We start from the raw sequence: 72,089 nt of genomic DNA, 5'->3' as shown, positions 1-72,089 counted from the left end.
TAGCAAGGTCCTGAAATTTAGCAAAGTCTTTTCAACAGAATAAGAGTTTATTGTCCCACATTCCTTAACCCAATAGGCAGTCTTGCTTTTGAGGAGAAGAAACTCTGGGGAGGAGAGCTGAAGACCCATCAGTTGGGCAAAGCATGGGACATCTTAATTAATTATTAAGGATCATAAGATAGTTACCTCCTTATGTTTGGACAAGAAAGAGGGGTTCAGAGATTCGAAAATAAATTGGGGGACTTTGCATATAATTGAGTCACCTCTGCTATACGAAGTTGTATACTATAACAACCCCCTCCCCACAAAAAACAAAAAAAGGGTGGAGGTCTTCTATTTAGCCTCCTATGATTAAGCCAGTGAATTTACATTCTGCATTTCACAACTCTGAGGTCTAGTAATATACAGAATTTATAGTCACTACCCCTATGGAATCATATCAAACTGATTAATACTGATTGGAATAGAATAGAAGTCCAAATGATTCATTTCTCACAAAAGTCTCTAGTAAGTTAAGTGCATCCCTTGTGGTAACATTATAGGAGTCATGTTTAAGAGTTGTTTAAGCTAAAGAGGCATATGTGGATTGTGCACTATATTGTTAGAGTGAGTTCCCACATGGATGAAACCTATTGGAGAATTGAGTATTAAGTGCCTTTTCTAGTTTCAAATTCTGAAACTATAGTCTTTAAAGTGTCTGTAGTTTCTAGTACAATTCCAGGCAGCTGATGTGTACTTATTCAGCAAATACTAATTAATGATAATGATGGCTAATTCTTCCCATACCTCCATTTTCCTTCTTTGTGAAATAGGAGTCATAAGATAAGATAACATCATGAATTTGCCAGGGTGACTAACTATAAGCTAATAATTAGGAAGCATACTCTCCATCCTCTGTCTGAATGAACTGTTCTTTATGGAGTGAATCAACTCTCTCCCAGTGCCACTTACACAGTCACCTTTGCTATTGGAAAACAGGGATATGGTGCCAGGATAGGGTTAATTCTTCTCCCAAAGCAAACAGCATGTTGCTGTAGAGTGTTTACTTCTATCACAAGAACAGTCTCATTAATCATCATTCTGGATCAAGGTTATGCAAAGCCAAGCCGTTTCAACTTGTAAACTGATGAAGTCTGGCCAATTTGGACTAATTTTCCAGGCCTGCCTCTGAGTTAGGTGTACTTAGTGCACCCTCACCCGACCTCATGCTTTGCCAGCTTCACACACCCAGTCTCATAAGGCTTACTGCCAGCAGTGGAATTCCTTTGAACTTAAAAGAGGTGTGTCCTAGTGAAACTCTCTTCATCTTATTTAGGGAAAACAGATGGGGTATTTTCCTAGTGAATTAAGAAATAGGTAAAGTTTTTCTATTCCATTCTACTTTCCCTTGATAATTCTCAGTAAATGAGAACAGTAACATTTATCAAGTGCCTTCTATGTAGTAGACACTGCACTGAATGCTAGAGACACAAAAATAGACAAAAAACATTCTTTGACCTTGAGGAACTTGCAATATAGTGGGCAAATAACTATACACAAACAAAGTATACACAGGACAAACAGGAAATAACTCACACTAGGATTTAAGAGAGATTGGAAAAAGCTAACTGTAGAAAATGGGATTTTAACTGGGAATTGAAGAAAGTCATGGACGTCAGGAGGTAGAGACAAGGAAAGATTAGCTTTCAGATCCCCAGTGGTTCCCATGATGCTTGCTCCCTGGCTGCCAAAGTTTCCTTCAAAGGCTGAGACTGTGACTCCTGCTTCTAATCTTCCCTAAACAAAACTTACTTCCTATCTTGAATATTCTTCATCAGAATTTCTATCACAGGTTCACAGTATCTTAGGATTTAAGACTAGAAGGAACCTTAGAGATCACAGGATTTAGAGAATGTTACAGAATTACAGAATCTCAAAGATAAAAAGAATCTTAAAAGTGATCTAGTTTAACCTATAAGTGAACAGTAGTTACCTTTAACATCATAGATGATTATGATTAAATGATTAGTTAAGTTCCTTCTAACATGTTGGCTCAGATGCATTATTCTTCTCAGATGACAAATTGTCTTTACTCAGGCAAAATATACACAATCACAAGAAGTGTTAGTCTGTGGGAGGTAATTTAATATACCTTAGAAAGTATATAAAGCAGTTTTTTGTCTTTTTTTATTTTGCTCAAGGGTGGGAGAGGTGCCCTTTACATGAACTCTAAATTGCCCTCCAAATCTTGACATTATTAGAACATCTTTGCACATTTAAAGTTAAATCTATAGCCCAACGCCCTAAGATCTGCATTTGCATGAATGAAATCCAAACTTTGGGTCATTTTCCCCCCCGCCCCCCACCATAATTCTAGGTACATTTTGTTCTTATCTAGAGTTCTGAAGATCTTAGAATATAGCTAAGATCTAGGCTTCCCACAGCAAAAATGCATAGTAGACATAGTCTAGACAAGGATGTGATTTAACAAATGTACTCCAAAAAAAAGTATGCTTAATATACTTTAAAATCTAATCTGAATTATTAATATTTTCTTGCTCTATTAAGTCTTGATTAACAAAACAGTAAGTGAAATCTTAGTATGTTGCATTTTCTGATTTCTATGTTGTAAATGCAGAAACTTAAGGCAAACAAGATTCAGTGACTTGCTCGGGGTTACACAACTATTAAGTGTCTAAATCTGGATTTGAATTCAGGTCTTCCTGACTCCAGGCCCAGCTAGCTCATACAGTGGATAGAGTGCTGGGAGTAGAGTCAGGAAGTATAATCTTCCTGAGTTCAAATCTGGCCTTAGACACATACTAGCTACATGACCCTGGGAAAATTTCCACATTTACAAAATAATCTAGAGAAGGAAAATGGCAAATGGCTATACTATCTTTGCCAAAAAAATCCCAAATGGGTATGAAGAGTCAAACACAACTGAACAACAAATATCTTGATATAATACAATGAAAACCACAGTATATAGCTATTGTTCTTTTAATAGGCTGCTCATAAATATGATATAGTACAGAGAAATAGCATTTAACTTTATATTATGGCAGCTAGCTGGTTCATTGTCTAGAGTAGTAGGCCTGGAGGCAGAAAGACCTGAGTTTAAATGTGGCCTCCGAACCTTAGTAACTATGTGAGCCTGGATCAGTCATTTAACCTTGTTTACCTCACTTTCCTCATCTGTAAAATTAGCCAGAAAAGAAAATGGCAAACTATTCCAGTGTTTTTGACAAGAAAATACCAAATGGGATCACAAAGAGTCAAAGATGACTAAAATGAAAGAACAACAAAATAGTCTTACTGTTTATGCTGAAAATTTAACAATGAGTTCCCATGAGCCAGTTCGAACTGACTCTTGCATACTTTTAAATATACAGTCTTTATTTCATCCCACAGAAAATACAGAAAGCACATAAAGAATTCATAGAAACCAATAAACAATGATTACAATTCATACCCATTCATTTCCAGTTAGTCTCACTTTAGGGATATATAGTGACATATGGGATATGTATAGAATGTCTCCAGCCTTAAGGATTTACCCTAAATACTTGATTTCCTGAGAGAGGGATTGCTATGAAGGCAATCTCTGACATTTTGGTGAGTCATTTTTATGACTTTAAGAACCCATACAATCATATAGCCTTTCAGAATTTCTTTAAGGTCTTGGATTGCCTTTCAAAGGAAAGCTAACTTGGGGTTTGACTGTTAGACCTCCCACAAAAGTAAATGATGACATGAAGGTTCTAAATAGACATAGACAGGGCTTGACCAAGATAGTTCACTGCATTTTGTTCATTGTCAGACAGACCATTGTCTCCTAATTTTTTGAGTCAGTCAGCTGTATCCATGCAGCAGATTTCCAAGAATTTGTGGTAGAAAGACAGGAGGCAATATTGATCGAACCTTTAAAACTGGATCCTTGTGTGAGAATCACTGACCCAGATACACAAAACAATAATCCTTTAACTGTGCAGTTTCCTTAAAGTAAAACCACTTCACCAGAATGATTCCATATATTTTCATAAATGAATTCTCTTTCCTTAATGCTCAAGTGCTATTTTTACCCAATGTAAAAAGCCAAGTGCTATTTTCAGCCACTTGAATCCCACCTGCCTTCTTACATCAATTTTTGTTTGGGGTGATGATGTTAGCGATGATGCATAGGATGCAGCAGAGAGAGAAGGAAGGGAAGCACACACATTTCATAGGCTTGAGTTGCTTCATCTGTATCTCATTATTCTGTATTGTGAATTCAGTTCTTTTGAAAGAGATAAACATAAATGGGATAGAGTGGTACAGAGGAAAATGTCTTAACCCTGGAAATAGACAAGTTGAATTCTATTCCTAATTTGGTCACTCACTAGTCATTTCTCTAGATTTCATTTTCCTCATTTGGACTCAATCCCTTCCTTTCTGATGTTCTATGCTACTGACTATAACACAAATCAGGTTTAAGGTGACCCAGGGGTAAAGAGAAACAGTAAGATGGCACAATGAATAGAGTGCTGGGCCTAAAATCAGGAATACTAATCTTCCTGACTTTAAATTTGACCTCAGATATTTGATAGTGGGGTGACTCTGAACAAGTCACTTTATCCTTTGTGTGTCAGTCTCTATCTGTAAAATTATTTGGAGAAGGAAATGGGAAACAACTCTAGAATCTTTGCCAAGAAAATCCCAAATGGAATCACAAAGAGTCAGACATGACTGAAACAACTGAACAATGGGGCAAAAGATATATGTGTATCCATAAGGAGCCTTTCTAAACCTTGTGCTCAGCAGCTTCTCTGGAGCAGCTGGGTGGGTCCCTGTGACTCTGATTTTCTCTATAACCTTGTTTGGAATATGTGTTGACTTTACTGTCTCTCAGCATTTCCCTACTAGGTATGGGAATGATTTCAATGGGTTAGAATCCAGAGGCTTAGCAAAATTTTGCACAACTATTTCGTACTGAGCATGAAAGCACATTCCCCAGGCCTTCTCCAGGTAATAAGACTGGAGCTTGCACAAAATGTGTTTGATCCATGAGCCAAGAAGAGATTGCTGAGACAGAAACTGACTATAAAAGAAGTCCAAGTGATGGTATTTGTAAGCCCAGACAGATTTTATGAGTTAAATTATTTATGCTTATCTTGAATCAAGATGGCAATTGATGATCACTTCTTGAGGAATGTTTTATAGACCTATTTCTCTATGGGTCTTGGGGCAGTGATTGGATAGCAATTTACATGAAAATGTGTAGAATCATAGGAAAGAGTTATGTTTTCATAATTTAGGAAGACAGCCCTGTTGGTTAGAGCAAAGAATATAAGCTCCCAGAGGATGGGGACCATTTTTATACATCTTTATATTCCTGACCTTGCTTTGTACATCATAGTGATGAATAAAAATGCATTTCAGTGTTTACTATGTGGCACTATGCTAGTCCAGGGAATATAATAAATTCATAAGAAACAGTTCTGGCTCTTAAGGTGCTTATATTTCAATAGGAGAAGATAGCACATGAAGGAGAAGGGTATTAGGGAAGTGATAGAGGAATGTAGAGAGTCTCAGGTCTATCACAATAGGTCCTGGTATAAGTGTGGAAGAGCAGGTCAGCAGTGACAGGTACATGATAAGATGGCTCGAGTAGGCAGCTGGATAACTGCTTATGATATAAAGCTGGAAGAAGCATGAAGTTTAGCGACATCCCAGAATTCATAGTCATTAATTAGCTACAGAGGGCTGAAGGGTAGAAGCTCGAAAGATAAGCAGATTAACTTTTTCAGATTCTGAGGAATATAAAATGATGGGATTGGATTAAATCACCTGTAAGGTCTCTTCTAGCTCTTAATCTATTATTCTTTGATTCTATGGGTGTGGTGGTAGAGAGTTGTTCTGAAAGCCAGGGAAATCAGAAGTCCTATGCATTCTTGGGTATACAGTGTTGAATACTTCTGTCACAACACTCCTTTGACATAGGTTGCTTAGGAAATAGAAAGGTCCTTCCAATTGGTCCTCAATGAATATATTAAATCATAATATTATAGATCAAAAAGAATTCATCTACATCTTTGAGAAACAGAGTCCCAGAGTGATTAAATGCCTGGCCAAAATATTGAGTCAAAAATATTAGCTGATGTTTATATAACTATTAAAATACTTTTCTCATAATTATGTCATATGGTAGTTGGTGTAACTATTATAACCATTTTGTAAAAGAGATAACTGAAAATTAGAGAGATTATGTATCTTGCCTCAAGATTATATAATTTGAATAATCAGCTGAAATTAGAACCCAAGACTTTTGACTTTCTACCTCATTTGCTGCATCTAATGAATAAAGGAGCACATTGATAATAAGGTCAAAATGCTGGCATAATTAAGAGGAGGGGCAGATAATTAAGCTTTGTCAGTTACTTAACTGTATATATGTTGTATCTTTATTAAAAGTACCTACTTCATCACTTTTCAATTCAAATAAATAATTATTTTAGAAAGCTTAGCCAGCTATATTTTGTATCTTCTGAGTACAGGTTTATAAGGGAGCAGGGATGGAAAGTCAAGAATACTAGTCATCACAAAGAAATTAAAACCATTTCTAGTCATATGAAAAAATGCTATAAATCACTATTGATTAGGGAAATGCAAATTAAGACAACTTTGAGCTACTATTTCACATGTCTCAGATTGGCTAAGATAACAGAAAAAGATAATGATAATTGTTGGAGGAGATGTGGGAAAACTAGAACACTAATGCATTGTTGATGGAATTGTGAAATAATCTACCACTCTGGAGAACAATTTTGGAACTAAGCCTAAAAGGCTATAAACCTATACATACTCTTTGATCCCGCAGTGTCTCTATTGGGTCTGTATCCCAAAGATATCATAAAAGAGGGAAAAGCACCCATATGTGCAAAAAATGTAGCAGCCTTTTTTTTTTTTTTTTTTTTTTTAGTGGCGAGGAGTTGGTAATTAAGTGAATACCTATCAGTTAGGCAATGACAGAATATAAGTTATGGTATATAAATGTAATAAAATGTTATTGTTCTATAAGAAATGATGATCAAATCGATTTCAGAAAAGCCTGAAAAGACTTACATTAACTGATACTGAGTAAAGTGAGCAGAACCTAGAGAACATTATACACCATAAAAATAAAATTATCTGATGATCAACTGTGATGGATTTGGCTCTTTTCAACAATGAAGTGATTGAAGGCACTTAACAATAGTCTTGGGATGGAAAGTGCTATCTGCATCCAGAGAAAGAACTATGGAGACTGAATGTGGATCAAAGCATAGTATTTTCACCTTTGTTTTTTTGTTTGTTATTGTTTGCTTGTTCTGTTTTTCTTGTAGATTTTTCTCTTTTGATCTGATTTTCATTGTGCAGCATGGTGAACACTGAAATATGTTTAGAAGAATTGAACATATTTAAGCTATATCAGATTGCTTTCTGTCTTGGGAAGTGAGGAGAAAATGAGGGAGAAAAATTTGAAATACAAGATTTTGCAAAGTGAATATTGAAAATTATCTTTGCATGTATTTGGAAAAATTAAGAAAAAAATATTGTAAATAAAAAGAAAAAGAAGTCAGGAGACTCAGGTTGTAGTCCCAGCTTTATACCTCAACTTCTGGGCAATGTTAACTTCTCCATTTCCAAATGGCATTCCAATAAATCCCTTAAGGCAAAATTACTTGGTAGGAGAAGTAGACTACTTCTTTTCTTTCTTATTCCTTCAAAAGAACTGAATTCACAATACTGAATAATGAGATACAGAAGAAGTTAGACTAGTTCTTCTTCTTCTGCTTTCCTTGGGATGAATGAGGAAATTTTAAGCTTCAGAAGGCCTAGAGAATGTAGCACTTTCCACTTTCTCATCAATTGCCTACTAATATCTTTGAATGAGACAGCAATAGAATATATATATTGGGAATAAAGGACAGACTGAAACACAATTCATGGCATAGGAAGTAACTCGGTAAAACAAAACAAAACAAAATAAAATTACACTATGTCTGAGGAGGACTTCTTGAAAATTCCACACAAATGAGAGAAAAGGATTTACAGCAAGTAGGAAGTATTACCCTTTTGCCACATGTCCTCTCTATGTAGGGGAATTTACTTTCCCCTGGACTTTATATTTACCTGTGGGACTTTGGGGAGTATATATTGTAAAAACTGTACTTATTGTACCAACTTAGTAAACATGCCTTTCTTAAAGTTTTTTTTTTTAATATTGGTCATTAATCATTTCATAAAGAGACATTACTTTTCAATATCTTGAAGTCTTGAGATTATGGGGTATTCAAGAATAACAAGAGGACTAGGAGAGAGGATTCCTCACTATAAAGTCTTCGAGTAAGGGGAAGGAAGCTAAAGCAATGAGAAAGAAGTTCTGAGAAGTGCCATTGCTACTCCTAACTGGATTCATCTTCCTATTTAGAATACAAAAACATTTAAGGGATGGGGCATGGAGCTAACAACTCTTAATCTTAGAGATGGGCAAAATAAGTTATTTTAGATAGAACCCAACCTATCACTCGATGTTCTCTATTCTAGAGGATATTGTTTGTCCTTGCCAGTTATTCAAGTATTAAGTTGTCACAAGGATAAATAGATCTATTTAACACAATAGGTAGGAGAGATGGTCCTCTGAAGATAAGTGGAGGGTCACAGGGGATGATGAGATCTAGAATTCAGAAATGGAAAGTATTTCCTCATTTTACAGTTGGGAAACAGAATCATGGATTTAGAATTGTAAGAGATCTTTAAAATTGGAAGAATTTAGAATTGCAAGAGATTTTTGTTTTTGTTTTAGATGAAAATACCGAAGCTTAGAGAGATAACATGATTTATCCATTTTATTCTGGGAGTAAGTGGCAAAGTCAAATTTCAAAGCTCTGATTCCAAATTTGACATAGTTTTCACTCTATGATTGTCTCCAGTTAAGCCTAGGCCCCCTTTATACTATGATGCATTCTGATTTTCTTGTGCCCACCTTTTGCTCCCTCTTTGTACAGAGTTTATATTTTTCTCTATACATACATTAAAAGTTGAGATTTCCTTCAAGATCTTGTATAAGGAGTGTGTATGTGTCAGGGAAGAGAAAGGGAGGGACGTTGGGAATTGGGGTGAGATCACAGGTTTGTTAGTTCTGGGGGGAAGCTTAGCTGAGGAAAGAGGAAACTCACCTGCCTACTGTTAAAATCTGCTTTTGTTTTATAGTTATTGGAGAAACTGTTCATGTTTGGCCCATTTAATGTGACTGCTACAATGCCTCAGAGGTCACTGAAGTTTGTGGTGAGTTGTTAATTTATGCTGTTTGCACAATTTTAAAGTACCTAGGAGAATTATCTTCCATCCACTACTCACTTTCCAAACCATTATGTACTTTAAAGTAAGTATTAGCATAAGGATAGCTATTTCTTGGTGAATACATTTATCATTAAGTGTAGGGGAAATAGAATAACTCTCTGTTTGTATATACCAAGGGACTTGGAGAAATTTGTGATAGAAAAAAACCAGGAATTTTCAAAGTGTTCTAGTTTGCTTGTCCAGGTAGTTTGGCAAGAAATGTGAAATTTGAAGATATCCAGCTGTGAGATTTATGTTTTTGAATTTAGGTTTGTCTACAGCAGCTACAAATCTGAACATAAGTAGTTAATGTGTGTTCCAGAGGTTCATTTGCAAATCAGTAGTTTGAAACTGAGATAGTGCTCTCTATAGAAATAATGTAATATCGGTATTTAGCGTATCTAGACAATGCTGCCTCTTCAAACCCATTGTCATTTCAATGTCACTGAACTATAATCCTGATAATATTAGCTTTGATGGTAGAAGCATGGGAAACTGAAGTAAATTTACATTTTGCATCCTCTTACCTCTCTTAGGTCTCCCTGCCTTGTTTCTGTGATCCTCTCCCAAGTCACCTTTATTTTGCCTTAAGCCTGTTCCTCATTACAGTACCTCAAAATCTGTCCTATCTTCACACAAGATCTTCCATGCTATAAAAGTATCTTTTGATGTGTGTAGAGCAGAGCTAAGGTGATGGAGTAGAAGAAGCACTCAGCCAAATTCCAAATAACTTTAAAATAACTCCTAAAATTGAATTCTAGAATGGCAGAGAAAACAAAAAGTCAGGGTGAGACATTCTTTTAGTCAGAGACAATTTAAGAGATTCAAAGGGGAGATTTCTGACACAGGGGTAGAGACTGGCCCAGAGGCCACATGGATACATCAGTCATTTATGGTGTTGACAGCAGCAACAATTTTAGAGACCCTAAAGCCAGAAACTGTAGGGAGACTTGAAAACTGATCAGAAAGAGATTGCAAAAGACTCAGGATCAGATGCTATTTGGGGACTCCCATTGGCTATACCTATTTCCAGGTCACAGTTCAAGGGCAGAGAAAGCCATTTTCAATTATGAGGGAAAAGGAATGAGGAATAGTATTGTTTGCTATTCCAAGATAGAAGTATCTATTGCCTTCCCCAAAGATCCCTAAGAACTAAGGCATAAACCAGGATAGCACTATTTGTTTTCTTTGATCACATCACCTTGAAAGTACCAAAAATTTCTAACCCTCTAGAACTAGCTCTTAAAGATACAGTGCAAAAAAACCTAGAAATCATATTTCAAGAAATTATAAAGGAAGACTGCGCCAATATCCTAGAACCAGCAGGCAAAATAGAAGTTGAAAGAATTCACTCATCATAACCCAAAAGAGATCCCCAAGTGAAAATTGCCAGGAATATTACAGTCAAATCCCAGAGTTCTAAGGTCAAGGAGAAAATACTTCTTATATCCAGAAAGAAACCATTCACATATCATGGAGGACAGTTAGGATCACATAAGATTTAGTAGCTATCATGTTAAAGATGTAGACGGTTTGGGATATGGCATTCCAGAAGGCAAAGGAGTTAGAATAATAGCCAAGAATAGCCAACCCAGCAAACCTGAGTATAATATTTCAGGGGAAAAAGAATATTTAATGAAATAGAAGACTTTCAAGTATATCTGATGAGATGACCATAACCAGAAAATTTGATACAAGGCTCAAGAGAAGCATAAAAAGGTAAACTTGAAAAAGAAACCATAAGGGATTAAATAAGGTTAAACTATTTCCATTTCTATATGGGAACGTGCTGCATGAAATTTAAGAACATTGTCATTATTGGGGACACTTCACTTTCATCTAAACTGCATCAAAATAGAATATAGGTATCGATATATACATACAGAGACACACAGTTTGGTATAGAAATGTATTTTACCTAATAGTGAGATAATAAGAGAAAGAAATGAAAGAACTCAGGTGTGGGGAGTAGGAAGGGGTGATTAAAGAGAAGGTAGATTAAAGGAAAGAAGCTGTAGACAAAACAAACTAGAAGAATACAAGATAAAAAAAAGAGAGAAGATAAATAAAATAGGTTGGAAGGAAATGCATAGTTAGTAATCATAAATGGAAATGGGAATGATATGAATTTATCCATAAAATGGAAGCACTTAGCAGAGTAGATTAAAAACCAGAATCCAATAATGTGTTGTGTACAAGAAATGTATTTGAAACAGAGACACACAGAGAATTAAAATAAAAAGCAAAAGTAGAATCTATTATACATTAGTTGAAGTGAAAAAGACAAAGGTAGCAATTATGATCTCAGACAAAGCAAAAAAAAATATACTTAGTTAAAAGAGATAATCAGAGAAATTACTTCTTGTTAAAAAAAAACTACATAGACAATGAAATCATAATATTAAACATATATACACCAAATGGTAAAGCGTTCAAATTCTTTTTTAAAATAGTATTTTATTTTTCCAAATACATGCAAAGATAGTTTTCAACATTCACCATTGCAAAATCTGGTGTTCAAAATTTTCTCCCTCTCCTTCTCCTTCTTTTTCCCCAAAACAATAAACGTGCAATTCTTCTAAACATATTTCCATATTCATCATGCTGAGCAAAAAAAAAAAAAATCAGATCAAAGGGAAAAAATATGAGAAAGAAAATAAAACAAGCAAACAACAACAACAAAAAGTGAAAATATTGTCTTTTGATTCACATTCACTCTCCATAGTTCTTTTTCAGGACGTGGATGGCACTTTTCATCTTTAAGTCTATTGAAATTAACATCCAAATTCTTACAGGAAACAATAAGTGAATTATAGGAGGAAATAGTATAACTATACTAATCAGGGACCTCAATTTTCCTCTCTCAGAAATAGATACTTTTAACAGTTAAATAAATAAAAAAGAAATAAAGGAAATGAATAAAATCTTAGAAAAATTATAGATAGCTAGAGAAATTGAATGCTGATAGAAAAAAATCTCAGCTTTACATGACATCTTCATAAAAACTGACCATGGATTGGGGCATAAAAATTTCACAAACATCTTTTTATTTTGTTCTCCAACACATAACACAGTCCCCTAGAATATAGGAAGTGCTTAATAAATATTTCTCATGTTCTCATTCCACGTTTTGGTGTCAAATTTTAAAATGTTGACTGAAGTTTGATTCTTTAGAATGATATATAAGAATTTTACAAATCAAAAATAATGGAAATACAAAGTTTGACCCTAAGTATATTATTTCTGATTCCAGTTCTTTGCCATTGTATCCCAGAGCCTAATATTACAAGATATTTTCCTCCTGACATTAATGTTACTTATTTTGTATTCTTCCCCCCCAAAAAAATTAGCCCAAAGATCATTAATGAGTGAGAGTCCACTTTGAAACAAAAGGCTACTCCTCTGGGCTAGTCTGCTGACATCTTTTCTCCTTTTAGGTAGTGAACATACTTAACAATATCCTGATCTGATTGTGACTCTACTGAGTGTGGAGAGATTTCAGAGCAAGAGTAATATTTGCAGGACTAATAGAATCTATTTTATCTCTCACACCATATCATACAGTAACTAACTGTTCTACATGCAGGGCAAGCTCTGAACCTGAGATTCTATTTTGATGCAGAAGAAGGTCATTTCTTTTCAAAGGGAATGAAATTTGTTTGTTGATATTATTCCCATTACTTTATCAGAGTGAGAATATTTATCATGAATACAGACTGGAATTCTTTATAACTTACAGTCTTTATAATTTATAGCTTTATGTACTCTTTATAACTCTTTATAACACTCTTTATAACACAGTTTTAGTGAGTTACTTATAGCTTAGAAAGATATTGACTCTTTTGTGGTCCATCACATAGCTAGAAAATGTCATATAGATGATTAGAACTCAGGTCTTTGAGGCTAAATTTGGTATATCTTCCACAGAGCCATAGACATAATAAGTGTCAGCTGATGATTTGCATATGATGTAAAGTTTTTCCATTGTTGGCTCTGAAGTTCCCTCTACTTTTTGGCTCTGTTTTCCTTAGACCAAAAGGGAATATTAGAAAGTCAGTGACCCATGCATAAACTGAAAAGATGTAATGTAACTGGGCGTATGTAAATTGCCTATTTAATAAACTTCTTGAATGAGATAAGTCATCTGGCCACTGTTACTTAGTCTTGAAGATAGATGTAAAACTTACTGAATTAGATTTCTAATGAAAAGAAGAGATATCTGGGTGTGTCTCTTGTTCATAAATATCTCTGCTGCTTTTTTTTTCATTAAAGATGCCACCCACAGAGATTTTTGCTTAATAAAAGGTCAATGCCTAATTTTCTTGTAAAAATAAAAAAATATCAAGATTAAAAAAGCCCTGCTGACACCAAAGAAAGCCTTCTTGAAATGAAAGAAAATATTCCAAAATATAATAATAATTAAAGCAAATAATAGGTTATGCATAAATCCCTATTTCCCTGTCCTAGATAAATATATTCTTGCATTTCCCCAAACCTCTAAACTCTTACTAACAAACATATTATTAAAAGTTATTACTCACCACTCATTTGAATATATTATTCAAATATTTCTATACTTCCTTGTCTTTGGGAACATTCATCTTTCCCTAAATTTATTCTCCTAAATTACATTTAGTTAGAATTCATTTAAACTATAATGAAATGATAATTTCCTGTTAATTCAGATATCTTTTATAGACAAAAACTATTATTTTAAAAAATCATCATTCTGTGTCATAGAGAGATTATATTTATTCTGTTTAGCTACACAAAGCAGAACTTGGAACAATGGGTTAAATTTGCAAGAAAACAAATGTAAAAAACAATTTCTTTAAAAAAAATAATTTAACAATGAGAACTTTCCCAAAATTGAATGAGATGTCTGCAGAGAAAGTAAAATCTCCAGTATTAGAGATATTTAGGAAAAATTGGATTAGCTAAATTTTTTCACAAATATGGGTTGGGCTAGATGGTTACTGAAATTATTTTGCTTTGTATTTCTGTTATTCTATGACACTGTTGCTAATCCTAGTTCCAGTAACCATCTCCTTATAATCTTCAACTTTCTGGTTTTGTAAATATTTTATGTCTCTCTGCTAAACCGGAGTTGATTATTAACATATTTATTTCTCCAACAATAATATGTCAAGATTTATCATATATTTTTTCTTGGAGATAGAAGAGAATGAATCTACTATTTCTTTTTTAGATGAGACTTTCCTTTGAAGTAATATTGGACCAGGAGTCAGGACATTACCAGTTTTATCTTGGTGCTGCTACTAATTAGTCAGCTGACCTTAGAGATTTACTTAACTCTCAATGCCTAAATTTCTTCATCTGTAAAATGAGAAAGTTACCTGAATTAAGTGGTTCTCAACCTGTGGTCTATAAAGATATATTGAATACATTACTATTTTTACATATATGTAGATATTATAATTAATAAACTAGAAACTCATTTAAACACATTACTGATTTCCTAATAAAGTGGTTTTTACATTATATATTTTCTCATTCAAAGAATAATAATACCATTATTATGAGATAGAAATTTATGAAATTATCTGTTGTTAAAAACAGGTACTCATACTTGAAAAGATTAGGGACCCATGACCCAAATGATCTCTAAGGTGAATTTTAAATTAAATTATATCATTTTATTTCTAATAGCACTTTCTAAAGCATTCTACATATACTATAATTAGGAAATGCTGACTTGCTGAATAAGATGCCTTATATTTTATTTTACCATATATGTGTATGTATATACATATATATATATATACACACATCTATATATCTATATGTATATGTATATCTATATGTGTGTGTGTATATATATATATATGTAAATATATATATATATATATAATAACCAAAGCAGAAAAGAACAATTGGAAAATGGGTTAATTATGCTGCTCTCTATACTTAATTAAATACTATCACTTATATATTCAAGTGAATATAGCAATTATATGTTTCTATTTCCACAAGTATTTTTTTATTTATAAATATTTTACATTTCATACCAAGGAATCAAAGTTCAGCCAACATTTAAAAATTTGAGGCCAAAACTCTGAAAGAAAATAAATGAAATATTTATTGAACTTACTATATTATAAGTTTTTTGCTATGTGTTAGGGATAAAAAGTAAAATGTGAAACTATTCCTTGAGAAGCTGATGTTCTAATAGTAAGAAACAATATAAATTTGTAAAGTGTGGTTAGAGAAAAGTGTTCTGGTCTTGGAAGTCACACGTATGGTAAGTAAAATAATAGCATAGCGAATTAACATGCTTTCCCCATAAGCAAGAATAATGTTGTTTTGATAGCAAGTCCTAGACTAAGAAGAGGATTGCTTGAAAATTAGCATGCATGATATACATGTGATGGTATGGCAGAAGATGGTGAAAATGAAGAAGAATGGTCTATAAGTATGAATTGAGGTGAAAGGGCTCATTAATATAGTCTGTGGAGTTCCAGTTTGTATTGTAGAGAAGTCAGGTAAGGCAGAAGATGGCAAACTAAAAATATCCTTTGGGAATAGAAATACAAACAATAACAGAAGCCTGTCAAGAGTTTATGAGGATGGATCAAAATCCTTTGAGTTTTCCGAATCTTTCAAGGTTTATATTGGATCTTGTCTTCCTCAAAGACCCACATTAATCTCTCCCTTCTTTGAGTTCTATTTTATATATAGAACTTGTATGATACTTGCCCATCACTCAAAAGGTCTATTGATATTGGTAATTAATTAATGGATTTATTTATTGTGCATATTGTTTCTGAATTAGCAAGATAAAGTCTTCAAAGATATACTAGATGCTTAAAAATCTGTATATATGTGTGTATGAATGTTATTAGGAAAATATATATAGTCACTTGTGTGTGTGTATGTATATATTTTAGACAGTAACTTTTTATGCTTGATTTATGAAAACCAAGTCTTGAATTTCCTTTTTTGTTGTTATTGTTGGTCCTAGATAGATTTAGAGTGTAAAGTAAGTTTGTTTCCACTCCCACCTTTTATTCAGCCAGGTAATGATTAATATGAGTTTAAATAATGCAAAATTTAATTTGATGAGAATGATGATGCCAAATCCCTTTAGTGCATACAAAAATTCAATTTAAAGCCACTAATGTTGAGTAGTTTGGCTTTTTATATTTCATGATAATTGTCATCTGACCTTACCTCATTCTGTATGGATATGTTGTTGCATACAATATCACAAACAGTGATATTATTTTTTTAAATTCTTAATAAAATGAAAAAGGAAGAATATTTCAAATGTAAACAAAGCCGGCACACACACAAGAGTCTTGTTATTATATTAGAACAAATATTTGATATATTTGAACATGAAATGAACATGATCATAATGTTTGGAAAAAAAGGATGAGATGAATACCTAAATCTATTGCAAATAATATTATAAAACATGCAGGTGAAATAAAAGAAGGCAAATTTGCATGAGCTTTTGGTGATTTGCAAATAACTCCAAAGAAAAGAAGTATTATAATGATAGAAACAGTATCATTTAGCTATTGTGAATTGATAATTGCAACAACAACAAAAATGCAATACTCTCAGTAAAACAGTCACTAAGATAAAACCTGGGTAGGGTCAAGATAACAAAGTACAAGGCCAGGATCCAGCTGAATCCTCCCAACTTTCCTAATAATTTTAAAATAATGTCTCAAATCAATTTTTGGAATAGCACAATCAACAAAAGATCTGAGGGAGACATTTTTCAAGCCCTAGAAAATGTAGGAGATTCACAGAAGTCTGTAAGAGAAAGATGGACACAAGCCTATATCTCAGCAGAAATAAAAGTGGAGGGTCTTGGTTTCCACTGCAACAGCAACAGCAGCTTCAAGAGCTATCCTGATATCTTAGATCCAGAGGGTCAAATAGCAGTAGAAAGAATCCACTGATCACTTCCTGAAAAAAATTCCCAAAATGAAAATTTTCAGGAATATTATAGCTAAATTCCAGAACTCCCAGTTCAAGAAGAAAACACTGAAAGCATCCAGAAAGAAACAATTCAGATATCAAGACGTCACAGTCAGAATCACACAAGATTTAGCAACTTTACATTAATATAGTAGAAGGGAGGGAATATGATATTCCAGGGGGATAAAGGAAATAGCATTACAATCAAGATAACCTGGTCAGCAAAAATGAGTATAATGCTTGGGGGATGGGTGGAAGGGAAAGAAATGAATATTTAACGAAATAGATGACTTTCAAGCATTCCTGATAAAAAGGTCAAAACTGAATAAACAATTTGACATCAAAAAGAAAACTGAAGAGAAGTATGAAACGGTAAACATGAAAAAATAATCATAAAGGACTTAATGGAGTTAAACCATTTGTGGAAATGATATATGGAACATGATACATTTAATTTCTAAGGACTTTATCATTATTTAGTAAGTTAGAAGGAGGCTATGAGCATGAGTCAATTATGTTGGGATGATTCCACCTTCCAAAAGAAAAGAAAAGAATAGAAAAGGATGTAAGATGAAAAACAGGGATATATTGGGAGAAAGGGTAAGGGAAAGGTAGAATGAGATTTTCTCACATAAAGGAGGCATGAATATGAAGAATTTTATTAGAAGAGGGGAAGATGAGAGTGTGGAAGGCAATGCTTGAACCTTACTCTTATCAGAATTGGGTCAAAGCAGGAAGACTATATCACTCAGTTGGGTATAGAAATCTATCTTGCTCAAACGGGAAAATGGAAGGGAAGGGAATAAGAGAGATGGGGAGGTATTAGTAAGGTTGGGTTAATTGAGACAAGAAGACAGACTCTGGAGAAGGGACAGGATAAAAAGAGGGAAGGATAAACAGAAAAATGTTATGGAGGTAAATACATAGTTTGTAAATGTGAATAGGATGAACATTAACCCATAAAATAGAAGTAGATAGCAGAATGAATTTAAAAACAGAATTCAACAATATGTTGTGAACAAGACACACACTTGGGACAAAAATACATAAAGAGTTGAGATGAAGAACTGAAACAAAGTTTATGCTTCAGCTAAAGTAAAGAATGTAGGGATGACAATCATAATCTCAGACAAAGCAAAAGCAAAATTAAACTTAATGGAAAGAAATAATTAGAAAACTGTATTTTGCTAAAAGTTACCAGATCAATGGTTCTCAAACTCATTTTCTCAGCATCTTTATGGTATTAACAACTATTGAGAATATGTCCAAAGAGTTCTTGTTTATATGGGTTACATAATAGATATTTATCATAAATAGAAAAAAAAAGACTAATTTTGAATTTGTAGATCCTCTGAAAGGATTTCAGAAATCCTCCAGGATTCACTGCATCACACTTTGAGAACCACTGCAAATATAAAAAATTACAGCAAATTTATCTGATAATTATTTCTCTCATTTCAAAAATATAGAGTAAACTTGCTCGAAATTACAAAAATAAAAATCAATCCTCAATAAATGTTCAAAGAATATGAGTTGCCAGTTTTCAAAAGAAGAAATCAAAGCTATCTAGACACATAAAAGTTATCTAAATAACTATTAGATAAAGACAATTTAAATTGATTCTCAGATACCCTTTTACACTTATCAGAAATAACAGATTGTGGGGGGGGGGATGAGGGAAAATAGATACATTAATGTAAATTGTTGATGGAGTACAGATCCATTCTGTAGAACAATCTGGAACTCTGCCCAAGGGGCTATAAAACTGATTCAATAAAATCATTATTATGTCAGTATCTCAAAGAAAGCAAAAGAAAAGGAAAAAGACCAATTCATAAAATAAATATTTATACCAATTCTTTTTGTAGTGAAAAAGAATTGGAAACTGAGATGATGCTTATCAATTGGGGAATGACTGAACAAGTTATTGTATATGATTATGATGGAATATTATTATGCTATGGAAATGACAGGGTAAATTGTTTCAGAAAAGCCATGGTAAGACCTCCACGAACTGATACAAAGTGAAGAAAGAGCAACCCAGAAATCATTGTACATAGTAACAACAATGTTATGATAATGATCAACCATGAAAAACTTGGCTACTCTGATCAGTGATTTAATACAATTCCAAAGAACTCAATGAAAAAAAAAATACTATCCATCTTCAGAGAGAGAACTGTTGACTTCTGAGTATAAATTGAAGTATGATTTTCTTACTATATTGCTATCTTAATGTTTGTCCTCAGTGTATGGGCAGCCCGGAAAGCAAGTGGTAGGAGAGAGGGAGAGAAACTGGACATCAAAATTTTTAAAAATAAAGAATATGAAAAAATAAATAGTAAATATTTAAATAAAAAAGGACAAAATTTTCAGTCTTATTTAAAGCTGTGGAAAATAATTGAAATGAAGTGGATGGTAAAGATTTACTATAAGCATTAGTTAGTTCAGTTGTTTTAAAAACTGAATTAAAATGCATAATACTAAAATTATTGGAGAGGCAATTATTACAGATGAGGATGTGGCAGCTAAACAATAACTGAAGAAGGATGATATACTGATCAGTACATTTTTCAATATAGTTGGAACATGCGCTTATTCTAGAAAGCAATCCCCTCCAGAACTTTCATTTTTAAGAACTAGGTTTTAAGTGTCAAAGGATTGCCTAACATTTTTTACTTGGGGGTTATAGAGAAGGTGATTTTAAATTAAAATGAATTCTTGTTTATTGATCTAAAATCCTCATGCTCTGGGGAGCTACAACCATCTATTGTTTCCAGGTCTCTTTGGCAGTTTAATAAGAAAGCATGGATGACTAAATCTGTTTCAAAGATTGATTTTTTTCATGTTATTTTATGCCAGCTATTGAAAAATATTACAAAGATTGGTCATTCAAGAACATTTAGTTGATTGTGTGAGAATGTAAGTATGCAAAAGGACCTAGGTGTATATGAAGCTTTCTGCATTTATCAAAAACAGTTTACTCTGTAGTACTAAAATATTATATTAAAATATTTTAGATAGGGGCAATTAGGTGGTGTGTGGATAGAGTAATAGCCCTGAAGTCAGGGGGACTTGAGTTCAAATCTAGACTCAGACACTGAACACTTCCCAGCTGTGTGACCCTGGGCAAGTCACTTAATCCCAATTGTCTCAGCAAAATAAAATAAAAATAAATAAAAAATAAAATATTTTATATAACAATAACATTTTTGGCCTAATATCAATACTTTCATTGGGCAATATGTCACAAAATATTTTTATTCTTTAATTTTAAAAAGTTGCCTATTTTTATTAAAAGTTTTAAATTCAATTTTATGACTATTACTTTGAAATAAATTTCTTATCTTTTACTGTTATATTAATAAGCAGGTAAATTTATTTTAAAAAAATCATTAAATGTTTTTATTAGGTAGAACCAATGACTGAATTTTACATATTATTATAAATTTCAATAACTTGTATTTGAATAATGAAATCACTTAAGGAGAACTATTATTCACATCAATCCAGCCCTATATATAATCATAGTATGTAATCACTATTGATGAAGTTTTAAATATATAAATAACATGAGTTTATATCTTTTACCAATCAACCAAGTAATCAATAAACATTTATTATTTAAAGCAAAAGATAGTCCCTGCCTTAATGGAGCAGTCAGCAAGTAAACAAATATACATAAATATACTTTAATAAAGGATAAATAGGAAATAAGTAACAGAGAGAACACATTAATAGTAAAAGAGGTTGGGAAAGTTTTCTGATAAAACTTGGTATTTTTTCTGGAATAGAAAGGATGTCAGGGGAGCTAATAAGCAAAGTTGAGGAGAAAGAATATTATAGATATCAGAATTAGCCAAAGAAAATGTCCAGACAGCCCTTTTCATAGTGGCAAGAAACTGGAAACTGAATTGGATGCCCATCAATTGGAGAATGGCTGAATTATTTTATGGTTTATGAATGTTATGGAATATTATTGTTATATAAGAAACAACCAGCAGGATGTTTTCAGAGAGACCTGGAGAGGTGTACCTGAACTGATGCTAAGTGAAATGAGCAGAACCAGGAGATCATTATACACTATAGCAAGATTATACAAAGATTAATTCTGATGGATGTGGCTCTTTGCAACAATGAGATAACTGAGGCAAGTTCCAATGATCTTGTGATGAAGAGAGCCATCTACACCCAGAGAGAGGACTGTGGGAACCAAGTGTGGATCACAACATAGCATTCTCAATTTTTTTGTTGTTGTTCGCTTGCATTTTGTTTTCTTACTCATTTTCTTTCCTTTTTGATTTGATTTTTCTTGTGCAGCAAGAGAATTGTATAAATTTGCATACGCATATTGTATTTAACATATATTTAAACATGTATAACATATATTGGACTAATTGCCATCTAGGGGAGGGGATGAAGGGAAGGAAGGGAAAATCTGAAACATGAGGCTGTGCAAGGGTCAATGTTGAAAAATTATCCATCCATATGTTTTGAAAATAAAAAGCTTAAAAAAAAAGAAGAAAATGTCCAGAGTGAGAGATGGAATACCTTATTTATGGAATAGCTAGAAGGCCAATGTAGTTTGTCAGGGAGTAAGATGTAATAAGACTAGAAAGATAGCAGGAAGCTAGGTTATTAAGGGCTTGGAATGCTAAACAGAGCATTTTATGTTTTATCCTTGAGACAACAAGGAGCTACTGGAGTTTGAGTAGGTAGGTTATATAGTTGGACCTGTGCTTTAGTAAAATCTCTAAAGGGAGAATAAATTGGAGTAGGGAATGACTTGAGAGAGGCAGATTCACTAATAGAACATATCAATAGTCCAGGCCTGGGGTGATAAGGGGTTGTACTAGAAGAGTAGCATTGTCAAAGCAGGAAAAGGGGTGTATTTTAGAGATATTTTGCTAAAAGGCACCATAGACAATGAAGTAATGTAAAAAATTACAGCAAATTTATTTGATAATGATTTCTCTCATTTCAAAAATAAAGAGTAAATGGAGTCAAATTTATAAAAATAAGAAGCCATTCCCCAATTGATAAATGGCCAAAGGATATGAAGAGGCAGTTTTTAGAAGAAAAAATCAAAACTACCTATAGTCATGTGGAAAAATGATCTAAATCACTATTAATTAGAGAAATGTAAATTAAAACAACTTTTAGGTACCACCTCACACCTATCAGAAATAACAAATAGTGAAGGGGGTTAAAGGAATATGGAGACATTAATATAAATTGTTGGTGGGATAGTGAACTGTTTCAAAATTTGGAACTATTCCCAAAAGACTTAAAAACTGATTTCACAAAATCATTACTAGGTGTATATCCCAAAGAGAGCAAAGAAAAAGGAAAACGCTAAATAGGAGTAATAGCTGGACCTTTTGTACCCCAATCTCCTAGTACAAATAAAATAGAGGAAAAAGAAGATACTACACTTGCATGAGATATTAAAAATATATTTCAGGTAAAGATTTCTTATTCTTTCTTTCTTGTAATTAAATCTTACAATTCTACTTTATCTGTGGACCATGGGCAATTTGATTGATTCCCTTGGTTGTGAATTAGAAAAAGATTATGAAAGTATGGGTATAAGTTAACTCTTCTAAAAGTCAAGAAGATAATATTGATGGCTACTCTTAATTCAGAAAAGGAAGAAAATTGAAACATTCTCTACTATTAGTGATGATGAAACGGATGTAAACAAACAAACAAAAAACTTCAGGAAAGGACCGTTGGAGAACAAACGATCATTCTATGACCATCAATCTCCTGAGTCAACATGAAGAAGATATTCATTGTGTATATTAAGGCCAATAAACACTGGCTCCCAGACTAGAAACTGCATTACAAAAATGTGACCTAAGTCAGCAAATAAGTCTGACTTGATGAAGAAAAGAATGTCTATGTGTTTGTTTAGCCTTTTTCAGTTATGTCTGGCTTTTAGTAATCCCTTTTGTGCTTTTCTTGGGAAAGATATTGGAGACATTTGCCATTTCCTTCTCTAGATCATTTTACAGATTAGAAAACTAAGTCAAATAAGGTTAAGTGACTTGCTCAGGGTCTTACAACTGTTCAGTGTCTAAGGCTGAACTCAAAAAGATGAATCTTCCTGACTTTATTCAGTACCACAGGTCTGTGTAGAGTCTTGTCCAACCCAGCAATGGTTTGGATATTGTCAACAAAACTAGAATCACACAAGTTATGACAAATTAATCTGATGCCACATAATAGTTTTCTGTTATAATAAAATAAATAGCTACCTTAAGGTAATTGCCATGTGGAGTATTACTTTTTGCACATACCTTGTTTTCTTCTTGACCAGCCTTTTTTACCTACCAGAAAATTTGTTTCTGTTTCTTATTGTAGTAGAATGTCTTTTTATATATTGCCACCATGGTAACAATAATTAAAGTTCATGATGCTTAGTAATTAACTCTGAGGTCAAGAATACATTAGTATATGGATGGATTACAACATTTTGATTTAAGATAGCCATAAAAATGAATACAATTAAGTACTACTAACATTGAAATATATCCTGCTTCTTCAAAGAAGGGAAGCCTAAATGGTTTATTTGAACCACAAACTTAAAATAAGATTGCTTTTACTAGATTTCTTTATAAATCTTATTGTCACAAGCAAGTATTTTATTAATGTTTGTGGATACTGTGAGGAGGGATCACTGAGAACATGTGATAGAGTATGCAATATAAGAAACTATCAGAATTTAACTCTGTTAACTCAGGACCACCTTCTTATATAAAAGAATGGATAATCAATAAAAGTCTTCAAGCAGTTCTTGAATCCTTCACTGGATCCAAGATCTAACACATATTTTCTCTAGCAATTTAGGTTGCAATACATCTATTTCTTGAGTACTTCTTGTCCACATCTTTCCATAAATTATATAGAATAGATTTTTTTCTAATATATTGGGGCCCTCTTCTAGATCTCTTGACTGTAATTGGGTACTAAGGCACTGAGTTGACTGTATCTCTTTCCTTTCCTTTTTGCTATGTAATCACATCCTTTTTTTTTGGTTTTTGTTTTATACTTTTCTTTTATGTCACTTCTAGCAATAAAATGAAGATTATGTGACTATACTCTTTAGGTGATGAACAGTTTTGATTATTTGGAGTTGTTGGTTTTCATAATTTACAACTATTATCAAAATTAATTTTGATATGAATTATCAAGTTGATATTGATATATGATAATAAGAATTGTCAAAAAAATTCATGTTATAAAGTTTTTTTTTTTTTTTTTTTTTTTTTCAGGGAGAATGCTAGGGACAGCTCTGGGTAATTTCAATTTTGAGTCCAGTTCATCATTCCTTTGTAATTTAATGTCTACTGAAAATATACATGCCAATAAGTAATTTTTAGGGTTCCTTTATCCAAATGCATATAGACATTTAAGACTGTAATACTTTTTTATCCACTTAATTTTTCCAGTTGGTATAGTTAAAACCCATTTAGGAGACTCAGCAGCATTCCAGAGCTTAATATACAATTTTCTTTTGAGCAGCAATGTTTTGAAGATCTTTCCAGCTTTAGAGAGCTCTTTCCCTCCCCCCTTCTTCCTTCCTCTCTCTCTCTCTCTCTTTCTCTTCCTTCCTTCCTTCCTTCCTTCCTTCCTTCCTTCCTTCCTTCCTTCCTTCCTTCCTTCCTTCCTTCCTTCCTTCCTTCCTTCTTCCTTCCTTCCTTCCTTCCTTCCTTCCTTCCTTCCTTCCTTCCTTCCTTCCTTCCTTCCTTCCTTCCTTCCTTCCTTCCTTCCTTCCTTCCTTCCTTCCTTCCTTCCTTCCTTCCTTCCTTCCTTCCTTCCTTCCTTCCTTCCTTCCTTTCTCCGGCTCCGCCCCCTCTCCACCACTGCCCTCCCTTTCATTCTCAAGGCAATTAGGGTTAAGTCACTTGCCCAGGATCACACAGCTAGTTAGAATTAAATATCTAAAATCAGATTTTAACTCAGGCCCTCCTGATTCTAAGGCCAGTAGTCTATCCATTACACCATCTAGCTACTCCCTTTATTTATTTAAAAGTATAAAGTAAGGGGGGAAAAAAAAAAGAAAAAGAAAGACTGAAAAAAGAAAAAAATTTTTTTCAAAAAAAAAAAATTGTCATGTGCCTAGCAGAACATCAGGGAGGACTCCTGTAACAATACATTTACATTTCAAGAGAACATATATACTAATAGAAGACATTATATTCATGATAGTCTATCTTTGCTTTCTTGTAGTTTATTCTTTTGTTCTCTGCTGTGCACTTTTTACTTTTTTTCCCTCTTTTCACCCCACCCCCTCATCTTCCCCAAGCAGACTATAGTTAAGCACTGATTAGATATAGATAGAATATAGGTATATATATGTGTGTGTGTGTGTGTGTGTGTGTGTGTGTGTGTGTGTGTATACATATAGATTCACACATGCATACAAATATTGATATACATTGTTACACCTACATGCATGCATACACACATATATATACATATATATATATATATATATATTCATTGCATTTATACATACATAGACATGCATCTAAAACAATTTTAATATGGCTGATATAATGTAGATTTTTCTCTTGATTAAATCTTTAAATTTGATTGTCTGAAATCAATGATAATTAACTATTTTTTCTAATAAATTCTATTTCTTATCCTTACTATTATATTTGTGTATATCTATTATTTCCTATTTCTGCTTACTTTTTTATTTTAGTTCTACTCCTTGATTTGACTTGCTATTTATTAATCTCCCCCCTCCCATGGCTTCTTCCCTTATCTTCTCCCATCACTTTTTCCCTCCCCATTTATCCCATTCCCATTAATCTACATAACTTTTTCCCACTCCCATTAATTTAAACACCTTTCTGTAATGTACCTTATCCTATCTGGTCCCACTTCTGTTAATCTACATACCCTTCTATATGATACCTTATCGTATTTCCTTACTCCTTATTTGGGAGAGTTCTATACACTTCATGATTTCCCTATTTAACCCATTGCTAATGTGAGTAGATTTTCAGAATTACTAGCCCTCCTTCCCATCTAATGCCTCTATCATTTTTTTCCCTCAGCATCTCATTTGTATACTATCATTGCTATTTTTATTTTTTCCTAAATAGTTTTGTTTTTTTAGAGTCAGGTCATATTCAGCTGTGCCCCAGTCTTTCTTTTGAATTACTCAATTACAGATGTCAATCTTAGACTTATCATTTACTTTTCCACATATAAAATATAAGCAGTTTATTTTTAAAGTCCCTTGAAATTAGTCTTAAATATTGGCTCTTATATGTTAAATTTTCTACTAAATTTTGGGTTGGTTTGTAATGCCAGAGAAACTGAGGCAAGATAGAGATTAGAGAACAATTTAATAATTTATTTGAAAAGGAGAGATTTACTGGGACCAAATGGATCCATGGTTTGGTCCCAGGGCTGAATGAGACTATTGTCTCCAAGAATCCAGCAATGAATGCCAGATACAAGATTCTTTTATAGGGTTACAAGAATGATGACATAATGGGGGAGGTACCTAAGATGAGGATGACATAATGGAGGGAAGTACAGGAGAGGCTCCTGAAATTCTAATGATGTCTAAAATGGATAAAGACCTTTATCCCATCAAACATTAAAAGGGAATGATTATAGCCTGAGATCTAAGATATAAGACCTTTATCCTATCAAACATTAAGAGGGAATGGTTATAGCCTGAGGCAAAGTAACTGACTAGGACAATTAGGAAAACTGGTTCAGGACATTAAAAGAGAACTGTGGCACAACAGGTTGAGACAAAATCATTTAAGTCTGTGAGTTTAGTTAGTCTAGATTTTTTGACCTCAGATATATTTCTTTTGATTGATAGTATATATTATTTCAGGACAGGTAGTCTTTTATTGTAGCTGCTGAAAAATTGTGTACAATTCTAATTGTAGCTCTAGAATATTTGAATTGGTTTGGTTGTGTGTGTGTGTGTGTGTGTGTGTGTGTGTGTGTGTGTGTGTGTATGTTTGTGTTTTGTTTGTTTTTTGTAAAATTTTCCCTTTGATCTAGAAGTTTCAAAATTTAGCAGTAATGTTCCTATGTGTTTTTCTTGCAGGATCAATTTGAGGTGATGATTAGTGGATTTTTTTTTTTTAATTTTTACATTCCCCTCATATCTTATCACTTCAAGATATTTTTAAAAGCTATTTTGTGTTATTATTGTGTCAATTTTTTTGTTTGTTTTTTTTGTTGATTTGTTTTTTTGGTCACAGCTTCTGGGTAGTACAATTATTGTTTTTCTCTTCTTGATCTTTTTTCCAAATCTGTTGTTTTTCTTGTAATATGTTTAACATTCTCTTTTATTTTTTCATTCTTTATATTTTGTTTTGTTATTTCTTGGTCTCCTATAACTTCACTAGCTTCCTCTTGCCTAATTCTAATTTTCAAAAAAATTTTTCTTCTTTTAGACTCTGGAATTTCTTTTTCTAGTCTTTTCATAATCTTTTTGTTTTTCTTGAATGGTTCTTATTTTATTTAAAAATTTTTTTTTACTTTTTCTTCTGACTCATTTAATTTTTAAAATTTTATTTTTGAGTTCTTCTAAAAATTACTTTTAGCTGGTAGTTATTTAATGTTCCCTATTTTTAAGTAAGTTCTTATGATTGGGTTCTTTCTCCTTTGCCTGTTCTCTTTTTTAAAAATGAGAACTTATTAGTGTAACCACCTCTAATTCTGGAATGAGGAGGATGGTTCCTCTGGCTTCACATCAGCTCTCCTACTGACCTGGAACCCCAAATCAAAAGCTCAACCCTCCTACAAGTGCCTGCAGCCAGCATTATCCCTGCCCTACTGCTTCTGCATTCACCCATGTGCTGGTTCCTTTTCACCCAGGGGTCACATCTCTACAGCACAGCTGGACCTAGTGTTCTTAATTAGCAGAGATTCCTTCAGTCTTTCTGGACTCAAATCTCTGACTCCTCATGCTGAAAAAGAGGTGAAAGTTTTTGTGATTTGGGTTAAGGTTCCAGCCAAATCCTAGAGCTAGCTCCTCAATAGTTGCTAACTTGGAAGTTTTTATATTTACAAAAATTAAGATTCAGTTCTGGAATCTTTCTTTCTCAGTTTGTCCCAGGAGAACCCTTATTCTGCCAGTCTACATTTGACTTGAGGAACAATTGTATTTTATTGTGAGGAAATCTTGAGATCTTGGAATTTTCTGACCACCATCTTCCCAGAATCCTCCTGGGAACTCCTTTTTAATTTGAATTCCAGAACAGATGTCCATGGTCCTGAGGAACATCTTTGATGAGAGCATATGGGTTGTTTTACATATGCATCCCTTGATATTAATAGAGGATATTAATAGGTTTGTTGTAGGATGTATTAAAGAATCATTCAAGGTTTAAAAATTTACTTTGAAGACAATTTTCCAGAGGACAATTTCTAAGGCTACATATCTTAATTGACTTGAGTAGTTTTAGTTCTAATTAAAAAAAAAAAAAGTGTAAATTTGTTTTCCTATACTTTTCAACAGTGATGCATCTGTAAAAAGATGATCTGCTATAGAGCATCATTTATAAATACCTCCTTTTCTCAAATTTAGTATAGGTGTAAGTTATTCTCATATTTTGGAGAAATGGGAAAGTAAGCATGTGGGTTGATAGAAATAATTTCCCTTTTAAAAATCTTTTGTATTTTCACCTCTTTCAGACATAATGAGAAATGATCCTTCAAAACCCTCAAGCAAATTAAAGGATCATTGCTATTAAGGTCAATGACAAGTTTTCATCTTCAATGAGCAAGAAGAAATGGAATTAGATCACAAGAGATTTTAAGTTAGCTAGAAAGAGAACTTCCCTAGATTGAATTTATAACAGGTTGGAACTAGTTACTAGGTGAAACTCAGGAATTTCGTTTTCTAATTATCATTCCAAGCACAGTAACTATTTACTTACTATTTTAAGTGAAACTCTGCCTAAGGCAAGGGAGTTGGATCAATAGACTTTTGAAGTTGGGATTCTACAAATCAGAAGTAGATATAATCTCACTTAGTAAACAGCAAATTAATCTTCTTGTTTTAATATTATATATTCAGTTCTCTAGAAGAATCCATGGATATCTTGTTCATGGTTACCCACTCATGAGATTACGGGGATATAAATGTTTATGTCACTTGCAAGCCCATTCCCTTCATGGACGTTACTCATTTAGATGCAGATCAACTCTGATCTCATCATTTCATTTTGGAAGCTGTGCCATTTCTTAATGGCTGACTACTCTGTTAACAGCAAAGATCCAATGAATTCTGAAATGCTCCTGATACCAGGAAGACATAATAATTTAAAATCATTTTATGTCATGAAATGAATTTTTGGAGCACATTCCAACCTTGATTTATTTTTTAAAATGACAAGAATATAATTTTTAGTGTTTTACTTGGTTTTATCTGCCAGTCCCCAGTCACTCATTCATGTAAGTTCAGTCAACATGGTAAATAGGCATGGCATTGATAAAAGCAGTTATAAGATATGAGATTTTGATCAAGGGTAAAAAGAAATAAAGACGGAGGTTGGGTGAAGGAATGTGTAAAAATTTGTAGTAAAAGATCTAAAGAGCACTTGGAAAGAGGATTTTTTATTGAAATTTTTTCTTGTTCTTGTTTAATTATCTAATAAACTCTGCCACAAGGGGTAATAAAATAAAGGAAAGAGCATTAAAATCTCACTGCAGTACTAATTATGGAACCAGAGTTCACTAGATTCATTAACCTAGGGAAACTTAAGCTATCATTTTTAAAAAACAATTCAACATATAGTAACATCCCTTTGCTCCCTATAACCTTCCTTGGTGATTGGGAATTGGTGAAGGAATTGTGAGATATGATTTATTATATAATATAAATATGTATTATATATATGTATATATATATATATATAATGTGTATATTATATTCACTTACATATCTACCTACACATATACATGCATAAATTCTTCTTGTGAATCCTAGCAAATAGAAGACATGAGAATGAACGTATAACAGAATGAAGAAGAGACATTCCATTTGAGAACTAATTTTGGAAGACACTTTGGGAAATATTTGGAGCAAGCAGCTAGGTCAGGTAAATGTTGTTTATTGACTTGTCTCCAGTCCTGCCAATGAGTTGGCAAGAGAGTTCTGAGATTCAAGTTAAAAAAAGAAGAAAAATTATTTTCAGATGAACTATGGTAGGAAGAGTTTGGAGACATGATGTTTAAGAAGAAGGACACGTAGGGCCTTCTAGTCCCAAGCTCTAAGGCCTCTCTATAGAAGTGGGTGTACAAGTTCTAACTGTTTTTTTTTTTTTTTTTTTGAGGTGGGGGGCAGAAAAACAGAGACAGACAGAGAAACACACACACTCAGAGTGACAGAGAGACAGAGGAAGAGACAGTGAGACAGAAGAGAGGGAGGGGGGGAGAAAGAGAGAGAGAGAGAGAAAGACAGACAGAGACAGAGAGACAGACAGAGACAGAGACAGAGACAGAGGCAGAGACAGAGACAGAGAGACAGAGGCAGAGAGACAGAGGCAGAGATAAAGAGACAGAGAGACAGAGGCAGAGAGAGACAGAGAGAGAAAGGGAGAGAGAGTGACAGAAACAGAGATAGAAAGAGAGAGAGGAGGAGGAGGAGAGAGAGACAGAAACACAGACAGAAAGACAGAGAGAGAGGAGGAGAGAGAGAGAGAAAAGGAAAAAGGGAGGGAAAGAGAGAGGGAGAGAGAGACAGAGACAGAAAGAGGCAGAGATAGACAGAGGCAGAGAGAGGCAGAGAGGGAGAGACAAAGAGAGAGAGAGAGAGACAGAGAGAGAGAGAGAGAGAGAGAGAGAGAGAGAGAGAGAGAGAGAGGGAGGGAGGGAGGGAGAGAGAAAAGGAAAGAGGGAGGGAGAGAGGGAGAGGAGATGGAGACAGAAGACACAATCACACACAGATAAATGGAGGGAGAAGGAAAGAGAGACAAAAGATGATAAATACAAGAATGTGAATGAGTTCTCTTTGGATGGTGGTCCTCAGGAGGGTTAAGGAAGTGACTATAAGGCTGTTTCAAACTTCCAAGGCTGAGAGAAACAAATCTTTGGGGGCTGCATAGAAAGGGTTTTCTTATCTAAAGAGCCAGGGGACAAGTTCACAACATTGATAGTTCAGGATCAGTAGGCCTAAACTGAAGAAAATTCTAAATTCCATTTGATCACCTAAGGGAATTTGTTGAGAATACATATGACAGGGAGTGAGGGGGGGGGGAGGGAGGAATGGGAAGGAGCCAAAGAGAGAAGGAAGATTGCCAACATCCTCAAGAACAAGAATCCATAATTATTGTTGTAGAAAACTGATTATAGAAGAGCTAAGGTTTCTACAAGCCTTTTTAAACAGAATCTTTATCAGCAAGAAAGCTGCAATGGACACAACATTAAGATCTGACTAGATTATTTGATCTCATGGACAAGATTGGGAAGAAGAGATCCAGTCAGACAAAAGAAGGGGACAAGTAAAAAAAATAAGTTCTTATTACAATTAAGCAGTCACTGTTATTTATTATTTGGTCACAGGGCTAGGAATATTGCTTCACTGTTTCCTTGAAGGATGGAATTAAGCTGGGAAGTAAAATACATCATTAAAAACTCTCTCTGGAATTCTGGAGTATGTATTCATGTAATCAAAATTATGTCATCATCAGATTTAGTAGAAACCTTAGAGGCCATCTGCCCAATTACTTAATTTTACAGATAAGTATACTGAGGCCACATGAAGATTTGCTCGTCATACAGATAGAAATTTTATTGGCACTGGCAGAAAAAGGAAACCTTCTGTATGGATCTCTGCCCTCAAGGAACTTCCAAATCAGTTATGGAAAAGTACACATCAAGATTTCAATATATTGTGGATCAGCATATGAAATTAAATGGGAATTTTCTTTGGAGTTTTGAAGAAGCTGTAGATAAGTTTAAGGACAGAAATGAGTGAAAAAATATGTGTGTGTGTGTGTGTGTGTGTGTGTGTGTGTGTGTGTGTGTGTATAGAGAGAGTTCATTGTATAATATTAACATATTTCATATTTTAAAACCAGGCTTTTTCTCTGGCACAAAGGGAGATCCAAAATTTTTTTCAAAGTTTCTGGTTGTAGGGGGTGGTGCAACACTCCTAACTCCTGCAATGTAGAAAACTGTAGCTAATATAAATAGAATAATGAGAGACAAACTAAATGCAAAAATAAGTGATAAAACATTGCTAATTTTCCCTTTACAACTCTACATGCTTCTACGGAATGTGAGTTCAATAGCAGTTGAGAAAGGAGAATCAGCAAGAGATAGAAACTCTCTGAAGATAAGTTTTTGTTTTGTTTTGTTTTTCATAGAGGAAGTAAGACTTCAGCTAGGCCTTGAAAGATAATTAGGGTTAGATAAGAGCAAAGGAAGAAAAAAGTAATTCCAGATGGGGAAATGTTTTGTGATTTGGATTCAGGTCCTGCCTCAGAAATATGCCCCTGTTCCCTAGAAAATAGCTTAATCCCTCAGTGCTTCAGGCAACTTTCTAAAATTAGAGATAATTTGCTATTGAAAGAATTTTTCACTCTGGGAGTTCTCTATATTCCTGAAATTAAAGGTCCAGATTCCTAGAAAAGAAAATGAGAGTGTGTGTGTATGTGTGTGTGTGTGTGTGTGTGTGTGTGTGTGCACATATGATGATGTTTTGGTGGGAGGGAAATAGGGAAAAATAAAAAATAGACATAGGAAAGAACTATCATAAGAGAAAATAACCAAATATATAATTAATACATAACCACAGCCTCAAGAAAAATTTAAAACTCATGTAAAACCTCAATATTAAAAGGGATGGAAATTTGACTTGCAGCTTTGAAAGTTCTGTTGTCTGATTTTTTGTAACCTCATTTAGGGTTTTCTTGGCAAAGATGGTAGTATAGTATACCATTTCCTTCTCCAGCTCATTTTATAAATGAGGAAACTGAGGCAAACAGGATTAAGTGACTTGTCCAAGGTCACAAAGCTAGTAAGTGGCTGAGAACAGTTTTTAATTCAGAAAGAGAAATCTTTCAGCCTCCAGGATGGGCACTTTATCCACCCTGCCTAAGTATAGGGTACTCCTAGGTGAAGGCTCTTTCAGTACCAAGGAAAGTTACAACAACTTGGTTTAGAGCATTGAGTAATTTGTTAACTTGCCCAGGATGACACAATTGTCATGTTAGAGCCAGGACTTGAATCAAGGTCTTCCTGTCAATGAGATAGGCTAATCATTCTAATCCCATGAACTCTTCAATTCTGAGTAGGGTTTGAGCGCCTTCTCAGATCTTTGTTTTCTTCCTTCCTTCTTTTCTCCCTCCCTCTCTCTGTCTCTTTCTCCCTTTCTTTCATCCCCTCCTCCTCCAATACACACATTTATTTGGTAATTTAGTAATTTCCTATAGATATGTATGAAGAAATGTGGTAAGAGGAAGGAGTAACATTTGCCAATACTCTTGGAAATATTTCCTGTTGCTCGGGCAATCTCTGACTTATCCAGGACATCTTTGGAGAAGTTGTCCAGCTCATCTTGTGATTATGCTTTCAGCAAGTTTCTCTGGGCACTCTACTCCATGTCATTATAATTCATGATAACATCTAACACATTATGAAGACTTCACTTGAACATGTATGTCAGATCATTAGTGTTAATAAATGATAATAACATTATTATATGACTAACATGTAAATGAAGAAGAAATGAATGATCACTATCATTACTATTTTAATGCATTAACAAATCTATTGGTCCTGACTTTGGGAAGGTAAATGACACCTCAGCTTTTTTCTCTCATAATTAATTGCAATATAAAACTTCCATATGTAACCTTAGTCCACAAATGGGTCAAATCCTATCTAAAGGTATTTATAAAGAGACAATAAAATTAGCACATAGGGAACTGCTCTGGGAAACAGTAAGAACTGACCCCAACCTCATCTCAGTAATTTAAACAAATCCCTTTCATGTACCCAAAGATTCCAGCTAAGCTGACTTTGATGGATAGAATCTTGCATTCCTTTTACTTCAAGAAGATTGTATTTGATCCTCCGTGTTTAAAAAAAAAATAATCAAGGGCCACTTCATAACTGTCTTGAGGACTTCAATTTTATTACTTCTCACCTCCTTCATGATCAGAGATCCTGGGTGGGCTTGGCAGAACACAATGAAAAAAAATGGAACCAGATGTCAGCTTGTCTTCCTCATGTAGTTGACCCCCTTTTCCTCCATGCTAATGACTTAATTGTTTGGTATAACTTATTAGACTAAGGGTCTCTTTGAATTTTTCTTTTTTGATCCTAGCTTCCAGAACCTCAGATTCTTAGTTAATGCCAGTAAAATCCAATAGCCATTTTCCCAAGAGATAACCACATGCAATAGCTAAATCTTTGAAGTTCTCTCTAACTAATGTCAATGTTTCAAGGGAGAAAGACTATGTGAGGATACTTTTTCCTGTTGCAATACTTTTTGTCCCTATTTTTGTCTCTTTTCTCTTTGCTTTCTTTATTCTTCCTCCCTCTTTCCTTCCTTTTTTCTCTTCATCTCTTCCAATTTTTAATCTGTTTTTCCTTCTTGTGCTCCTCATTTTCCCCTTTCTTTCATCTCTTTTCTTTCCTATCTTCTTTCTTCATTCCCATCCCCTCCCAATCTTCTCTTCTTTTCCCTCTCCCCTTCACAGGGGAGAGCTGAGGTTGTGGATTTTGAGACTTGAGCAAGTTACTTGTGGGAAGATAAAGTGCACATTCTTGGTATTGTCTGGGGGCATTTCTATGGGCTTCCTTTATTCTTGTGTGTTGTGAAATAATTTTATAATCTCTCCTTTCTCTGCCTGTCCCACATTTTTTATTTATTGTCCTTCACCCACATCTCCTGCCAGCAGCTTCTGATTGTATTTTATTTCTTTGGCAGTTGTGGGATACTGGAAACAAAGCATATTTGGAACCGAAGCTGATTTTCCCCCATTTGAAGTAGTCACCGTTCATTTATAACATGGTTGTTTTGTCATTATTGAGAAAAACAAACAGCTGGTTTGATGGAAAAGGCCGCCCTAGTCCCCTGGGAAGGGAGAGTTCAGATGTGATACAAGCTGACAGAGGGTGAAAAAATAATTTTCAAAGTGATAAATTTGGGCAGCTGTGATGGACTGCAAAGATGGCATCTGCCCAGAGAAGTAAAATTCAAGGTATCCTTTGATCCAGTGTGTTTAAGAAGGGTGATATCAGGAGACAATTAAAATCACTACAACATGATTTACATTAGCTGACTAATAATCAAAATGCTGTAGAAACAGAGTTTTAGAAACAGATCTTGCAGGCATTTAAAGAATGCTTGCTTTCTCAAGGACCTTTCAAGATTTTAATATTCCATTGTGATATTTTCATAATAACCAGTAGAGGCCTCCAGACACCTCATTAAGTAAACAAATCCGCATGACATGAATAGATGCATGCATAGGGGAGAAAATGGCATTTATATTTCATTGACTTGGGATAAATGTAAATAGTTGCTATTGACAAGATTGCTTTCAGTGTTGTCAAGCATATTTGCCCTCAAGCTATGTCCAGAAGTGGTGGGATAATTCTTTTGAGCTGTCAAAATTTCCATTGTGTCAATACTTAGTTTGAAATAAAAAGATCACAACATCATAGAATTGTAGATATAGAGCTAAACAGAACTTAGAATCTGTTTAGTTAAACACCCTCTTACATATAAGGCCAAGACAGATTGATAAAATATAATTCTTATTTTTAAAAAATCATTTTATTGATTAATACAAGAAGTCCATTATAAACTTTGAATATTTATATTCCAGGTTAAACCCAGTTTTCTAAAGTCTGCTTCCAGGGGCAGAAGTGTGGAACAGAGGTGTGTATATTTGTATGTGTTTTAATTAGGTTACAAAACCAGAGCTGTGGATATTTGACCTGAGGCACCAAATACAAAAGGACTTTCCTCTCTATCAAAATTTTGACATTTTTTTGAATTAAGAACTGTCTAAGATGTTTCATTTGGCATCTACACAGGAGAAAAGCTTTAGAAAGAAGTGGCGTCAGCCAAAGAATGAGATTTCCATATATATCTTATAATTTTAATTTATTTGGTAGTATAATGCATATATATATATATATATATATAATATATATATATATATATATATATATATATATAATACGCACACACACACATACACACACACACACACACACACACACGCACACAACTTTCCTCCAAACCAAAAGTATAAATGTACATATATGCATACAATTTAAAAAGACATCTATATTTTGGTACAAAAATCACTTGGTAATTATTTTCTTTCATTTCACTAATAATTTAAATTTCTTTCTCTCTCTTCTGTTTCTCTCCTCCCCCGACCCTCTTTCTTTTCTTTCTTTTCCCATTCTGGGGTTGTGAGCTACACTACTCTAGTCGCTATTTCTGTTAAATAGTTTTCCTACTGCTTAGATTCTCTAAGAATCCAGTTAGTTCCTCATTAATAACTCTACCAAGCTTAAGTAATCTCTTACATTATTAACCACTGCAACAACTATACCTTTTGGTGACAGCTACATAAATTCCATTTTAATGTTGCATTAATTGATTTTTACTTCATTAGGAGTGCTTTTGCACTAATTTGAAAAGGAAGTGTGAAAGTATTTTTTCCCAACAGCAGATTTGTTATTTGCAGGGGTATTAGAAAAGTGTTGATAAGGCATTATTCATCTGTCATGTTGGTTTTCAAGAGTATTCAGAAACTAGATGAACTGGACAGAGGTGGGGCTCTGCTGTGGAAGCCAGTGTTGGTCAAATTAAGTTAATTACCTTTGGATTGAGAGTGTGATGTCAAAGAATATGTGGTCCAAATACTGGGCAAAATCCCTTTCTTTTCTCACACAAATGGACTTTCCAGTTAGAGAGTGACATCAGGATAAGGATATCAGGATATTTGCAGGCTTCTCTTGATGTAGAGTTATATTTTATTTGACTTGATTTTCCCTTTCTCCAATCACTCATTTCTATGTAGGTTCCTCCCCTTTAATTTCCCATCCCTTGGCTTTATTTGGTTCCTTCATTTCACGCTAAAACAAAGGAAGTAGCAGGTTTTGAAAAGTCCCTGTCCCTCAAGTATTTTCAGAGTATGCTGATGAGCTATTGAAGGACTAGGGTCTTGGGAGTTCTTTGTTCAGACTCTTGTGCTCAAGGCAAAGCACGGCCTGTTTTCTGCCTGCTGCCTGCTAGAAATGAGGCTGAAAAGAATGGGGGAGAAACAAAACAAAACAAATCAGGAAATTTGAAAATATTTCTAGAAAGGCATCTATTGATGTGGTTTATACTGCAATTTGGGGCATTGCTAGTGATGTGCATGAAATGGAAAGAACTGTTTATAGAAATCATCTGCATTATAACAAGAAAATATTTGAGAAGAAGAAAAAAGGATTTTTGATTGGGAATGCAGTTGCCAATTTAGAACTTTATATATCCACAGAGCCTTCGTATTATAGGTTTAGAGTTGGATGGATAGTGGTCAGAGATTCCAAATTGACTGTACAGATTTGAGAACTCAACAGGGTTAAATAAATTGTCCAGGAGCACACAAATAACAGGTGACTGAGATGTGATTTTGCCATGGATTTTTATCATATTTTTCTAAATTGTCATTTATGTCACATATAGCTGTTGAGGTGTGAGAAATGAGGGATGAGAGATCCCCAGGCCAGTGTTGCAGGGTTTTTTTGAGAAAGAATTCGCAGTCCCAATCTGCCAGTGAGGTTTTTGGCAAAACAAATAAATAAATAAATGAAAAATAAAATGTGTGTATTACACTGAGAAACAACTTCTCAGTGGGCTTTCCTGATTAGGAATTCGCAAAGGTAGGTTTTTTAGCACAGATGGGTTCACACTGAGAAACAACTTCCTCAATAGGCCAAATCCTGATAGGGAATTAGCAAAGGAGTCTGGGGTCCTCAAACTACGGCCCGCGGGCCAGATGCAGCAGCTGAAGACATTTATCCCCCTCACCCAGGGCTATGAAGTTTCTTTATTTAAAGGCCCACAAAACAAAGTTTTTGTTTTTACTATAGTCCGGCCCTCCAACAGTTTGCGGGACAGTGAAGTGGCCCCCTATTTAAAAAGTTTGAGGACTCCTGTTAGAATATTATATTATAACATTATTGTATTAGATTAGATAATTTTCAGTCAATAAAGGGTGGTGATTGTTTTCCAGATCAAAGTGATTATCAGATCAATTAAGAGTGGGAGATTCCCACAGGAACCAGATAGCTTTCCCAAGGGAGATTCAGGTGGGTGGGGATCATTTTTAGGAATTTTCTACACAGAGTCCTTATTACATCATAGCTAGGTCTTTTTTCAGGGAAGAATGAAGTCTGAATTATTTTTGTAGCAATGGAGTAGATTTGCATGAACAACCCTTTCTTTCATTTGATCTTCTGAGTAATAATACAAAAGGAATAGCTGCTCATAGATAGAACTGCAGAAGAAACTAAGTCTTCTTGATCTTTATGTTTTAAAAAAAACCTTGGTCTCACTAGAAAGAGTATTCTGAGGACTTTGCTTGCATTTGTTCTTCCAGCACAATTAAGAGCATTTGAAATTCCTGGCTTATCATATCATTATATGCTTTAGATGCTTTATCTATCTGTTTATCTAATGAAAACAAATTCTTTTTTTAAAAATTATTTTATTATAGCTTTTTATTTACAAAACATATGCATGGGTAATTTTTCAATACTGACCTTTTGCAAAACCTTCTGTTCCAAAATTTCCCCTCCTCCCCACCCCTTCCCCTAGATGGCAGATAGTCCAATATATGGGAAACATAAATTCTTGACCCCTTTTATTGACATACTTTTTTAATGGAAACAAGTCATGATATATGCCATGTGGATGTCTTTTAGAAATCAAGGAATTTCAGAAGATGAAGGAATAAACTACTTCTCAGAACACATGTTACTCTGAAAGTAGAGATAATTTGCCAAGTTATCAGTACTTGAAGTTCACTAGAAAATAAATTACTTAAATTACCCAAAGATAAAAGCAGACATTCCTAGAGAAGTATGTCTGGAATCAGATTATTTTTATTTTTTAATAATAATAGCATTTTACTTTTCAAAATACATGCAAATGTGACAAATGGATGGGGATTTTGGTTTCCAAAGTTATGAAAATTAAATTAGTGAAATGAAACTTATATTAAAACACTGAAACCCATAAGGATATCAAGTAATAATCAAGGGTGGATTTTTATCTTCCCTCAAAAGACGGTAAACTTCTTGGAGGCAGGGACTGACTTTTGTAATCAAGGGTTGTGACCTGAGATTTGAAAAGAATCTTTTGTTCTTTACCCTTAGCCCTCCTCACTTAGCTTCTCCCTTCTAGAATGTAAGTTCCTTGGGAGCGGGGCTGGTTATGTAATGAGGGGTGGAGATTCATGTCCTGTAACTTCTGTAACATCCAATTAATGGAGAATCAGGGAAGGGATTTGTACTTCAGGATAGGAAATAAAATGCTGCCTTGGAGATTCAAAGGTGTATCTACTTACCTAGGCACCCATTCTTGCAAGAATGTAAAATAAACCTTTCTTGCATTCATCAGTGAGACAGTGGAGTTCTTGGTAAGATATTTTGTTTCTTACACAAAGATAGTTTCCAATATTCACTTTTGCAAAACCTTGTGTTCTAAATATTTTTCTCTCCTTCCTCCTCTTCCCCTTCCCCTAGACAGCAAGAAATCCGATACACTTTATGTGCAATTCATTTAGACATATTTCCACATTTATCATGCTGCATAAAAAAAATCAGATCAAAAGGGGGAAAAATATGAGAAAGACAAAAACAAACAAGTAAACAACAATAAAAAAAGGTGAAAATACCAAGTTATGATCCACATTCAGTCCCCATAGTTCTCTATGGATATAGACGCCTTTGTCCATCATAAATGTATTGAAATTAGCCTGATTCATCTCATTATTGAAAAAAGTCAAGTCCATCACAGTTGATCATCACATAATCTTGTTGCCATGTGCAATGTTCTCTTGATTCTACTCACTTCACTTAGCATCAATCTGGGTCTCTCCAGGCCTTTTATCAGCTAATTTTTGAAAGATTTGGTTACTGATTTTGATTCTTAAAAACAATAGCAACAATTTTTATTCTCTAGTCCAAAGAAGGCAATGTAAATACAGTAAAAAGGTCATTACTCTTTATCTTGGTTATTGTTGTTCAGTCTTTTTAGTTGTATACAACTTCCCATGACCCATTTGGAGTTTTCTTGGCAAAGATACTTGAATTGTTTGCCAATTTTTTCTCCAGGTTATTTTATAGAAGAGAAACTGAGGAAAACAGAATTAAGTGATTTTTTCAGAGTCACAAAGTAATTATCTAAGGTCACATTTGAACTCAGGTGGGTCCTCTTCTATCCACTGGGCCATTCTCAGATCTATTTATTTTGGACAAGTCACTTATTTCTCTGAGCTTTAGTTGCCATACCTATAAAATAACTAAGGTGCTTTCCAGCTCTATAACCTACTTCTCCATAAGTGAAATTTGATATTGTGGAACAATACTCTCAATTGGGAGTCTGGAGATTTGAGGTCTTCTGCTTTTTAGGACAAATACTAATGATGTAAATTAAATGGAAAGAAAAAGAGAGAGAGAGAGAGAGAGAGAGAGAGAGAGAGAGAGAGAGAGAGAGAGAGAGAGAGAGAGAGAGAGAGAGAGAGAGAGAGAGATGGTTTATCATATTTGAGTGGTCAAGTTCCAAGTGGCCAATGTTACTTGGCTATAGAATAGATGGAGGACAGTAAAGAAGAGGAAACCTAGAAACATACAGAAGACTTATATTTGATTTAAATGTAACCTTTGGGTCAAAGGGCCAGTTGAATGGGATAGTCTCTTCATTGGTGAAGATTGATTAATCAATGTTTCATGCTATGTGGGGGCAAATGAATTTTATGAGAACAGAGGAAAAAAAAGATATACTTGGTTCTTCTGGCTTCTAGCTTAGAGAATATGTGCCATTCCAACCTTTCTCCAAGTTGCTGAAGAGAAAGACAGACTCTGGGAAGAAACTGACATGAAAGGGACTGGCTATCTCTATCATGTCTCTATTCTTAGCTTTTATACTACAGACCTAGAGACTTTTGGGAATTTCCTCTGGAGTGATAGGGTCATACCAGATACATATACTTCCTCTCTCTCCCTCTCCTTTCCTCCCTTCTTCTCTCTCCTTTTCCCCACCTCCCTTCTTTTCCCTCCCTTCCTTTGCCTCTCTCTGTTCTTACCTTCCTCCCTGTCCCTGTCCCTTTCCCTGTTCTTTTCTCTCTCCTTCTGTCTGTCCCTCTCTCCCTGTCTGTCTCTTTCTCCTTAACTCTATATGGTTAGTTTTGCATTTTCCTAAGCATACTTTGATTTGATTTGTTTTTCTATTCATTTGGATAAATGGGTTTATTTACTATTTACTATGGCATCTGGTGAGAAAGTAGTCAAGCCTTCCACATAGAATTTGGGGAGGTTTGGGGGACATGATCAATGTTGGAATTTGTTTTACTTTATTCAGTATATTTCTGTAGAGGAATAATGATCAGGAACTTAGCATGAACCTTAAAATTACTTCCCTCAGACTAATCATATTAAAGAAAGTGGATAGATATAGTTCTAGCCCAATATTCCTTCTCTCTGGGAATAACAGAATGACCAGCCTCTAGCTCCAACTATTTGCTTTCCCTCCTGTCAGGAATTAAGGTCTTGTTTAGATAATGATGTGGGGAGGAGGTGCTAGAGATATTGATTCTTGCCTATTTGCAGGCCACATCTACCACAGACCCATCTGAATATGCATAACTTGCCTGGATAAAAACAAGACAGTAGCCCAGTACCATGCTACAACTTAATAATTTGATAAATATATATTAAACACCTATTATGTACCAATTTAAGTACTGATGAGAAAGATAACATAGAAACTAAGATAGATAAACAAGCTGTACATAGAATAAATAGAAAATAATTAACAAAGAGAAAGTACTAAAATTAAAAAGGATTGGGAAAGGCTTCTTGTAAAAGATGGCATTTTAGTTGGAAGTTAGAGGAAGCCAGGAAAGTCAGTAGATAAACCTGAGGAGCGAGAGTTCTCTAAGCTTGGGGACCATCCAGAGAAAATGATACAAGTCCAGAAATATGAGTTAGGAAATTATTGCATATCATTTATCAGGAGGTGGATGACATGGTTAGACTTACAGTTAAGAAAAATCACTGTGTCATCTGAGTCAAAGAATCGACTGGAGTAGAGTGAAGTTGGAAGCAGAGAGACAGATTCTATAAGCAGGAATTCTGATGCTCAAATCTAAAGAATTGTTAAGAATCAGAGAAGATCTCTGTCTTAAAATAGTGCTCTACCATTTTCTTCTCAATCTCAGAAGACCTAGAGAAAGAAGACAAAGGGAAAGATTGTAAGCTTCTGTTTCTGTAACATTACTCTAAGTAAAGGGTTTGAATTCCAATTCTTTTTATGCTTCAAAGAACAGAATGAAGAATTTCAGTTCAACAGAAATACCACCCAGTTGTACCCACTCAATTATGTGACTGCTTATTAAGAAACTCTGTCTGGTAATCCTATTTCTATGTCAAAAGAGAAATATAAGGATTTTAGTTGAAGAAAGAAAAGAAGGAGATATGAAGATATGAAAGCCTTTGGCCTTATAAAAGTAAGAATTTGAATTTTGCGAAGGAGAAATCTAGAAGGACTTCAGGAGGAGAAGAAACAATTTTAATAAAGATAAGGAAAAGTGGGGAGTTTTCTGTAGTTATGAATATGGAACACTCAAGCCAACTTAGATTTTTTTTAAAGGCATGCAATTGAAGTAGGATAGAAGTGTGACATGGTTTTGATGAGCTGATGCAGTAAGGGACAATATAAAGGGCTTTTTAAACTATTTTGGGAGGAAGAATATAATCAAGGATAGGACAGGGCTGCTTCTTGAGTTGATGGGGAAGATAAAAACTCGCAACAGAGAGAAGATAGAATCCAATATTAATTTTCCTTTTATAGTCTCCATCATGGAAACCTTTGCACTGGAAACAAAAGCACAAAAGTGCTGAATAAAATTGCTACTCAAGATAAATAAGAAGAGAGAAATGAGCCCCATATTTATTTTTGATGTATTCAAGTTCCTGGTCTAGATGAATTATATTATATTATACTATATTTACTATATTATACATATTTAACATTTAAAAATAAATATATATACTTATATGTATATGTGTGTATAGACACATACAAATATACACACACCTGCAATCTCATATATATTTATACACAATATATGCCTATAGTCTCCAAATACAAATTCTGACATTCATATTTTAAAAAGCTTTCATAGCTTCTTCACAATTCCTTTTCTTCTTTAGCTTGAATTCTTCATGGAATATATGTTTATTAAGACATTGCCAATAACATTTGAAAGATGATGAAAATAAGAATGTTGTTCCAGTTTTCCAAAAAGGGAATGACAGGTTATAAACTGTTAACCAGGAACTTTAGTATCAAATCCTGGGAAAATTCTAGAATATATAATTTAATAGATGATTAATGACTAGAAAAGGAATATTGCATCAAGAATAAGTCAAGGCAGATTAATATTTTCTTATTTGACGGAGTAGAGTAGGGAAATACTTTGGAAATAGTTTACCTAGAATTTAGGAAATAATTTATTAAAATATATCATCCTCTTCTTGTGAAAAAGATGGAAAACTATGGATGATATGATAATACAATTGGATGGATTTAAAATTGGTGCATTCCCTGACTTCAAGTGAAGTCAATGTTTTTATTTTATTCTTAAGATTTCCTTTAATCTTTTCAATTAAGAAAAATCCACATTCTTTCTTTTTATTTCCCTCCAAATTAAAAAAAAAAACACTTTATTACAAATATACTTAACAAAGGAAAACAAATTCCAACATTGGTCATGTCCCCCAAATCTACCCCAAACTTCACATTCTGCATCCTAGGCCTACCACTTCTCTCTCAGAAGGTGGGTAGTATGCCTCATTGTCAGAACCTTGGAATGATGATTGATCATCATTTTAATCAGAATTCTTAAGAATTTCAAAGCTATTTGTCTTTATATAATTTTTTTCCTCCTAATTCTGATTACTTTACTTTGTCAGTTCACATGAATCTTCCTTGGTTTTTTCTGAAATAATTCTTTTCATCATTTCTTAGAGAACAATAGCATTCCATTATATTCACATGAAGTAATTTGTTCATCCCACTCCCCAAATGATGTTTCTAGTTTTGTGCCTGCATGAAAAAAGAGGTTTTATCAATATTTTTTATAGATAAGCATATTTTTTCCTATTCTGCTTGAGCAAAGGTTTGGAGAGAGGATGTCAAAAAGCTAAGTCTTGGAAATGCAAGTGAGTCAATTTGGCAGAGATAATAGAGAGTATTTGGGTGAGTCATGTGAAATCACAGTGGAATTAAATATAGGAGAGCTTATTATCAAGCGTTTTAAAAGATAAACACAAAAGGCTATATTTTGTCCCAGTGGTAAAAGGGAACTACTGATCCATTAGTGATATTCTGATTTCTGTTTTTTTTTTTTAATTATTATTTTAATATTGACAAGACTTTCATTTTTTAAAGTAAATAGATGCATCCTCCTAGTTCCAAGAGAAGCATCTTTATATCAAAAAACAAGTAGAGAAAGTCTTCAATGAAGCTATCTATCCTATATTCTTTTCACTTCTATCATGACCTATCTCATCTTTAATTTATGCCCTATATTATATGTAAAAAATGAAAGATGTCTCAAAAAACAGTTCAGAGATCCAGTGCTGAAAGGACCCTGACCCTCAGAGGCCATCTTAAACCAATACCTTCATTTTACAGATGAGGAAAGTGAACGCCAGGGAAGCTAAATGACTTGCCTAAGACCACTTAGGTAGTAAGTGTCCGATACAGATTTTTTGACTAGAGGCCAGTGCTCTCCTTTAGGTTTTACCTTTGTTTAAAAGTAAGAGCAAATATTCCCTTACATAATTTCATGCCTCAGAAGGGCAATAGATTATGTGTTCCAGTCGAATATGTGTTTTTGTGGAAGGTCATAAGCCCTTGGAAAACACAATTAGAAACTTACTGCATGGGTCACTTATGATAATGAAAGACCTTTATTCAGTGGTAATGCCAATTTAATCTCCAACAATGTGGCTGCATTTTTTTTAATTCATTCATTTGACATTCATTAAATTCCAATTATATTACATTTTACAATAGACTGTTATAGATACAAATATAATTAAGATATGGTTCCTGCCTTCACGGAGCTTACATTCTAGTAAGAGACTAGGAGATGAACTCACTGAGTTTGATGCATAAAGGAAAACCTGACCCCTGGAATATTTGATTTATGTTTAGCAGAGAATGAGATCTTCTCTTTCAAGGATGTGGTCTATGTGACTGGTTATTCTTTCCTTTGAAATGTTTAACTAAGATAAGCTCTTCAATAGCAGTCTGTATGCCATTTTCCCAGGGAAGTATTTCCTAAGGAATAAATGAATCAGTTATATTTTACTAAATATTTATTTAAACAAGGTCCTGCCTCCATTTCTTCCTCTTTAACCTGTCATTTTTCTCTAGGTTGTAATGAATCCAATCTGGCAGAGACAAAAGCAAAAGTTTAAATGAAAATAAACAGATCCAAGGAGAACTGAACCTGCATTTGCTCTAGGTTCTTTGAGAGAAGTTCTTGATAACTTCATGCTGGAATGCCAGTGTATCTTTGAGTAATCTCCAGTTGGGATAATTTGCCAGGACATCCTTTTGCACTGACCTGAGTCTTTTGGTTACTTGTGTTTATTTTTTGTCTTTTTGAAATCCTTGATTACATCTCAGCCCCACTCAGAGTAATGGCGCCGCTGCTTAGGAAACCAGAGGAAGGTGACAGTGGTGGTTAAGAGAAGCCTACTAATTGTTCCTCCCTGAATACCCTGACAAAATTTAAATGAACATCTGTTTGAAGAATAGAGCTATTAAATTGAATGTTCTACACCGACAATGTGCCAGGCAGAATAGATGTACAAATAATGCTGTGAAATTGTTTAATTAACTCATAAAAGAGGAAGCCTCTGTCAAGGAAATCTATGTGGTGCACTCAGGAGGTATTTGACAGTTTTGAATAGCAGATGTGATCATGATTACGATTATTTTAGTAAATTGAACCAAATTTACTATTTCTGTTGTTAAATAAGATGGTAGATATCATGAACTCTTAGAACAGAAGATAAACCTTTGTGCATAAGTAGTTCATGAAAATGAGTCTTTTTTGCTTGTAGTTTCAACATTGTTATTTTCAACTTTCTAATGGAAGTCTTCCTTTGTAAGCACAATAGCTGTTTGAAAGTATATGCAGTATGATTATAAAGCCATAAGCCTGATTTGGGTGTGCAGCTGATAGAAAATAGTATCATTATTTTAAAAATACTGCATGTGTTGTATCATGCACATATTTCACAATTCAGTTCAATTTAGGAAAGGCAGTTTGAATCAATGATTAGAAAGAGCGCTGCTTTTGGAGGGAGAAAATCTGTATCCAAAACTTTGGTTTTGTTACCTTTGTCATTTTGGGCAAATAATCTCTCTGGGTCTCATTTTTCTTCATTTTAAAATTAAAGTTGGAATAGGTCTCTTTTAACATTCTAAATTACAATCCTATCTTTTAATAAGCATTTCTTATGGGCTGGGCATTCTTGAAAATTTGCCATGTGTTGGGGCTGCAAGTCTCTGCCCTCAAAGAAATTCAGTTGTATATACAGAAATGACAAGTAGTCCCTTTAATATTTTATCTAGGAAGCTCCATCTACTTATATGATGTAGATGATAGATGGAATGGGATGAAGAGGGAATATAATAATTATTAGGGCTATCTGATCCTCTGGAATGAAATAAATGTCCTTAAATGGAAAGAACTGACCTCAGAAATATTATGTGTCTGATTTGATTTTGATTCTCTAATTCTAGAAGGTTACCTTTTACTACCTTCATTCTGTGCTTCCTCTCAAAAAAAAATTACACTTCTCTCTTCTTTTATTTCTAGAACAATTAGAGCTATGTCTATTCTGACATATTTTTATTCAGCACTTGGTGTTTATTTCACCAAAGGATAAAGAGGATTAGATCAATACAGAAACTAGAATCTTATATCAACTATATAGCATCTAACAGAAATGCCATACATTGTTTAGGACTTCTCACAAACACAAGTTTGCTTTCTCCTTTTGGTCTATTTTCTCATTCATAAGTCCCATAACCTCTCCCATTTTCTTTTTTGAGATTTGTAATTAATCACTAGCATATGTGTGTAAGTGTGTATATATATATATATATATGTATGTATATGCATGTACACAGTATATATACATATTTATTATATAGGCATTGTATTGTATACATGTATGTATGTATATTATGTGTGTATATATAGTGTGTGTGTGTAGTGTGTGTATGTGATACAATCTGAAATCAGGGTTTTAACAAGGTCAACCTTGGAATCAGGAGGATCTCAGTTTAAGTGTTACCTCTGGCACCATCAGTAGAACCATTAATAAATAAACCACTAAACTTCTTGGTCCCACGCATCTATCCATATGATTTGTTTATCTGGTGGGTGGAGGGAGTTTTCATCCTGGGAATTGCCTATGTCAATGAAATCATTAATGTGGATAAATCACCTACTTTGGAAATGGAATCTCTCTTTTTTTTTTTTCATGAGGTTATAAATCTTTTCTTAACTTTGTTGCACCTGCAGAGGGCTCACTCATTACCTTGTCCTTTTGAAAACTTAGCTCTATTTAATATCTGGTTAGATCTTGTTTCCCTTAATATTCCATTTTATTTTGCAAAAGTGGAATTCCTAGGCATTCCATGATTTCTGTTTAGTTTTGTGATATCCATTTAGCAAAAGCTTATCTGATATTGTCAGGCTAAATCTATGATTTTTAAAATAATTCCCCCTCCCCTTTTAATTTGGGATATGCTTGTTCACCACCTTATTTGGTAATTACAAAATTATTATATTTTCTGCCTGTTGTTTTATATTATTCTGATTAACTGAGATAACTGCTGGAAGGAGATTCATTAAACAAATTAGCATGTTTCTCCATGAAACTCAGAATTAGTGTAAACGCCAAGCTTCAGTCTAATGAAGCAATTATTTATTTCATCATATTGAAAGGAGAAGACAGCTCACAGGCCTGACACTTAACTTCAACGTGCTTTGGATACAGAAAGGTGGTAGCATCTTTTTGATTGCTTTTCTATTGAGGCAAGATCCATATCACTTTTGGGTGCATTGCTTTCATAATCAAAATCTTTCCTGGGAAAGGGGGGTGTACATTTGACTATTTGACAAATAGTGACAAATAGAGATACCTTGGGAGAGTCACTTACCTTAGTATCAAAGGTAGCTCTTTACCATTGCAAAATGTAGAGCAGCTGCTGATCTGCAGTGCTGAAAGGATTCTCAACACAATTTCCCTAAATTATGAAATTATGTATGTAATAACAACAACAACAATAATAATATCGTTAACATTTATATAATGTTTCCTATGTGCCAGCCACTATACTAAGTGGTTTATAATTAGCACCTCATTTTAACTTTACAGCAACCCTAGGAGGTAGGTGCCATTATTACTTTCATTTTACAAATGAGGAAACAAACAAACAAACAAAACAGATTAAATGACTTGCCCAGGATTATACAGCTAGTAAGTATCTGAGGGTAGACTTAAATTCAGGTCTTTCTGACTTTGGATGTGATGCTCAATGTGTTTTATCACCTAGTTGCTATCTACCATCTACTTATCTATCTATCTATCTATTTTTTTCTATCTGTATGCATGTTTATGTATGTCAACATGCACATTTATACACAGATCTATGAGTGATGTCTATATTCATATTTGGCATCTAGTTGGTGCAGTGGATAAAAAAGCTTGGAGTCAGGAATAAATGACTTCAAATCCAGCCTCAGACACTTACTAGCTCTGATTCTGAGCGAGTTACTTATCCTTGTTTCCCTTAGTTTTCTCAAATGTAAAATTAGCTGGAGGAGGAAATGGAAAACACTTCGGTATCTTTGTCAAGAAACCTCTAAGGGAATACGAAGAATTGGTTATGACTTGAATGATTGAACCACAAAACATACATAGTTTTATATATATATATATGTCTACATACATACATATTAATATACACCAATATATGTATACATATGCCCATAAGTGTATTTATACACACACAGAGGCATATGCACTCACATTAAATACACACACATCTATTTCTTCTCAGCAGGAGGAAATTTCTCCTTACCCCATGTTAAATGATATTTCCAACCTCTCTAAAAGTTGTTTTGTCTTTTTAAATAAATCTGATTTGGGGCAGCTAGGTGGCACAAAGGATAGAGCACAAGGTCTGGAATTAAGAAAACCTGAATTCAAAGTTGGATTTTGTAGTTGTGTGACCCAGGGCAAGACACACAAGCTCTGTTTGTTTAGGTTTCCTCATCTGTGAAATAAAAAATAATAATAACACTTACTTCACAGACTGTTGTGAAATAGTATTTATAAAACACTGAGCTCAGTGCCTGGTACACAGTAAACATCATATAAATTATTGTTAGTTATTATTGTCATTTTGAAACTTTAAAATTTAATAACTTCAAGGAGAGGGAGATAGCAACAATCGTTACCAAGAATACAATCTACATAGAGAATTAGGAAAGTGAGATCCTGCTGTTGCCTTGTCAGTCCAGGGAAGAAGGAAAGAGAAGGGGTCCCCAGGTTGACAATAAGAAAATAATCAGTAACAGAACAATAGGAATGAAGAAGGAAGAGAACAGCCCTACTACTTCATTTAGATGCATTTCCTGGTGTGAAAATGTCCACAAGGCAATAATCACACACAGCTATACATTTGTATCCTTCCTCTTATGCTCTTTTAGCAATATTCTCATCTCAGCAGAACAGCAATTCCTATTTCTATGATGTTTGATTTAAAATATTTTTTCTTTTGACATGATAGACACTTCAAAAACAGTATGATAAATACCAAGACCTCCCCTTTCCCATAGCATACTGCCTGAAAACAACTAAGCAAAAATATCAGAGCAATGAAGACTGATAATAATGTCAGTTTCTACTTTTATAGTTTCTTGATTGTTGACATAATGGATCTGTCTTTAATTTGAATAACTTAATAGCAATACAGTCTGTTGTGTTTAATCTGAGTTTTGTTCCTTCTGGTGTTGTCTTTATTTGCTTTATACTTTATTCATGTGTTTATTCTTTTGGGTATACTTTCTTCATTTTGTATCATATCATATGCTTTCTATGTGAAAAATTTATCATATTCATGATTCCTTATGAGGTATTAATATTCTATTACAACCATATAACACAATTTGTTTAATCATAATTCAATGTAAACATTTTATGGCAGAATTTCCATAAATATTATTTCTGATTATTTTTGTACATAAGGGTCTTTTCCTGTTGTCATCAACTTACCAAGAGACCCCCTAGTTTAAGAAAATAAAAAACGTGATAGCTTTTCTTTCATAATTCTATATTGTCTTTTAGAATTGTTCGATGTATAACTACATTCACAGGGAATTGATTTGCCTGTCTTCCCACTCCAACACTGAATTTCCCCCAACTTTTCTAATTTGATCATCAGGTTATATTCTTTGATAATTAGAGACTTTTTAGTTAATATTTTTATTTTACTCAGTTACATGTAAAACAGTTCTTGGTATTTGTCCTCAAAATTTTGAGTTCCAGATTCTCTCCCCTGCTTGCCAACCCCACCCACCATTAAGAAAGCACATGTGAATTTATGCAAAATATTTCCATAAAAGTCATATTGTGAAGAAAACATAGATTTCCCTTCCAAAAAACAAAACAAACAAAACGAACACAATCCAACACATAAGCACTAAAGAAAAAAGAAGAAAGTAAAAAATATATATATATACTACAATCTGTATTTAGGCACAAAGATACAATCATCTTGCTCTCTGGCTATGGATTGCATTTTTCATCATATGTCTTTGATAGTAGTCATGGATCACTGTATTGCTGATAACAGCAAAGTCATTCACAGTTGATCATCTCACAATATTATTATTACATTTTACACAGTATATTTCACTTTTCTTGAATTCATGAAGGACTTTCCAGGTTTTTCTGAAAGCATCCTCCTCATCATTTCTCATAGAACAATCATATTCCATCATAATCACATACCACAATTTATCCAGCCATTCCCCAGTTGATGGGGTGACAATAACTTCAAGGAGAGGGAGATAGCAACAATCGTTACCAACTGCCATAGTAATGAGAAAGTTCTAATGAGTTATAAGTATCATCCTCCCATATAGGAATGTGAACAGATAAACCCTATTGAATTCCTTATGATATTTCTTTCCTGATTACCTCCTTATACTTCTGAGTCCTGTGTTTAAAAATCATATATTCTATTCAGCTCTTATCTTTTCATCATGAGTACTTGAAAATCCTCTATTTCATTCAATATTCACCTTTTCCTCTGAAGGATTATACTCACTTTTTCTGGATATGTGATCTAGTTATAATTTTAGCTCCATTGCTCTCTGGAATATCACGTTACAAGTCTTCTGAACCTTTAATGTAGCAGCTACTAAATATTGTGTTATCTTGACTGTGGCTTCACTGTATCTGAATTGTTTCTTTCTGGATGTTTGCAAAATTTTCTTCTTGACTTAGGAGTTCCAGAATTTGGATATTATATTCCTGGGAGTTTTCATCTTGGGATCTCTGATTGATAGATTCCTTCAATTTCTATTTTACCCTCTGGTTCTAGAAGATCAAGAATATTTTCCTTAATAATTTCCTGAAAGATGATGCTTAAAATATATCTTTTTTTCATCATGGTTTTCAGGATTACAATAATTTTTAAATTATTTCTCCTATATCTGTTTTTCAGGTCATTTGTTTTTCCAATGAGATATTTCACATTGTTTTCTCTCTCTTTTTTTTTTTTTCATTTTTTGAGGGTGGTGTTACTTTATTTTTTCTTGGTTTCTCATAAAGTCATTAGTTTCCATTTATCTAATTCTAATTTTCAAGGAATTATTTTCTTCAGTGAGCTTTTGTACTTCCTTTCCCATTTAGCCAGTTTTGCTTTTTAAGGCATTCTTTTCATTAGCTTTTTGTATTTCCTTTTTGCACCATTCTCAATTTTCTTCCTAATTTTTTTCTCTATCGTCTTTTCTTGATTTTCAAGAGCTCTTCCTTTTGAATTCTTCCATGGTCTGAAACCAAATTTTTTTTTTCCCCAGGAGACTTAGAATGTAGGAGTTTTGATTTTGTTATCTTTTTCTGAGTGTGTTTTGATTTTCCTTTCACCATAGTAACTTTCTATGGTCAGAAGCTTTTTCTGTTGTTTGCTCATTATCCAAGCCTATTACATGACTTTTAACTCTTAGTTAAAGTAGAGTTCTGTTTCCAGGATGGAGGGTGCATCAGGGGTTTTGTGCAGCTATTTTCAGAGATCTTTCTAGGGACCTGACCACAAGCACTCTTTTTTGCCCTGGAATTGTGAGGAGTGTTCACATTCCACTGTAGATGTAAGTTCTACTGTCCTAAAACAACAGAATCCTTTCTCAGTTTTAGTTGAGACCTCCTGTGAACTGAACTCTGGAAGCTGCTTCTATCACTGTCAGAGCTACCCATACCACTCCTGGCTTACTGGTTTCCCAAGACTTCCTCTATTGACATCTTTCCTGCTGATCTTCCAAGTTGTTTTTGGTGTCATTGAGTGGGGAGGTCAGGAAACTTCCAGTACTGTCACAAATTTAGAGGCCCCATAGCTGATCACTGATTTTCTTATTCTTAACTGGGGCTGGAGCTGCATTGGTGCAGTCTGTATTGGGCTTGGATGCTGTACTCCCACTCTGGTGCTACAGAACTTTTCTGCTGATCTTCTAAGTTGTCTTTGACTGGAAAAATATTCCACTCCATCTTTTTGTGAGTTCTGATGCTCTAAAATTTGTTTAGACTCATTATTTAGAGGAATTTGGAGATGTTTTGAGGGAGAGCAGGGTAATTGCCCAACTTTACTCTGACATCTTGGCTCCATAGTCCTATAACTAGAAATTATGATTAATTTTTCAAGTGGTTGTTAATAGTTGAGTATTTTTTTTTTAATCTTGTTATTTTTCAATCATGTCTAACTCTTAATAAGTGTCTGAGGCTGGACTTGAACTCATTAAAATAAATCTTCCTGACTCTAGATTCAGTACTCTATCCACTTCATAGACTTTAAGTATGGATCTATTAGTCAGTACCTATTAGCTCATATAAATTTACACAAATCCATTTGTATATGAGCCTTTATACTTAATGCAATTATTTTTCTTTTTTTTCATTTTTTGATGCACTTATTTTTCTAAAGACATAGCTTTAAAAAAATCTTTAACTGCTAATGCAATTCTAGATTTTATTCCAATAAAATCCTTAATTTGATATTATTTATCTTTTATATTTTGCAATCTCCTTCAGTTCATGAAAATAGAAGAATTTTTCTCAAATCCTGCCTCTGATGCTCACTCCTTCTGTGACTTTTGGCAAGTCAGTTAACTTCCTTGTTAATGTAAAATGTAAAATGATGAATGTTCTATAAAACTAGATGGTTTTTGAAGTCCCTTAAAGCTGTAGATTTTTGATTCATTCTTTCTTCTATATATAATTGTGAAGACTATAACCTTCTGTTCTCTTCTAAATTTTTAAAAAATTGTGACTTCCTATATTTAGATAATTTAACCAGGGGAATTTATTGTAGCATTTCATTAACATGATGGGACTAATTTCCAGTATTTAATTTTGAATTAAAATGATAGAATTGTCTTATACAGGTAATTTTCAAGGCTAAAAATCCCTCTTGAAGCATACCTGTGAACATGGGACAATCTATAATCTACACTGCTATTCGTTTTAGCTGTTTTGGAAACAGTTTTCCACACTCTGAGTTATGTGGATTTTTGGTGCCCTGTAGCTAGCTTGAGCCAGCTCACAAACTGAAATTGTGAAATTTTTAGTAGGAGCATCTACACCTCAGAAATCAGCAAATACTACAAATCAGAACTTCATTTATTGTTTTGTTGATTTTGTAGACTTAAGAAAATGTTGAAGATATTCTAATATTATATATTAAATTTAAAAGTGTGTCGCGTGTGCATCTTCTCCTCCTCACAATCTATTATTAAATCCTTATCAGCATACTCCTGAGTCTGCTAATCAATAATACATGATATCATGTATATAGAGGTGTTCATAATAGCTACTTTTTGTCAGAGCAAAGAACTAGAAAGTCAGGGAGGTCTAACATTTAGGGGAATAAATAAGTAAATTATGGATATGAATCTGATGTAATATTATTTTATTCTATGAAATGACCAAAAGGATAAATTTGGAGGTGGGGGTGGAAAAACGAAATTGTAAGAACTGAGGTAGAGTGAAGGGAATAAAACTGGAGAAAAATATTTGCAATGGCAACAATATTGTGGAAACAAAAATTGAAAGATCTAACAATTCTTATCAACATAACAACCGAGTATCACTCCAGAAGAATGATTATGACCACCTCTTGTCAATTAGCAGTGAAAAATGAAACATATAATTTCAAAGATGGCCAATATATTTATTTTTAAGCTTAATTATTGATTATAAGAGAGGGTTATATTTTTAAGAAGGAGAACTAGAGGGGAAAAGAGGAAGAATTCTAATGATAAGAAAATGATATATTTTAAAAGTGCACATGATAAAAGAGAATAAGTTTCAAAGAGAAACACAAACAAGTTGAGCAGCTTTGAGTTAATATTATGAATATTTTAAAAATCCTAACTGTTCACAATGAAGATTCATGATTTTGTGTACAATAATCTTTTATATATTTTTTTGCCAATGGAAATGTTCATAATTACTGGGTTTTGACAAGCTCAGAAACACACACAAAAAATAAATAAAAAGAGATTGATAGAATTAATTTGTCTACTTTTCCAAAACTGAGTCAACTTACAGGGAACAGACTTTGAAATCCAGTGGAAAGTTGAATGGAAAAATATTTTTGACATTTTCTGTAACAGAGTGTTGTGCAGATCATTTCAGAGAGAGCCAGGGAATTAGAGAAACATATAACCTGAAAGTCATAATTTATATTTTTTGGCTTTTTTCTATTTTATTTTTATTACTATTTATGTTTTTATTATTATTTATGTATTTCTTTTTATTTTTTATTACTATTTATGTGTTTCTTTTTATTTTGTTTTTTTTCTTTTAAAAATGTAATTATTTATTTAAAAGGAAGACAAAATGAGAAAAAAGAAAAATAGAAAAAAATCAGAAAAAGAATAAATATTCATCTGTTCCCAGTGGAACATTAGGGATGATTCAAAATATGTAACAATAAATTTCCATTTTAAGAAAGCATATATAATATGGTTTATAAAAATTGATGGTTTATGAAAATTGAGGTTGAATGACTGCTACATTGGAGATGTTTATAAAAATGGAGATGGTTTATAAAAATTGAGGTTAAATGACTGCTACATTGGGGATTGTGGATTCAGATGTTTTTAGTAAACCCAAGGGTTATTCATTTAGAATAGAAAGTTTATAATATAAGATGCTGTTTTACACCTATTTTATGCCAAAAATAATTTCAAAATTTCCCTTGCATTCTAATCAAATAAGGCATCTTTCTTCTTTCCCTTTGGTTACTTAAGCACCATTTTTTTTTTTTTTGTACATTTGCTTTTAACTTTTTCTTAACCAACCATACTAAGTATACCACTAATAAACTTTAAATTTTTTCTAACACTAAAAAGTTTTGATAAATGTGACTTTGCAGCATAATATATGATTGCTCATAGCAATCTTAATTCAATAAATTCTAACATCTTTATATTTCTTCTAAGATCAAATAAAAAGTCATCTATTTGGCTTTTAAAATTCTTCCCCAAATTGTCCCAACCCAACTGTCCAACCTTATTGAATATTTTTCCCCTTTCATGTTCCCTACAATTCACAGAAACTCTGCTTTTTCTGTTTTTTTTTTTTTTGCATGTCTTTTGTGCCTGTGTCTTTATATCTCATTCTAGCAATATACTTCCTTCTTCTCTCTGCATCTTAGAATCCTTTTTGCCCTTCAAAACTCAGCTCAAATATCATACTGTTATGCCACAGTTCTCTTTAACTGTCCTGACTCAGTTTCCCTGCACTAGTTTCCCTTGTTTCAGTTTCCTTAACTGTTCTGTCTCAATCCCCTAAGCTGTAAACCCTGCTCTGGGCCATTAAGACTGAGGACTATTTGCTCTAAGGTTATAAATTGTTATCAAGATAAACAAGAGAGCAGACCTCTTGATTCTTTTCTGTCCTCAAGAATTTACAATATCCCACTAAAATATTCCAAGATACCTCATTGATATCTTTATTTTTGTGTATTCAGACATCCTGTCTCTGGGTTTTTAGGATTTTGGGCCTCCCCTATTCTGATAGAAATTTTCCTAAGCTTCTTACCCCTTCCTTTGTTTAGAGAAAAGGTATTTAAGAAGTTGGGGTTCTCCCATTCATCGCTGGAGGCTGGAGACTGGATGCTGGATGCTGGTCTTTGGGATGACAGTCTCCTCCAGTCCTGGGACCAACATGGATTCCTTGGTCCCAGTATATCTGTCTGACTGGATAATTTGAGAGGAAAGTCCTGTCCAGTCAATTATATTCTCCCATTAATAAAATATTAAAAACACTCTAATCTCTCTCCTGCCTCAGTTTCTCCGGCATTACAATACTACAAATCTATAATATTCCTTAGCTACTACTTATTTATTCACCAAATTACCCTGCATGTATTTTGTATAGATATGTATGTATGTATGTACATTGCTTTCTCTGATATTACACTTCTTGACAACAGTACATGTTTAATTTTAATGATTCAGTTTAATCATGAATTATTCTTGATATCTTATTCCTTTACACATTTTGTTAGTAACCTATCAATTTTTATAAATTCTTTCTTTTGTAATTTGCTTTGCAAATCACTAAAGCGGTAGAATAATTTGGATAGCATTGTCATGGTTATAAGCATATCTCTACCAAGAACATTTAATATCTGTCTGATTGTTTAGTTCCTTATTTTTGGTGTGTATTTTTACAGATATACAAAACATAGACACATACATGTGTGTGCATACACACAAACATATACACACTTATGTATGGGACAGCTAGGTAGTGCAGTAAATAGAATGCTATACCTCAAGATCAGAAAGATTCCTCTTTCTGAGTTCAAATCTGGCCACAGAGACAATAATGTCATTCACTTTGATCTTATTTTACTAAGAATGTTGGAAAGAATTCTGGGAAGATGGAAGAATAGATCAGATAATTCCAAGTTCTCCAGGTTTCCCCTACAAATAAGACAAAATTGCACCTCAGGGTGAATATAGTAAAATCAAATAAGAAGTGGCATAGAAAACCAGAAAAGATCCAAAAAAACCCAATAGCAGGATGGAGGTTTGACTCTTGTGAAATATAAACACCTCTAGGCTAGTTCCATTGAAACAGCAGGGGGTGAGCCCGGGGGCTAGCTGGGTAGGGAGATAGTCCAGGACCCAGCCACAATAATTTTCACCTCTCAGACAATGTCAGGAGTCTAGACTCTGAGTTGGGGAAGATTGAGAGAATCACTGCTGATAAGGAATGCCAACCCTAGCTTTGCTGCTGAGATGTGGGTCCTGGAAAAGAAGTACTTAGGCTATACCAGATGAGTGCACAAGCAGTGGGGCAGGGAGTCTGCTGGCTATAGGCACTTAGAGTAGGATGGAGTTTTGGGTTTCAGTTCCAGACCATAAGGAAGAACTGAAGTCAGAGGCACTATCCCTCCAACTCAGGAACAGAGGTGATTACATCAACAATTTGCTACAGATTTAAAAAAAATGAGCAAACAAAGAAGAAAGAACTTAACCACAGAAAATATTGTGGAAATAAGGAACACTGGGTTTCATCTTCAAGGGAAGATGCTGAAATAATAATAATAAAAAAAAAAGCCCTTCCTACCTTGAAGAGTAATGTTAAATGGTAAAAAAAAATTCATAGAACTAAAAAAAGACTTTTAAAATCAAACAACAAGAGATTGAGGAAAAACTGAAAAAACAAAACAAAAATGAATCCAAGAAAAACAAGATAAATCAACTAGAAAAGAAAATCCAGATAAGGAAAAATAATGACTTCTTGAAAATTAGAATTGGACAAAAGGAAGCCAATGAAGTTATAAGAGACCAAGAAATAACAAAATAAAATAGGGAGAATTAAAAAGTGGTAGAGAATGTGAGACATCTCATAAGGAAAACAACTGATCTGGAGAACACATCAAAAAGAAAAATATAAGAATAATTGGATTGCCTAAAAGCTATGATAAAAGAATCTTGATATAATACAAGAATAATTAAATTAATCAAGGAAAATTGTCCTGATGTGTTAGAACCAAGAGGAGAAAAAAGCAATAGAAAAAAAAATTTCAAGATCATCACCTTAAAGTGATCTGACAGGGAAAATCCATAAGAACATTATAACCAAATTCTAAAACTCCTAGATCAAGGAGGAAATATTATGAGCATAAGAAAACACAATTCAAATACAATGTAGCCACAATTATATTCATAAAAGGCAAGATGACAAGTAGAAGTAAAGGAATCAGCAAGAACAGTAAATAAAGATAATACTAGTGATCAAGAGTAGAATTTATTAGAGAAAAATGGAAGGATAGCAATCATTGATCTCAGACAAAGTTAAAGCTAAAACACATTTAATCAAAAGAGAAAAGGAAGAAAGCTAGTCTATATATCAGCCATATTAATCAATATTGTTTTATACTATTTAAAATAACTAGATAGTACTAAACTGGAATATTGCCACACTGGAGAAAATAAATTAGTGGATTTAGAAAAATACAGAAATATTTGATCTTATGAAGGATTGTATTATACACCTTCAGAGAAACAAAGGACTAACAATTGTGGCATAGTCTTACATGGATGTATACAAATATATACATGAACAAGATTATAGATATCTATGCATATGTACTTATACAATGTGTATATATAGTGTGTATATGTGTATGTGTTTGTAAATAAATAGATGTATATTTAATTGTAGACTTCTTAGGGAAGGTGATGGGGAGGAAAGAAAAAAAGAAAAAAACTAACAAGTGCATGGCAGAGGAAAAAAAAATCTACAAGGAAATAAAGAAAAAGATGAACAGCTTTGAATACAGGTTGTAGTGTTCATGATATAACCTTTATTAAAATGGAAATTTGTTTCATATTTGGAATCTTTTTCTGTGTTTTGCTGTGCACATGGCAGTGTTTTTATTTTTCTATTTAAGTTTTAAATGAATAAACACATTTTTTAATAAAAGAAATAATGTTATAGCACTTTCTCAATGCCCTCACAATTGTGCATTCCTAAAACAAATTTACTTAAAGTATACTTAAACAATCTAGTTGTTATTGCCATCTTTGTTCTCTTTAGTGTTATTTATTACTTTATAAGAATATCTGAGACTAAAAGGTTAGAATCTAATTTGGGTAGCTAAGTATGGCCTTTCATAAAGAAAATTGTGAAATTTTTTGTAAAACTTTTCCAATTTTCTTCTTGTTCTTGTTCTTGTTCTTGTTCTTCTTGTTCTTGTTCTTGTTCTTGTTCTTGTTCTTGTTCTTGTTCTTGTTCTTGTTCTTGTTCTTGTTCTTGTTCTTCTTGTTCTTGTTGTTGTTCTTGTTCTTGTTCTTCTTCTTCTTCTTCTTGTTCTTGTTGTTGTTGTTGTTGTTGTTGTTCTTCTTCTTCTTCTTCTTCCATTATAATCCCATGCCTTCATGATATTTTGCTATTGGCAACCAACAAATTTCCCTTCCTTTTTAAATACCACCATCTTATTTCACCACTCTTGCTCCAGAGTTCCTGGGCACTGCTGGAAGAAGTACTGTAACTGAATTTACTTAATTCATCCAATAAAAGTTTACAGTAAATCCAGACAGAGAAACCTCTCTACCTAGGCCTTTGCTGCTGTTTCATAATCTTTCAATTTTACCCTTAATTTTCTAGAAGAAAAAAACATGGATTAAAATAGAAAATTATTTATAAAATGTTGTAAAAATGCTATTATAATTACATAATAGTTGTTACAAATCTTTTCTTCTCCCTTTCTTCCTGAATCCTGTTATTAACCTTTCATTTGAAGCAGATAAACTAGTCTATTACTCAATGGAGAAGATTAAATCCATGCAATGTTCACTACCTTAATTCTCTTAGTTTATTGCCCAATACTTCTCAATCCAATTTCTTCCTTTCCCCTGGTTATGGAAGAATAGATATCTCTACTCCTCAAGAAAGTTAATTCCTTTATCTGAATCTTTGATTGTACTTCTTTCTGACTTCTTTAGGACCTTGTTCAGATTGTGCTACACTAATCAAACCTTCTATTTCCTCTGACTTTGAATGCATCCATGACTTTTTCATTTACTTAAAACTAGTTCAAATCTTTTTTAGTCATTAAAAAAGGCTTATTTGACTCTTCTTTTTCACTCTTTTAGTTGTAATCCTGTCTCCTCCCCTTTACTGCAAGAATTGTGGTCTCCTCATTACCCCAACCAATTTCACTTTTGCCCATACTTAATCTGAAGGTGTTCTCTCAAAGGTAGCCAATGACCACTTGCTTGTCACATCCAATGTTCCCCTTACTCTGCCTGCATAGACTCTTTTTGGAAATTAAAGTTTGTCAAATGGTCACATTGAGTCATTCCTATTTATCTTAAATGATCCACATAAATCAGAAGAAAAAAAGAGAAAGGAAAAAATATTTGAAGTTCTATCATTTAGTCATTTCATATCTCTAAATTAGTCAGTGAGTAATTCAACCATAAATCTCCCATTAACTGCCCACATACCCATTAACAGAGTATTTGCATGGGCCAATTTAATGTCATAATCACAGAAGAAAATCTTATTTAAACTGAAAGCTAAAGTGAAATCTTAAAAAAAAAAAAAAAAACTTCTTGATGCAATTGCTATAGGCAATCCTAGGCAATTTCCTGATTTAGTAAAATATTTATATATCCTACATGATTCATCTCAACTATAATTACTTCTGTGGTATAATCTTATCATGATGTAAGTAGTTTAAATGCAAAATAAAACAAAACAAAAGGTAAAAAACATCTTCTCACTCTAAAATGTTATGATCCTATAACACTCAAGGAATTGATTGCTTGATATGAAATATAAATAATTGAACTCTTTTTTGGTCTTTAAGGATTTTGCATGAATTGGCTAGGTATTTTGACATTATAGACATGTCACCAGAATATTGTTAGCATTAAACAACTTTCCTCTGCTTTTAAAGCTTTATAAGGCCATTTTGTGACCAATGATCTATCTTTACACAAAAACTGTAATCAAAGAAATAGATACTTTTATCTTTTGATTTGTCTTTAAATTCTTTGTCTTTAAATAGCTCTTTGAATTTTCCTTATCCTTTGAAAACAGAGTAATTGGGGGCTACACAGCTACCTAAACTAGTCAGATTTTTTTTACTTTATGACCAAGACTTGATAACATGATCTCTCTCTCTCTCTCTCTCTCTCTCTCTCTCTCCCTCCCTCCTTCTTCCCCCTCTCTCCCCCTCCTTCTCCCTACCTCCCTCCTTCCCTCCCTTCCTCTTTCCCCCTCTCTTCTCCTCCTTCTCCCTCCCTCTCTCTGTTTCTATGTCTGTCTCTCTCTTTTTCTGGCTCTCTCTCCCTTTCTCTCCCTCCCTCCCCCCTTCTCCTCTCTTCTCTCCCCCTCCCCTCTCCCCCTTCCCCCCCCCCCCCCCCCGTCTCTATGTCTCTCTCTCTTTCTCTGTCTCTCTGTCTCTTTCTGTGTCTCTTTCTTTTTCTGTGTCTCTTTCTCTCTTTGTCTCTGTTTCTCTCTGTCTCTCTTTCTCTCTCTGATTTTGTATTTTTAGTTTGGAAAAAAAATGTCCAAAAGGATAAGATTCTAAAGTTACCAACACACATATATTGCTCATAGGCTTATAATCTCCTAGTAAGAGATTTGTGAGTATTATTCAAAGATAAAAAGCATAAAGACTTAAGATGAAGGTTAGAAATTTGATTTATCCCCCACCCCCTTTCATTTCATTGCATTTCATGATGATGACAGTTGATTTTAATATCCCACCAGAGGGAAAAAATCATTTTTTATTAGGCATTTCTTTTCTCTCAGACTCCACCAATGAAATTCCACCTAAGCCTTAAAAGATATAATGAGTGAAACTGTTATTTTGATATTTATTATGGAACGAATTTTGATAAATGCTATTTTTAAAGACAAGGTTCATTCAGGGGTCATGATTTGATTAATTTCTTATAACATCATCAAAATTTGTGGCTCTTTTTTTTTGCCTCAGTGGGAAGTGCTTTCCAAAAACCAAAGGAAAAGTCTATTATCTAAATTTAAACTCTAGTATGTGGCTATCATTGTTGTGGAAGGTTTGAAAGAGGTATTTTTTTTTAAAACTCAAATTTGTCTGTAAATCTTTGATGTCTGTTTATTTCTTATAAAGTGAGAGTATATGCTATTGAGTTTAATATTAGAAAGCAAGACTCTACCTCACATGGATCCCAGCTGGATATATCCTCCTTCACAGCCTGAGACTCTTTCATGGAAAAAGAGAAAGAAATAATAATAATAAAAAAAAAAGGACCACATTATAAAATTGGTTTTTGTTTTCATTTTTGGCCGAAACTCAAAATGATGTTTGTTCTGGTGTCCATATTTACAACCAGAGGATTCAGTTCAACAACAGATGGGAGATAGGAAGTATATTAATATTGGGGCATGTACTTTGGACTTTGAAGTCCCATTTATTTGAACAATTCAATAGTGCCAATTGCAGACATACTCCAATGCTTTGACATACATATAATTGATATAAATAAAAAGGAATTTAATTCAGTTCAATTCTATTTGAATTCTATTTCTTAAATGCCTAGTCTATGTTATGTATTACAGTTTGTAGGCGGTACATATTTTTAGGCATTAGAGATACTAAGACTAAAAAAAATAGTTCCTGGTTTTCCTGGAAATGTTCTATGTTAATTTTGAGGAAAGTTTGCCCCAAAGCAGTGGTTTATTTGTTTATAGCTGTCCCAGATTTTTAGAAATAAATATTTACATATAAAAATTTGTCTAGATAAAATCAATCAATAAGTATTACACAAGTATTAAAGCTATACAACATACACACACACACACACACACACACACACACATAAATATATATATTATGTATATTCCTATATTTGGTATCTCCTTTATTAGGATGAAGTTTCTCCTGAGTGAGAATATTTTAATTCTTTGTATTTGTATCTTCAGTACTTAACATTTAGCCTGGCATATATGGTAAGCATATATTTAATAACTATTTATTGATTGATTTATTATAACTATATAAAAACAAAACACATCTAAAAAACTTTTAAGTTAAAAAAACAGAGCATAAATATAAAGTGAATAAATGCAAATACATACAATGTATGTATTCAATACAATGTCATTTGGGAAAGAGGAAAAGTATTGTCACTTAAGAAGAGGTTTAGGTGAATTTTCACACAGATGGTGCTTGAGTAGCATATTAAAAAAAGAGAGTGACTTTGGAAGCAGGAAGTTAGAAGGGAGTTTATTTCGGTGATGGTAGTTGGTCAACACATAGGCACAGACATGAGAAATAGCATGTTGAAAGTGAGAAACAGGGAGAAATATAATTTGATCACAGAGAGGGAGAGGGAGAAGGAGAGGGAGAAAAAAAGGGAGAAGGAAAGGAAAAGGGATAGAGAGAGGGAGAGGGAGAGTAATTGAAATTACAATATTCTGAAGAAAATGCTAGGGAATGGGATCTAGTATAAATGTAGAGGAGTTGACCTTAGCAAAGCAGAGAGCTTTTTCTTCATCAGAAACTGTGGGAAAAACAGAGTGGGAAATGATCTCAAATAATTTTGAGATGAAAACAATGGGAAAAGATGGAGCTCATGGCAAAAAGCTTCATTTTTCTCAACAAAATAAAGGGTAAAGACAGAAGGGGAGAGGAAAAAAAAGGGGGAAGAAGAAGTAAGTAGAAGTAAGAAATAGAAGTAGGAAAAAGTAGAAGAAGAAAGAGGATGAGAAGGAGGAACAGGAGGTGGAGAAAGAGGAGGATGAGGAAGAGCAAGAGCAAGAGGAGGAAGAAAAGGAGAAGGAGAAGGAAGAAGTTTAAGGAGGGAAAATAACATTTGCAATAGTTTCTGTTGGAGCAAGATAGGAAAAATAAAATTATTGAGGACCTAGTTCAGGTTGAAGAGCAGGAATTTGTAAGGTACCCAGTCAGCATCATTTTTAAACTTCCTACAGTTACTTTCAGGAGTGGCAATAATTACTTCTTGACCTCTCTGCAGATTCTGACATTGTTGATGACGCTTTCTATGACAACTGACAACTCTTTCACAATTCTCCTCCTATCTGACTACTGAATTTTCATGCAAGATTCACCCATTGACCATGGATGTCTCACATATTGGACTCTTTCCTTTTTCTCCCTATATACTATTTCATTTGGTTATATCATTAACTTCTATGATTTCAAATACTTATGTGATGATGATTCTCAAATATACTTATCTGGCCCTAACTTCTCTGTTGATCTCCAATTTTATATCTCCAACATCCTTTTGAGCACCTTGAACTGAAATTTTTTGTAGACATCACCTGTGTTTTACTTTTTTTTTTTTTTTTTGCATTTCCAATACTTAGCATAATGCCTGATTCATAGTGGGCATATGATAAATATTATTTGTTATAATTATTGATGTCCTGATCAAGTGGATGAGAATGAAGTAGTGAGTGGTTGAAATAATCCAGTGCTGAAATTTGTCAAGAAAAAAGTGGCAATAAGATGTGGAATTTAAGAGTAAAGAAGAATGTAGAATTGAGCTGAGTTTGAAGAGGAAGGGAAGTAAAAACAAAGCATGATATGATGGAAAAGAAAATAGCTATAGGAATAGTAAGAGATAGGGAGAGTGGAATTGTGGCACATAGGAGAATGTCAGAATTTCCAATTAGGGAAATGGAATATTTGGGATTAATGGTAAGATCTAATATCTACCTATTTATACATATGGATGATGAAGAACAAAAGTCATGGAATTTAAAGAGACTAAATAAGAGTGGTGAAAGAATTCAGTCATTCTATGCATTCGAGTTGAAGAGGAGAGAAAAATCCAGGTTAAATTTCTTGAGAAATAAAGGAGAATGAACTAGAAGTTGGTATACTATTGACTTGGATTTTTTCTGGAATTTATTCATTTTTGTATTCTTTCTTTCTCACATTTGATTGATCTTGATCAGTTATAAGGGAAGGACATTAAGGATATTTCCCCCAAAGATGATAACTGATGCTTAATTTCTTGTTATAAAGCACACTGGAGAAGTACACAAATATGACTCTTCTGACATTCCCTTCATCACCTGTGAATAGGCATTAAATATCCAAGTGCAGGAGCAAAAGTTTCATTGTCTTTTAAGACAATGACATTAATATAAAAAATAATTTTATTGAATTTAATATTTTTATTTTTAGAAATCCTTGAAATTATATGCCTATATTCTCCTATCTTTAAAGATGAAACTGTATTTTTCAATTTCCCTTTGCCTGCTCATTAATATATAAGAATTTTCCACAGAAGAAAAACAGGAAGGATCAAAGAATGGTCAATAAATATCTCAGTCATCAGCAAGTGTGGTAGGGAAAAATATGTGTGTATATGTAGGTAATTATATAAAAATCCATACGTATGTGTGGGTATGACGATAAGTCTAAGACACAACTCTGTAGTTACAATTGAATCTAGGAAGGATGGAAATTCTATGATACAAAGCGATACTACCTTAGATTGGTGAAGATGTTATTTCCACCTAATTTATTCCTAATTATTACCAGCAGGTGTCCAATCTTGCTTCTCTGAAATTAGCTTGTTTGGTCTGTGGATGACACATGTGCACACAAAGTTCATGACTTCCCAGCTTGATAGGGATCTGTCAGATCATAAGACTAGTGGAATTACTTTCAGCAGCCTAGAACCACTTCTATGACATTGTGTGGACATTGTAGACTCTAGTGGAAAATATATGTTATCATACAGGCATAAATAAACCTTAAGAAGCAAGTTTGCACAAATAAATAGAACTTTCTTTAACCACTCATGTGAAAATACTGCACAGGCTATCAAGGAATGTGTGATGCCCCTAATGATTTGGTTTATAGCCACATTTTAGATATTAGAAAGAAATATAGTAAATCTACAAAAATTCAGTAAAGCCTTTACCATGACATATTCTTCATAATATATCCTTTTGTTGTCTTAAAAAGTAAAATAAAATATCAGCACTTTAAGCTTGATTTAAGGGCAATTTATCTGTAATTATGAAGCCTTTCTAGCAGAATAGAATTTATCAGTTATTATGTATATTAGCGGTTAAAAAAAGGTAATCAGTTCAGATATTCTTTCTTTCTCCTTCTCAGGAGTAGGTCTTCTCTTATTCCTAATCTTCTCAGGAGTACTGTAAGTCATTTCCAGAAGAGTAAAAGCCACCAATTCTTTACTTGATAAAGCCTGTATATAAAAGGGAGAGAATCAACCTGCCTGTAGATTAAGTAGCACACTTCAGTAACACGGCATCAGTCCAGCCTGCATCTCACTTCTGTCTAGCTTTGACTCTGCCACTGTCTCAAACTCTGGGCAAGACTTGGATCCTTGGAGATCTCAATAAAGGAATAAATTTGTAGAGTGTTTTAAACACTCATCTTACTTGAGACAAAATTCTGTGCTTTTATGGTATAGTTGTCAGGAAAAGTTTGCCTCTTCCTTCCAACCCTCATTTCCCACTCAATTTATTTAGTGAATTAATGATCACTGTTGGGCCAAAGCATGTAATTAATATTAAATGTTGACTGTGCATTAAAAATAAAAAAAAAAAATTGGGGGAATCTGTGCAGCCTGATTCTTTATTTATGAAATGGGAATAATAGGAGCACCTATCTCACAGGATTGTTGTGAGGACTGAATGAAGTATCATAGATAGTAAACTGTTTTATAAATCTTAAAGGATTGGGGTAATAAGATGGCACAGGGGATAGAGCATGGGTCCTGGAGTCAGAAGGACCTGAGTTCAAATCTAGCATCAGACACTTACCATTGCCTATCTGCGTGACCCTGGGCAAGTCACTTAACCCCAAATGCTGGAAAAAGAAAAAAGAAAAACCCCACAAATCTTAAAACATGCATGTGTATGTATGTGTATGTGTGTGTGTGTGTGTGTGTGTACACACACACACACACACACACATATATGCATTTACATACACACACCACACACACACACAGAAGATAAGACTACCTGAGTTCAAATATGATGTCTATGCTGTGCACAAATATGATGATGACATAAAGTGTCAGACACTTTACTAGCTGTATAAGTGGGAAAGTCAATTAAACTCTACATACCTCATTTTCCTGTCTGTGAAAAGGAGTTAATAATAACACCTATTTTTCAGGGCTATTTTGAAAATTAAATGAGATTATAAAATTCTTACCATAGTACCTAGCACACAGTGAATGCTCTAAATATTAGTATATGTAGTATTAACATTTAGAGGGCATTTACTGTGTGCGATATATATGTGTGTACATGCATCTACATAAATGACAGCTATTATTTTAAAATAATTTAACATTGCATTCATTCACTTATTAAGTTTTATTTTTGCTTTTTATTTTTACCCTTCAATACTTCTCTATACCCCCAACAAAGAACATTTAAACAAAATCATCTCCTTTGGTTGGAGAGGGGATGGTAAATCAAAATAGAAGGATTTTTTTAATAAACAATGTAATTGCTTTTAAAAAACATATTAACAGGTTGTTTTCCAAAACTTTTGGACCAATTGATTTGTCTATTCATGGTATATTTTTGTTCCTGTCCTCTCATAGACCCTCCTACTTGGACTCAATTTTTTTATCATCTCTGCCAATGATGGATATGAGGTGAAACTTCAGAGTTATATTAATGTACATTAATCATTTTAGTCATTTGGAGCATTCTTTTATAACAACATTGACTATTTGTATTTCTTCTTTTTCCATTTTTTTTCCATCACAGGTGTGGGGGAATGAGTCTGTGTATAAATTATTTTTTAAAACTATTGAAACCTAGTATTTTATTGTGGAACTTGCAACATGAATAGATTATTTAAGAATGTTGTAGTATATCTCTCTCTCTTTTTATACAGAGATCTGTATGATTTAGATACAGCTTTGTCTATAGGGGAGAGGGACATGGGTTAATGGCTGATCATTATAATGATTAGATGACCCTTGAAGGTCTCTTCCTGCTCTATAATTCAATGTTACTGTGATCACTGACACAGACTACATGTTAGGCTTGTTAATGTTATTTCTTTTTAGATAGAGACTAAATGGAGAAACTAAAAGAGGTAAAGACTACCATGGGGAATACAGAAATGTTTCTGAGATATGTCTGGACCTTCTGAACCTTCATAATCAGATTTAGGCAGATCAATAAGTAGAAGGAACATTTTCTCCAGTCATGTCTGAACATACATCAGGGGGATTGAAGTGATTTTCAAACTATGTTTAATGTAAAGCTGTCTGGGATTTTAGAGCTAAAGGAAACGAGTCTTAAAGAACAGTTAAGTTTTATCGATTTTTAAAATAAATTTCAGTTAACAATATTTATGCCTCATTTAACTGCAATACTACCACGTCATAAAATTTTGAGGTTCTACATAGAATCATAATTTCTAGGATAAAATCCAAACTATTCTGCTTGGCATCAAAATCCCTTTACATTATGGTTCTAATCCATTTTCCCAAGATAATTACTCATTCCTCCCACTCCATTCCAGCCAGATTTGCCTATTTGATGTTCTACTGACCAGCATTCCATTTCATATCTTGGTCTTGACACAAGCTATTGAAGAGTATAGCTTCTAGGTCCAATGATCTACCTTAGAATGCTATTGTTCTAACAATCTGTCCATCAATGATTGTAAAAGAATTCTGGCCTAGGAAAGAGATATTAGTGATCCTGAGACTCTAATCTTAGAGTGTTATTATTCTGGCATTCTGTCTGTCAATGATTTTAAAGTCTTCTGGCCTTAGGAGAGTCCTAGATCTGCTGGTCAGTGATAACCAAGAGACCACTCTTCAGTTCTACCACTAGGCCATAAAATTAACATATCATGAATGAATAAACTTCCCTCCCTTTTCTTGGTCTTTTGGAACTTAGCACGCTTCAATTGGCATTGCAATTATAATAAACTTTGCCCCTTGATTTGGAGATGGGCTTAAGCAGCAGATTCTTTTGGGACACTTTGGGACACTGTTCTGTGACCTCAAGCCTTTTGGTGTTCCTTCTGAACCTCAACAGAACTGGCCTGAATCATTTCACTGGTGAAAAGTTACTTCCTTCAGAATTGATCATCATATAATCTTGTTGCTATATACAATCTTCTCTTGGTTCTACTTATTTCACTCAGCATCAGTTCGTGTAAGTCTCTCCAGGCCTTTTTGAAATCATCCTGCTGCTTATTGCTTATAGAACAATAATATTCCATTACATTTATATATTATTCAGCCATTCTCCAGCTGATGGGCATCTCTCAGTTTCCAGTTCCTTGTCACTACAAAAAGGGTTGCTGCAAACATTTTTGCACATTCAGGTCCTAGGAAAAGTAAGCTTAAACTTTTGAAACCACAAAGAAATAATTTTTAGTTCCTGGTTACTGGAACTTCTTCTCTTCTACCATTTAATGAGATAGTTGCTGAGTTCCCCTTAGATATAGTATAGCTTTACTGCTGAGTTGTTTGTAGAATCCCAAAGCTGCTTTTCATCAATGTGTCTAGTTTGTATTTGACTTCCAAAGCAGATGCTGTCATCTATTGATGCTATTCCAAGGACACCAATGAAAAAGTTCAAATATTCTGGCCATCTGTAGTTCACAAGGTCTTCCTTTAGTCAAAGGAGTGAAGAAACAGACCAAGCAAGACTAAGATGGAGAAGATCAAGGCAGGGGCTGAGCCTGGAATTTTTCTCCTTCACTCTCATTCCTACTCTCTGAAGTGTTACCCTGTCTGGAGCATGGCCTGAATGGTTCTCTCAATGAATAGTGCCAAAATGGATGTGTGGTTTACAAACTGGTTTATGATTTTATGCAAATCTTACAGAGTAATTCTCAAGAAATATGAATCTATAAAATGGGAAAAATAATGCTTATCATAGCTACCTATCTTTATACACCTGCTGTGAGGTTTGTTTATAACATATATAAAGTACTTTACAAATGTTAAAACCTTACATAAATGACAATTATTATTCTGAGTGGATTATGTTAATCTGTGCTCTATAAACTCAGAGGGCTTTTCTCAGTCATATTGTTTTCCCTCCAATTACTTAACAAGCTTCTTAACAAGGACCATCAATTTCTATTAGGTCCTCTCTTAATCTTCAAATTGCAACAATGTGAATACTTAACAAACAGTGAAACACAATGAATCCAGTCCAACAGACTGAATATTTGGGATGAGGAAATTATTCAAGAGGGTAAGATCACAGACTGAGAGTGAGAAGGAACCTTAGAGTTCATCTACTCAGGGGTTTTTAACCTAGGGTATATGAACATCTGTGTTTGTTCACTATTCTGACAACTGTATTTAATATAATTGGTTTCCTTTTTCATTATATTCTATTCACTTAAAAACATTATTCTGGGTATAGGTTCATATACTTCATTGGCGTTCCAAAAAGGTTTGTGATACACGTACAAAGGTTAAGAACCCTTAAGCTGATGCAAACTTCTTCATTTTGCAGAAGACACAGATCCAGAGATGGAAAGTCTTGCCTAAAACAATAAGTGACAGTGAGAATTGGAACTTAGTGCTTGTGACTATAGTCATTGCTTTTTAATTGCTCCACACTGCCTCCCGGAGACACTTTAAATTCAGCCTGTCAATTACATTCAGCAAATCTCTCTCTCCTTTTTTCCCTCCTTCCATCTTCATTCCTCATCTTTTCTGTCTCTCTTCTCTGTCTTTGTCTCTGACTCTCTCTCTCTCTTTCTCTCTCTCTCACTATCTTTTCTTCCCTTGTTATGCCACATTTCTCTTTAACTGTCCTGACTCAGTTTCCCTTGTCTCAGTTTCCTAAACTGTTCTGTCTCAAATCTCTTTAGTTGTAAGTCCCACTCTGGCCCATTAAGACTGAGGACTATTTGCTCTAAGGTTATAAATTAGCAAGATAAACAAGAGAGTAGACCTCCTGACTCTTTTCTGTCCTCAAGAATTTACAATATCGCTCTAAAATATTCCAAGATACCTCAATGATATCTTTATTTCTTTGTATTCAGACATCCTGTCTCTGGGTTTTTTGGATTTATGGCCTCCCCTATCTTGACCGAGGCTTTCCTGCCTTTTTTCTTTTCTTTGTCTCCAAAAGGTACTTAAAGGTTTGAGATTCTCCCATTCATTGCTGGAAGCTGGCAGCTGTATGCTGGACGCTGGATT

This window comes from Antechinus flavipes, chromosome 3 (assembly GCF_016432865.1).
Source record: "Antechinus flavipes isolate AdamAnt ecotype Samford, QLD, Australia chromosome 3, AdamAnt_v2, whole genome shotgun sequence".
Lineage (NCBI taxonomy): Eukaryota > Metazoa > Chordata > Mammalia > Dasyuromorphia > Dasyuridae > Antechinus > Antechinus flavipes.
The sequence above is the reverse complement of the archived record's forward strand: the minus strand, read 5'-3'. Positions refer to the sequence as shown.